The sequence below is a fragment of the Ostrea edulis genome, chromosome 9, assembly GCF_947568905.1.
Source record: "Ostrea edulis chromosome 9, xbOstEdul1.1, whole genome shotgun sequence".
Lineage (NCBI taxonomy): Eukaryota > Metazoa > Mollusca > Bivalvia > Ostreida > Ostreidae > Ostrea > Ostrea edulis.
The window spans coordinates 50,685,496-50,739,926 of record NC_079172.1 but is presented as its reverse complement, the minus strand read 5'-3'; the positions used below and the strand labels follow the sequence as shown (position 1 = coordinate 50,739,926).

At 34.5% G+C, this 54,431-nt stretch overlaps 1 protein-coding gene across 9 annotated transcripts; it reads right to left on the bottom strand.

The window, feature by feature from the left end:
- Positions 1-1,998: 1,998 nt before the first annotated feature.
- Positions 1,999-44,987, bottom strand: LOC125658301 (ankyrin repeat and MYND domain-containing protein 1-like). Of its 9 annotated transcripts, none has more exons than XM_048889523.2 (21): positions 44,324-44,986; positions 42,544-42,776; positions 41,130-41,224; positions 29,990-30,136; positions 29,089-29,766; positions 28,615-28,742; positions 25,763-26,302; positions 25,382-25,553; positions 23,807-23,947; positions 22,596-22,697; positions 21,638-21,745; positions 21,219-21,353; positions 20,996-21,103; positions 20,484-20,649; positions 18,317-18,506; positions 17,821-17,925; positions 11,944-12,098; positions 10,881-10,916; positions 6,095-6,219; positions 5,660-5,686; positions 1,999-3,214 (listed from the first exon to the last, which is right to left on the bottom strand). In XM_048889523.2, the coding sequence occupies exons 2-21, from the start codon at positions 42,746-42,748 to the stop codon at positions 3,071-3,073; spliced, it is 3,507 nt and encodes a 1,168-aa protein (XP_048745480.2). In that variant the 5' UTR covers positions 42,749-42,776; positions 44,324-44,986; the 3' UTR covers positions 1,999-3,070. The 9 variants fall into 9 exon arrangements, with proteins under 9 accessions (XP_048745480.2, XP_048745477.2, XP_048745481.2 ...); XM_048889520.2 differs by having other exon boundaries at positions 10,827-10,916; positions 44,324-44,935; XM_048889524.2 differs by lacking the exon at positions 10,881-10,916 and having other exon boundaries at positions 44,324-44,934.
- Between the last annotated feature and the right edge of the window lie 9,444 nt (positions 44,988-54,431).

Here is a 54,431-nt window from a genome sequence, read left to right as displayed (position 1 = left end):
CCCGTTTATCATAAAGCAGAGTTGTTGGTTTGCCGTTGAAGACTATGTCTATTAAAAAATCAAAATATGAAACAGATATGGAAGACTCGTCGGTGTTTGTAAATGTCGAATTGAAGGCCACATCAAAAAAATTATTTTCTTCTCATTTTTCATGCACCACAAGAATACAAGAATAGGTCAGTTAATATATATATATATATATATATATATATATATATATATATAGAGGAGCACAATCTATCACTCCCGTTACTAAGGCCAAGGGCGTTGGTGTAACCATTGACTGTCACATGACCATGGAGGCACACATATCATCAGTGTGCAGAGGTACCTTCATCCACCTTAAGAACCTGAGCCAGCTGAGGAGGTATCTTGACAGGGAATCGCTGGAGTGTTGTTCATGCCTTCATAACAACAAAGCTGTACTACTGTAACTCTCTCTACTACGGCTTACCATCAAAGCAGATCCAGCAGATCCAATCCATCCAAAATGCTGCAGCCAGAATCATCTCTGGCACCCGCAAATATGACAGCATTACACCAGTACTACGCTCCCTCCATTGGCTGCCAGTTCAGGAAAGGGTCATCTTCAAGACATTGGTGTTAGTGTACAAAACAGTCAACAACATGGCTCCGTCCTATCTACAGGAACTCATAACACCCTATGTTTCCCCCATAACTCTGCGGACCAGTTCCTACTACAAGTGTCATTTACCACCTCATCTATGATTCAAACTCGAGCTTTTAGTATGGCTGGCCCTAAACTGTGGAATTCTCTACCATATGATATCCCCCTCGGATAGGAAAGACCGAATATAAATAACCACCTCGTTTCCATAGAAACTAGTTTGCGGCCACCAAGATAATCTAAACGTACACGAAACATGAAAGGTCTAGCTCGTGGCGAGAAATATTCGCAATGAAGAGGTTCTCGTGATCCTCGGAAAAATTTCTCGCACGCAAATAAATGTTGATTTACAGTAGATGGTACCCATTTTTGTTTTAACGCGTCTAATACAAGATTATAATATCCCCCTTATACTTTTTATCCGTTCTGACAAGGTATCAGTTCTTTTTCATATTTAGCACATCGTCTAGCATAATCTTCGACAGCATTCATGACAGATGAAGTTCTGTCGCCAATTGAAAAATCTCTAAATTTTAAACCTTTCAAAATAAGTGAATCAGGTCGTCATTTTCAACTACGAGTATATATTAACAACCCTTAAAAATAGAGAGAAAAAATATGGTAACTTTGCTGGATCCAGTAAATGTTCTACCAAGCCCCTATCTTTGCTCCTCACAAAAATAACAAACTTCTGTGAAGAAGAAACTTCAGACGTATTGTGCCACAACATATGCGAGAAGTGGGTGTAAATCAAAAATGGATCCTGAAAAAAACTTTCGTAAATTGAACTTTTCCTAATTCAACAACATCAAAACACTTCAACACTTTACACAATCGTTTCTCACGATGAAGTCTGTGCTTTTTGACATCATAGACAGCTGTTTCTTCCATAGATGTGGAATTCAGAAATATTCCTATCTTGTGATCAGTCATCCAAAAATTATTTTGTTTAAAGAAGCACTTTTGGGTTGTTAGTATAATGGTAATTTTCTCTCTCTAGAATTATAGTCCTCATGGACAAGATGGATCTGGAGAATTGAAGTGTTCATAAAGAAGTTGATGACCTCCAATATTGATTTGAAATCTATGTCCAGATATTCTTTAATTTAGTGACCACGTAGTTTTTCCAACGCAAATCAGTCCATGAAGATTGCGTAGACCACATTAGAAGATTCACAAACAGTCTGTATAGGGGATGAGCAGATACAGGTTATGAAGTCGGGGGGGGGGGGGGGGGGGGGGGGTTTAAAAACAAGGCATACCCTGGTGGGGTTATTGAGGGCCAGGCTACCTGTACCACCCCAAGCCTTTCTGAATCCACCACAGTGTAGCTTGTACATTGGGTCCTCTAAGAATTAAAGCAAAAGAGCTCATAGAACCACACTTTATTTTGTGGAAATAAATCATCACGTGGAATAAAACTTCAGCAAAAATATATATATAACCAGTTTTATCATAAAAAGTGATAAATTGTAGACATAAATGCACAAAAATAAATATCACAGCTGAGAACTCTCTTGATAAATTCACTATATATTTACTACACATATACTACTAATAGTTTCATACAGCAGATAAAAATAAATGCCATCTTTTTCCCCTACTCAACAGTTTATCAATGTTATTATTACAGGAGATCACTGGGCATTGTACAAAATAAAGTGAGGAGTCAGAGGTGAACATGAAACCTATCAAACTGTTCCTGAAAATTCAGCAGTATACACAGCAGTGAAATAAACCTTACAAATGAAAATTTGATTTGGCATCAGTAAGACAAGGCACATCACCCGTATAAAGTACACTCGCTTCTACATCTGGGGTACATTCAGCAGTTTGAAAAAAAATGTAAAAAAAAAAAAAAGAATGTTCACAGTAGTAAAGTTGTTCTCTTTTGTAGTACATTTGTAATGTTCCAGAAGGATCATGAAAACAATGATAGTGATGCCCTCATGTCAAGGTCAGTCAAGGTCAGTTTCTGCAAATGTTTGACTTTATTCACTTATTCTGTGTTATAACTATCAATATCTTCTTTTGAGCAATGCTAATCAAGTGGAATGGCACAACAAAGTAGTAGAGCACTTTCTTGTTTTAACAAAATTAATACAGAAATCAAATTGAGCAAATGACTGACTTACAGGGTTGATGAAAACAATTCATAGAATGAGCAACTTAAATATACATATATCTATACAACAAAATGAGGAGAAATCCCTAGACGGAAATATTCAGCAGTATTTATCCACATCACTCACTCACTATCCTGGTTTTGGACTTAATTTATACACAAAAAGGAATGGAATGCAGAATAAAAAGAAGCATGATAACAAATACACATATCTAAATTGTATTCAATGAAAAGAATCAACAAAATGATCTCTAGAAACTTGATGACAAATTGGAGAAATAAAATGATATATAACTTTAAATCAATAAAACACAGCATCAGACATAACTGTAGTTGTCCACTTTGACCCCCGGGGGAGGACTCCAGTGTCTGTGAATTTTCTCTGACTGGACTCGTCGTTCCTCCTCCATACGTCCGCCCCTAGGTCCTTTTGCACTTTTACTGTTTCCCTTTACTGGTACCTGTCAAAACAAAATTTACAACATATGACATTTTTCTGTCGGCCAAAACCTGTCTCCTCCTAATTTTCTTTACAAGATGACTTTTATCAAATTTTATTTTGTCCATTGTCAAACTTGTGTATTAGTACACATAAAAATGCATCAAAATTGATTATTTAGAATAAAATATGGACCTCACTTCAGTTATGTAAAAACATACAATGTTAAAGGATTGCAAGGGATACTTAATTAAAATTCTCTCATTACAATCGGCACACACATCAGCAGTTGTTATGAACCTCATAAACAAAATTCAGGATAAATGAAAGTCACCAGGTCTTGTCTATCTGTGCAGTTAAGTCAAGTTTAGCTCACTATAGCTTTGTAACAAAACAAATGCATTAGATACTCATACAGACATATATTTGTAGGTTGAATTATAATCTAAGGGGGGTATAGTGTCATGTGATTCTCTCCCCTTGGTCATTTGGGTCAATCTGAAGACTGAGAAAACATAAAATTGGTGTCTGGGTCATTAATTTTGTAAAATGGAAACATTAGATGCTAGCTGAGATTGCCTATTTACTGAGGGTGTCTCGTAATCCTTAGGTACTAGGTTAATTAAACAGAGTCAAGGTCATAATCCTAGAGTCAAGGTCATGGGAGAAAATGTTCAAAACTCCTGTCAAAACTAATATATGCTTTGTAAAGTAGAAGACTAATAATAAAATGCTTATACTCGACAAAATGGTTTTTCATGTTCCAATTCTAAACTAATGTCGTTTGTACAAGGTGATAGGTTGTCTGCAATGGCTTATGACTTTGCAATGCAGTCAGTGATTGTAGATGAGCATACGTTTATAGTAAAAATCACTCCCAAAATTTAATTAGCTCTTTCCAGTCATCAAACCTGCTATCTTTTGTGAACATTTCAATGAAATCCATGCTAAAGTTTAACATACAAACAAGACTGAAAACATGTCCTCCTTGGCAGAAGTAAAGCACACACACATATATACATGATGAAGATATAAAATGTATGTAAACCTCATTGGTAGAGGTATAATGATACAAATAAACTCAGCTGGTATTAATGTGTAAATTATACACACCACAAAACTGGAAATCTTGAACAGCAAATTTGTTTAACATACCAGATTTAACCTTTCTCTAAGAGATATTGAAGATTATAAAATACAGGTGCATCCAAAAGTCAAAACTTTGATTAAAACATATGATTATACATAAAACTGAAACATTTCACTCAACTATGATTTCAATCTCACTTTCAGAAAGAAGGCATACATTTGAGACAGATCAAAATTGAACTCCTTTCAGTTTCATGTTCTTGAGGCAAATTTTTAATTAAAACAATATTTGCAACATAAAATATTGAAAATATAAATTTCATAAGCCATATTTGTGTGCATTACAATACTGGATCCCTGCAATGAATTTACTTAATTAGGCGATAATAATTTCTGTTTGTTAAACAATGCTCCGTTCATGGCCAAATTCTAGTGTCAAGTTTTTGAATACCTGTACACTGAGAAATTTAACCCCATTCACGTTCATTTATTTCACTTCATTAATCCTAAATGGAATCCTTGATTTTGGGGGTATGCTATACTAAAAAATCATACTTATCTAGATCATAATTGTTACTATTATGTACGCAGTTTGGGCTTTATATAGACTCACAGGGGCTAAGCCCGTTTTGGGCCCTTGGGCCCGAACTCTATATTTATGGTATCACAGAGTTCGGGCCCAAAACGGGCTTAGCCCCTGTGTATAGACTCAGTGGCTAGTGGCCTGGATAGCTCAGTGATTAGAGCACCAGCAGGGGGTCTCAGGTTTGATTCCCAGTCCATAATTCTTCTTTCCTGTTACATTTGTATCAAAATAGACTGGTGATGAATTCTTTAATAATGACAGAAACGTGTAGGAAAACTGAATTCAGTGATGTCATATGTGCTTCTTCTAATGTCACATGACTGATTATCTGTGTATGATAGCAGACTGTGCGAGGGATTCACTCGCTGTGAGGACTAGTGACATATCACCTACTTTTTACTGGACCTGAAAACATATAGATATATTCTCAACTTTCACCGATCACCTTCATCCAATGCACATTACATGTAGATCTCAACGGAAGCATTTTCCAGTTGTAAGAGAAAAATTATCCTTCCTTTGGTGGCATCTAAAGATTTATCACGATTTATGCAAATAGATTGGATAGAATTATGAAGAAACATTTAGAATCTTGGGTGGCAGCTATGCCTGTTTCAGTTTATGATACACTTCTAACATTCTCATTGGTTAAAGAAATCCCATGGACCTGTTAGTTTACTAAGCTCCTTCACCAGGGTTAAATGAAGAAATGCAGGCAAAATTTGTTGCATCTGACAAATCAACAAATCATTTCTGAAACCATAATTAATGATGTATAGGTACATAATCTACCTTTCCAAATCGAACATCTTTGATATTCTAAAAATGAAGTTTTACAATGTGAAAATCTTTCTTCTTCAGATCTGATCTTTGGTATATTTACATACACAATACAAGTACATGTACATGCATTTATACTATATCATATACCTAATGTTAGTGCTGTGAAATTAACAGAATGGAATTAATTTTTGTTGCTTGAGAAATAATAGCATGTCTGTTGGCTGTGATTTCAGACTAGTTTATTTTTAGTATTTAGTCCATTTTCTCCTGTATGTAGGATTTAAAATCATGGATCCATACCATGAAAATGATTAAATTTAGGCCCCTGTGAAAATTGACTATTTTACAGTGAGAACTACTAGTTTGATAGGATGCGATCTGTACCCATAATGCATTTAAACAGGACTTGAAGATGGACATGCATTTTATACACATGCGACTTACATTTATAGTTTGTTTGCCCTTTGTTAACTCTGCCACAGTGGTTTTCTTTGCCTTCATTTCTGTGGCTGGGGTTGGACTATCTTTCCTTGCTCGACGAGCTGATGGACTAGGACTCCTTGACTTTCCTAATAAATAACCACTACATTATCAAATAAAAGAATATCAAAATGTTAATACCATACATATCAAAGAAAATAAAAAATTATTTTATATTTACAAGAATCAGAAATAAATCAATGATAAAAAGAACAAAACAAGAGGCCTGCACGCTTTAACAGTTTCCCCGAGTACCATACAATACAAAACTCAGGTTAGAATTGTCACATTTGCATGTTGAAGGTGCGCACTTCAAGCATTGGGTCTTGCAAACGTTTTGTAATGAGAAATAATGGTTCATTAGATATTCATGATCACTTTAAATGTAGCAGTGATGGTAAACTAGTGGTATCTGGAGACATTTGCTTTGCAACCTAGAGGTAACAAGTTTGACTTTTTTTATCCTGTTGCCACATCAAACAAGTTTGACTTTTTTTTTATCCTATTGCCACATCAAACAGATGACATTTATTGTCATTAAACATAGGCAGTGATTGTTCCTTCACCAAGCACCCTGCATTAGAAGTGAAAGTCTCGTACAGGTCTTTTGTGCGTGATCTTATAAAGACAGTAGGCACATCTGGTAACCCTATCCCACTTGACTTTTACAATTTAGGAGGAAAGTCACCATTCTCCTTAATTAAAGTAGCTCACTACATCAGGACTTACTCATTTTATGACACTACATTTGTATGTCACAAGATGGCGATTTAAATGCTTTGTGAATTACTTGCATCGATCGACTTGTTTGTATATTTATGTAGCTCAGTAAATAAGGTATCAGGTTACTGACCTGCAGATCCCGAGTGCAAATCCACCGGTGTCTTTTGTTTATATTAATTGAAATAATTTTTTGAAAATCATGTCTTTTTTTTCTTAAAAAATTGCATTTTTTTTTTGCCTCTTTAACATATGTACATGTACTTATTACATATCATATCTTTCAAGAGTAAGTATTTTTGTGCTGATTTGATAAACTAGCTCTTTCAAGGTGTAGTGAGCCACCTTAACCAGTTTGCTCCAGATTAATGAAAATTTCTAAATATTGCACCCTTTTTAGGAGGTTTAGCCCTATCTGGGGGGGGGGGGGGGGGGGGGGGGGTTTGGCTTAGACAACTGATGGACACAGATCACACTCGGACATCAGACTTAGGTGACTTTAAAAACAACCAACTTCTGGAAACAATTCTGTAATAAGTAAAATATAATAAAATGAAGAATATTTCTTTACCAAAAAAACCACCTTCATGATATTAAGATACATTATGCATATTTTTAATCCAATGCAAAACAAAGATTTTTATCATGCATAACATTGTATACTACATACTCCTCGGATCTAACTAACCACTACAGGACTGTGTTACCATTATAACCTAGCTAGGTTTTACCTCTTTTCCCTTTGACTGAAACTGTAAATCCTAAATAAAATGTTAATTACATGGTCACTGCATCTCTTGGGCCCGAGGGGTGGGGTCAAGACCTTATTAAATGAATCGATTTTTCAAAAATCTTTTTTTTTTACTCTGACACAAACTATGAATATATAAAATCATGATGAGCAAGGATGCTTATTCTACAATCGTGAAATCTGTGGCCCATGGGCTGCTCAGTAGGTTTTATACTTCATATATACAAATGTTGTGAAAATCCATTATTTTTAAAAAGAAATCTTTTTAACTCCTGGACATCAAGCAATGAAACTCACATAGCAATTGTAAGAAGAGAAGTCTTAATTTACTAAATAAAATAATGAAAAAGGTAAAATGGAATAATTTACATTTAAATGGGACAAAATGAATGTCAATCTCCCAAAGCATATAAATAATAAGATGGTAAAAATTTTCTAACTTAAACAATGGTTTTTGGGTTGGTTTTTTTTTGTTTTTTGTTTTTGGTTTTTTTGGTAATATACAATACAGAATTTTTCTAATATACATTGTATGTTCCAAAAGTAAAAATCAAAATGTCACTCGATCAACATGATATGTGTTTTGGAGTTAGAAAAACACTATGACAATATATTGTATTACTTAGTACACACAACCACACACTTGTTAAATTCATTAAGTGCAAACATAAGTTGGTACAAAGTGAGATGCATTCAAATGTTATTTACCATAATCATCACATCTACATGTAGGTATTCAAAATCTGTTAGCATTAAGTGCAGATTCGATCACCTTCAAATCATGCAAAAATAGTGATAAGTAAATGCCTGTGACCGAAACAAGACAACTTGTGTAAAAATTTAAGTTTGTAATGTTTAACTTTGTGTAACTTTATAAAAAAAAAAAATAAACAAGTTTATTGTCAAATATGAAAACCACACACCATTGAAAGTTAAAATGGTGGCCAATTTCCAGTGAATTACATTGAAAAAATGGGTACTGAGAAATAAACTTTACCAAATGTGCATGAAATGTAACAATAGTAATTGATTCATCCTGATATTTTAAATGGCAAAACTTGGCAATTTTATATTAGACAAGAAATCCAGACTTAGAATTCAACAGTTTAGTTAAGAAAAGTAGGAGTTATCCCCCATTTTGCATGAATTAACGCATTCTATCCAAGAAGGCAGCCTCCCTCCAGTCTTATTTTGGGTGAACATATGTTCTTCCAATGCCATATATGACATGGACTGTCAGTTGCAGTAATCCAAGAACTGCTAGAGATTCGTATCATTGTGCTATATTATATGTGACAATGACTATGATATCCAATCAAGGGACAGCTAGAGATTCATATATCATTTCATATTTCTGTAAATCACACTTTATCTGCGAGAGCATTTTTTAAACATAATTTCATGAGACTAGTCATTCGCAAAAATATACTTCTTGCAAATAAACTCTTCTTAAATATAAAAACTTGAGCAATGAATAATGATTCGTAAAAGTTAAGTCTCAATAAGTAAATAAGAGTGGATTGTATCATGTTTGAATCTTTATACTACATTACATGTACTGAGGCAATCTGATTACACATAGTGATCTAGTTTTCATAAATAGTCAGGCTATTTATAGTCAATGACCTTGACCTCTGATCCAGCAAACTCAACAATGTCTAAAATTGGAGAGTGACTGAAAAAAACTAGATCAACAAATATTTGATCACCAGTGAATCAATTTATCAAAATAATCTAATCCATAAGCTAGCATTTTCAGAAGACTGTCTTAAAATCAAGAATGCAAAAATGTTTTCAAATCTTTCACTGAGTCAACAGCAAACTAGTGTGCATAATACGAAGGACATCTGCATGCATGGACCACATACCTATTGCATGATTCATAGGTGAACCTGCATGTACTTAATTATATGGTATACTGAGACACAAGTCAAAGTTTCCTATTAAAATTGGCCTTTTAAGGTTTTCAAACAATCTTAAATTCTTATGACCTGGATTAAATGACCTTGAAGGTAACAAGACATAACTATTGCACATGACGTATACAGTTCAATCAAAACTATATCAACATAATATTTAAAAGTCTGTAAGTTTCTTGACAGAGTAGAACTAGTCAAAAGTTGAATCAAGAAACATCTGACTTTGACCTATAACCCCAGGGCCAGGATAGAGGCACACTATGGGTGCAAAGCCCAAAACTGACAAAATATTGGGGAGACCATGCAATGTTAACAATACAAGTCACATGTACATTGTATATAATGTTGATAAGCCTCTGTTTTCTTAATAAGTATAATGTTGAATTCAAAGAGTGCATGGTATTCATAGCCAAGTAATATACAGAGAATGAAAATTTTGAATTGCCAAGAAATTAGAAGTGTTTCACACCAAACAAAATGCGTATGGTCATTGTGCACATTTGGTTGGATCAGTGTCAATGACAAAAGCAATGAACAATCACATCATTTACATTAGAAAAAACAAGAAAATGATGCTTTAATTATCAATACAAAAGAAAAATAATTTGAAAGTGCTTCTCAATTTTGAAAATAGTATAAACTCTGCTACATGGGCAGAACCTGACACATTTCAACTTGCCTTACAAATTGAAGCTTTTGTCATCTTAAGATGTCAAATTAAATCTGAGAATTTGTCAAACATATGGGTGAGGCAGATCTGACTTACGTTTGGCTGTCATCATGTTAACTGCCGAGTTTACAATGCCAACTTTCTTAAAGATGGAGGAGTGGAGTTCTAAATTGACAGGATTAGTAGGAGAACCTATAAGTAATTCTTCAAACTTAACTGTCATCAATTTGACAGTCCCATGCAATTCATTTGACATGTCCACTTGACTACTGCCTTACATGTACTTATGGTAGCATGTACTATATAGCCCTGCATGCCTAACATGTAGTGCATATAGACATACTGTGAGCACATACTTTTCTTGCACCTCCATATCTGTTTGCCTTTAAACAAAAATAATGAAACTCTACTGAAAACTGTCTATAGTGATGTGAATCTAAGTCAGGGATATATAATATATATATATATAGTGCCGAGAAATTGAGAGAATACATAATAATTGGCTTGATGCCAGATGGTGCAGTATTTGGATACGTGGTGAACAGCCCTTTCACCACCACTGCACACAATATAGAGCGGTGTAAATACAACAAGAAGCGGAAGCTAAGTCTAAGAAATTAGAGGCGGCTGCCTTGCCTTTGCCGTTAGACGTCACCCAGCAGTTAATCTGAACATGCGGCTTTGTTCTACCTTCATCCCATGACAAACTTGTACTGTACGCAACACCTGGTAATTCACAAAGGACAGCTACATCAAATCTCAAAATCATATTTATAATGGTCATGTATCTGTCAAGTCCTTCATGTCATTTCAAATGCTATGAATACAAATTTTCTATACTATATAACATTCTACATATACAAATATTATTTCTTAACATTGTTACATGTATATTTTCTTGTCAAATACCCAAAACCATAAAGTTTGCTGCATGCAAACATACTACGGTAGGCAGAATAGAATGGAACATATAATACTACTCACTGCTCTACTATTAAGCATATATTATGATGCATTGAGTATGTATGTACAGAATATTATTGCGCTAAAAAAATTAATGTCTCAATGTTTTTCCCTCTCATTTTAAATATGTATGGAATATTATATAATAGGTAACACAAGCCATTAAAGTGATTATATATGTACAATGTAATTAACATACAAATGACTTAAGGAATAAATCTTTAGATTGTTTATATCATGGGGGTATGAAAACAATGAAAGTACAGGGTAATTTGAATAATTGGCTAAGTCCATCTTATAGAAATGACCTTTACTTCCATTGTTTTTATATCCTGCATGATACAAACAATAAACTTAGACATCTATTCCTTAATATATTCATTTTATCTAGAAAATATAGGAATAATGTTTTATGTTCAGCTGAAAAGTAAGTGCTTTCATTAAGAGACAAATACATTGAAACAACATACATTTATAACTGAAAAAATATTGGTACAAGAATAAAATGTAATATTTTTCCTAATAAAGCTTCTAAATAGCTGTAGCCTTTATTCACTTCGCTGTTGTATTAATATGCAAAATGTTGAGATTTCACAATGCAATTGCATTATACACATAATGAGATTTCTTTAGAAGACATAATCCATAATGGATGACAGCTTTAACACAAACTGAAAGTAACACAACAAGCGACTATTAAGTCCAACGAAAAAGAATTTATCAGACTGAGTATTGAACTGGCCTAAAAACCACATGAATAGTTTCTAAGGCCTTGACCTCTGATACTGACCTCCAATTCTGATACACTCTTCACTGTGTCTGGCTTTCCATGCTGCTAGTTTACATGACTTTCCACAGTAGTAGACTTCCTTACACCTCGTACAGGCGGACAGACGGACCCCAACAGAACGACCACATTCATAACAGTACTTAAACAAGGGCTTCCTGAAATTCGTCATCAAAATAGATAAATTAGTTTTAAGGACAGGGAATTGTTTAAATTCAAACATTTCATAAATCATTTTTGCTAGGCAAATTGATAAATTATGCATTTTTAAAAACAATTTTTCTGATTTTCAAATGCTGCAAAACAAATCTGAGCACAATTTGAAAAAAACAACAATAATAAGTTACTGTATACTCACTGATATATAGTATACTAGCTAACAACAGATAACATGGTTAAATACAGAAAAAGTTCATTCTATTACATGAATGAATAATTCCAAGGTTTCTGATTGGCTGAGATCCTAAAAACTAGAAAAAAATAGAATGATATATTTACTTCCACCTGCCGTCAAGGTGAATAGCATTGGATTTTTCGAAAAATAAATTGGGTTACCAAATTCATACAATTGCATGATTATCATATTTTGGTCATTTTATGAAATCTCTATAATCACTTTCGACTAGGTCTTACACATTAACAGAAAACAAAAATGGCTAAACTGATATTGTTTGTATAAGCTTTAATTATTAGCAGATTTTGATGGTTTAGATTTATTCAATCATATTATAAAAGAATTATTGATATTTTTGAGATCAATACAATGATTTAGCTGAGCAGTACAATATTTACCGAGTTCCCAAAATTGTCAGTAATTGTATGGCATGCATTACACATACAATGATATCTTTTGGTTAGGGAGTTTTCCTGCAAACATACTTATTTTCATGCTAGCCTTGTTCAACTTTATAATGTACCCTAGCTACTAATATATGATTTAACATCATACATGTAACATCTCCTGGATCAGCTGAGAGACTCGAGAAATCAAGCATTAAAAAAACTTTATCTTGTTGGATCTCCTCATCAGGACCAAAATTCAAAATGTAAAAAGAGAAGCCATTTTCTTAAGGAATTAAACCAAACCTATTTTTAGCTATTTTAGTTAACCAGATTATACATGCATCGACTTTTCTTTGTTTAGTATATGGCTATGATTGTTAGTACAGTAAATATTTGCTTTCAATGAAGTGCCATGCTTTTTTTTTAAACAAATTGTTTCCAGGGATTTAGTATGCCTGGATCTATCTATTTGATTTCACCCACAGGGGCTATAAGCCCATTTTGGGCCTGAACTCTATGATACCATGAATATAGATATAGTTCGGGCCCAAAACGGGCATAGCACCTGTGATTGCAGCCATGTACTGAGTATGTTTACAGCAAACTACACATATCATATAACAAAATTAGTCCCTAATGAGTTATTAGAATGTGCAAACATTGATAGTCAGTTACTGGGTGAGGCCCCTTGAGGAGCTATTAGAATGTGCAAACATTGATAGTCAGTTACTGGGTGAGGCCCCCTGAGGAGCTATTAGAATGTGCAAACATTGATAGTCAGTTACTGGGTGAGGCCCCCTGAAGAGCTATTAGAATGTGCAAACATTGATAGTCAGTTACTGGATGAGGCCCCCTGAGGAGCTCACTATGGAAATATTAGATAACAGACACAGAATCATTTAGTCACAGAGAAGTTACGTGCAGAGGGTTCCAGTGAAAAGAGCTTTGAAGAGAAGTCAGGGATCCATGGCGAACAAATTCTAAGCTGAAACAAAATCACCTTGTTTCTCAGTCAAAATTGCTACAATTATCAGCTAGATAAATAAATCCACTTTTGATTTATTTACTCTACAGTTAGCTTCAGTTTTCTACTGCAAGCAGGATGAATAATAAATAAAGTAATATTATCTAATAGACTGCTACAAAATGTGAGACTGCATGATATTGGCAGACTTGCTAGGCAACAGAAATTGAAATTCAGAACTGTAACCACCTCATCCTAAAGAAAGAAATAAAACTTTTCTTTCTGTTGAAACAGATACAAAGAAAATTTGATATTACTGCATACAGTGCCACATCAGTACAATATGACTCATATATTGCCACAATTTATTATTTATAACGTGCTAGCTGTAACCATCTGAGCTCTAAGAATGGACTGCCAAAAACAACCACCCAAAAATGGACTGCCAAAATGTCATGTCTTTACTGAAACTCTTCCATACCCACTTACTACCACCATATGCCACGGGTTCTCACAAGCAAACAGTCAATATAACTAGAAAACTGACCAATCAGAAACAGCCCGCAATGAATATTTCAACACAAAAAACATAACTCTGTAATGACAAAAGTCTGATTTATCTGATCATAACCATTTTAAAAATTCTATGATTATATTCTCAAGTAATCTTAAGTTTATGTCACAGAAAGCCTTATCAATATTAAAAAAGATCGAAGTCCCATAACTTTGTAATGATAAAGCTGCAAATCAGAAGGGGTATTCCTGATCTGTCTAATCCAATTATCATGTATCAAATCTATATGGCTGGGCCTTAATTAATTGATGTCTTCCCTCTTACAAATGCTTGAGTAATTATTAATCACAAATTGAAATTACAGTTTGGATCCGCAATCAAGTTTCAAGCTACATTGCCGATATTGCTGTAATATCAACAATTATAGATTTTTAAATTAGGTAGAAAATTAGAAAGTAATAATTACAACAGAGTTATCGCATCTGTCTGTGCATCTGTCTGTGAATACTTGAGAGTTATCACACATGTCTTTATAACTGTCTGTGAATACTTGAGAGTTATCACATCTGTCTGTATAACTGTCTGTGAACACTTGAGAGTTATCACATCTGTCTGTAAATCTGTCTGTGAACACTTGAGAGTTATCACATCTGTCTGTACATCTGTCTGTGAATACTTGAGAGTTATCACATATGTCTGTATATCTGTCTGTGAATAATTGAGAGTTATCACATCTGTCTGTATAACTGTCTGTGAACACTTGAGATTGATCACATCTGTCTGTAAATCTGTCTGTGAACACTTGAGAGTTATCACATCTGTCTGTATAACTGTCTGTGAATACTTGAGATTGATCACATCTGTCTGTAAATTTGTCTGTGAACACTTGAGAGTTATCACATCTGTCTGTACATCTGTCTGTGAATACTTGAGAGTTGTCACATCTGTCTGTACATCTGTCTGTGAATACTTGAGAGTTATCACATCTGTCTGTATAACTGTCTGTGAACACTTGAGATTGATCACATCTGTCTGTAAATCTGTTTGTGAACACTTGAGAGTTATCACATCTGTCTGTATAACTGTCTGTGAACACTTGAGAGTTATCACATCTGTCTGTACATCTGTCTGTGAATACTTGAGTTTTATCACATCTGTCTGTACATCTGTCTGTGAATACTTGAGAGTTATCACATCTGTCTGTATAACTGTCTGTGAACACTTGAGAGTTATCACATCTGTCTGTACATCTGTCTGTGAACACTTGAGAGTTATCACATCTGTCTGTACATCTGTCTGTGAATACTTGAGTTTTATCACATCTGTCTGTACATCTGTCTGTGAATACTTGAGAGTTGTCACATCTGTCTGTACATCTGTCTGTGAATACTTGAAATTGATCACATCTGTCTGTAAATTTGTCTGTGAACACTTGAGAGTTATCACATCTGTCTGTACATCTGTCTGTGAATACTTGAGAGTTGTCACATCTGTCTGTACATCTGTCTGTGAATACTTGAGAGTTATCACATCTGTCTGTATAACTGTCTGTGAACACTTGAGATTGATCACATCTGTCTGTAAATCTGTTTGTGAACACTTGAGAGTTATCACATCTGTCTGTAAATCTGTCTGTGAACACTTGAGAGTTATCACATCTGTCTGTACATCTGTCTGTGAATACTTGAGTTTTATCACATCTGTCTGTACATCTGTCTGTGAATACTTTAGAGTTATCACATCTGTCTGTACATCTGTCTGTGAACACTTGAGAGTTATCACATCTGTCTGTACATCTGTCTGTGAATACTTGAGAGTTGTCACATCTGTCTGTACATCTGTCTGTGAATATTTGAGAGTTATCACATCTGTCTGTATAACTGTCTGTGAACACTTGAGATTGATCACATCTGTCTGTAAATCTGTTTGTGAACACTTGAGAGTTATCACATCTGTCTGTATAACTGTCTGTGAACACTTGAGAGTTATCACATCTGTCTGTACATCTGTCTGTGAACACTTGAGAGTTATCACATCTGTCTGTACATCTGTCTGTGAACACTTGAGAGTTATCACATCTGTCTGTAAATCTGTCTGTGAACACTTGAGAGTTATCACATCTGTCTGTATAACTGTCTGTGAACACTTGAGAGTTATCACATCTGTCTGTACATCTGTCTGTGAATACTTGAGTTTTATCACATCTGTCTGTAAATCTGTCTGTGAACACTTGAGAGTTATCACATCTGTCTGTACAAAAGGTGACAATACACGGAGGTAGCACTGTACTCAGCAATACAAATCTTTAAATCAGAAAGAAAAAACACCACCATTGTATCTAGAACTAAGGCCACTTACATGGGCCATTAACACAGTATTTGAACTAGGAACTACCCATTACGAAAATGAAACACGAGACACTACCGTCTACCACCAGAGTTTAATGAGACACTACCACCAGAGTTTATTAAGACACTACCAGTCTACCACCAGATTCTAATGTCTATACAGCTTGCCTTGGAACCACCACATTTCCTTAACACACACAGACCTCCAACTCAAAGTTTGAGGAGCTGATTGGTTGAGGAAATTTAGTGACTCTAAGTCTGACATACTTATGTGCTCTGTCATAGCGAGACATATTTGATAAACTAAATGTTCTTCTTTCTAAGGAATTAATATTACACCACTGTAGGCAGGTATTCCCCATACACAAGTTCATATTAATCAAGTTTTGTATAAAAAAAAACAAAAAAACTACTACTAACCATGTTTTATTGAACAATTCAAGATCAAAATATTCTTTTCCTGTTTATCATTAAAAGATAACAAAAAAATGAAAAATCATGCACAAAGTACCTAGAAAAGTTTGATGATACACCATTCTTTCATTTTCTCAAGGTGAGTGGCAACTCTCTAAGTTTATCATTGGATCATGCTGGCAGCCTGATATCATAATATGCTGTATCATTTAAGTATCCTGGGAGTCAAATATACATTAATTTAGTTTATTTTGTGCATTTCTATAAATAAATAATGATCATAAGATTGTTTCAATTATTTTCCCATTGACAAGTGATATTGTGCAAAAACCATCTTTTTGGCAATTCACACTTTTACGATACTGAAAACGAGGCTAAAGATGTAACACTGAATGTAAGATCACAACACATTATTGGCATTTTTTTAAAATACAAGACAGCAATGTAAAAGAAGATTGTTCGATGCAAAATGGCAAATAAGATTTAAGTGAAACGTGTGGTTGCAAGCTATGACAACAAACCCTTGAACACTGTTTCAGTTCTTGTTTTCCCAAAGGATGATCGAGTGATAAAAAAAATAGTGCTAAAAAAGTGGCTTTGTTTGTAAATAAGAGATTCTTGAGTCCTTTGCCAATAGCAGACCCGTTAACAGTACCTATTTGTAGGACTGTAACTCTATTTAACACAGAACTAATAGCTGGACTTACTCATCAATGCTTGACATCTCTTAGAAAGGATTCTAAAACTTCCATTCTAAAATCTTTTTCTCTGATACGAGCAATACACGTTCCACAATCATGGTATCAATATGTCTGACTATAACAGAGACATTCAATTGTCAGACTGTGTCATCAAACCTGATGGAGAAATTATTTTTTGTCTTGAGTCGAGATTGTGAGGCTGCTTTTCTCTTTGCAGAAGCAGTCAAGCGTATCACATCAATATCCTCAACATGGTAAAGGCTGGCATAAGAATGCAAAGAGGAGTGCAAAGTTCCATGTTATTATATGTACAAAACTGGTACATTACAAAATATGAACATCACACAAAGAACTGTGCACAATCATAAGTGTAAAGTATTCAATCAAATTTACATATTAATCACTACCAGTATAAGGAAACATATGATCTAATAACTTTGATAGGTTCTTCATAATTTTCACAATCATTATTGTAAAAACATTCTAAAACTATACTGAACACTGTAAAGGCTCATGACCAAAAATCCAAACTTCCTCAACTGATTAATGTATTATGCCTAATAGGGTTGTGCAGGGATGGTACTGTTGTATAAAAAAATATATATATTATCCCATCTAACAACACATAAGGGTGATGATATCATCATTTTACCTGGCTGGTAGATTTGCTGGTTCCCGTTCTGGAAAACCTCGCCCAACACTGGGATCCTTGGACTCAAAAGTGACCTTGCTCATTTCCCCTCCTCCCATATCAACGCCTTTAAGGGACTTAGGAATTTTGGCATCAGGTGGTAGAGTGGCTCCAGCCCCAATATAGACAAAGCCTGGACTAGGACTCCTGCCTGTAACCATACAGATCTAATTAAAATACTCCACAAATTAGGACTCCTGTCTGTAACCATACAGTTCTAATTAAAATACTCCAAAACCTAGGACTCCTGCCTGTAACCATACAGATCTAACTAAAATACTCCAAAAACTAGGACTCCTGTCTGTATACAGTTCCAACTAAAATACTCCAAAAACTACAAAAATGTAGGACTCTTATCTGTAACCATACAGTTCTAATTTAAATACTCCAAAAACTAGGACTCCTGCCTGTAACCATACAGATCTAACTAAAATACCCCAAAAACAGATCAATTATCCATTTGTAAAACAATGATTATAAACCAAGTCAATTTTTATTGACAAGCACAATTTTTAACTTTTGAAAATCCCAGATTTGATGGTACTGTAGTTCGTCATCATAGACCATTCATGGCTTCAAATGAAGCCAAGACGTAATTCCAATTGTCACTAAATACAGAGCTAAATGTGTATGGGGCTGATATTCATATACAGTGGTTCTATTTCAAGCATTACAATAAATATCAGGACCTTGTATGATTTAGAAATAGAACTATACCCTCATTAAACTGATATATGGATATGGTAACCCTGAACCGCCCATCCCCACTCTTTCACCAAGCATAATTGAAATGGGGCAGAGATCAAGGTATTGAACAGTGGAAGATGGGTTATGCTTCTTTGACAGGTGTGTATTGTGAACCCAGGTGAAAGAGGAAACCACTTGTGACCAAGAGACCATTTTCCTATCTCTGAGCCCACTTTGTTTGACCTTTTGACCTCAAAGTCAATCATTCTATGATGAGTCTGTGTGTATGAAGTTTGGTGACTTCAAGTAAAATGGGATGTTACGTTAGGCCCTGAAACCATGTATACGCCAAATGTCCAGGCTCCAGCTTAATGACTATTTCACCCAAAAGCCATGTAATGATCATCTTCATTCCAAAGTCAATGTGTAAATTTTAGTTACTCTAGTAAAAGGAAGTCACTTCACTAGAGACCGATTTCTTATATCAATTTCAAGTTATTTGACCTTAAGACCTTTGGAGCCCATTTTGATTGGGATTATTAATACATCTCTGAGTGTGAAGTATAGTAACTATGACTCTAGGTGAAGTGATTCTCTTAAAGGTCCTGAATTCTATCTTATGGTTGCCGGGACACACACTTATAGAATGAAAATCTGATTCCAGTATATCCACTGTGTTTGTGGGGTGGGTGGGGGTATAACTACATCATTTACAAAAGTTAACATTAACAAGCATTCTGTAAGTATTGTATAACAATACATGTCCCCTACTGGTCCTAAGTCAAGTAGTCAGCGCAATATTCAGGATGAATAATCATATGTCAACAATTTATGCACAGCAATAACCAGGTCCCATAAAATAAAAGCAATATATATATATGACAGATTCAACTTCCATATTTTCTATGTCCAAGGGCCATGATTCAGCAAAAATCAATGGACTGAAACAAAATTCGTACTTGATCTATACCTTATCAATGCACAAAATATCAAATGAATCTGCAAGTGTGATGGAAAAAAGTGCAGAAACTGTGTATTTGACTTAATTTTCTAAGTCCATGGGCCATAATTCGGCAAAAAATCAATGGTCCAGAAAAAAATTCAAACTTAATCTGTAACTTGTCATGGTAAAGCAATGTACCAATTATCAAATGAATATCTGCAAGAAGGACAAAACTGATTTGTCAGTCCGGCAGACAAATGACTTGTACACTGTGTAAACCTCTAATCAAATCCCCTCTCACTTCGCCAATCAGGGACTAATAATAGGGTCAATATTACACCTATAGTTCATGCATGATTATAACTCAAAATCTAAACAGAAGGTGATAACAAAATACAGGTATAAGGTTAAAATGTCTGTTACATTTTCAATTTAGAAACATAAGGACATGTTTTAAATATCATGATTATATTCTGCACAACATGCCACGCCTCTTACTTCTCCTTCCTGAGCAGATTTCTTCATCCATGCGCATTTTTTCCCTTTCGACTGCCTTGGTTCTTAAAATGTTACCGATGTGTTCCAGTAATTTCTTCCTGGCCTGGTACGTAGCTCGCTCGCTGTGTGACAGAGCGTGAAAGGGCATGTGCGAAATACGACGATCCTATGTGTGATGTGCAAAAATTAAGTATAGGTTTACATTTACAAAATAATGCTGATAACATAACTCAAAAGTGTTGAAATTCCGCAGATTCCTGCATGTGAACGTAGTGGTAACAAATGAAAGCAATCATTCTTGTATATTTATAATTAATGCATGCACTTCTATCATTCCAACTTAATAATGCAAGCACTTAATGTATTAAATGAAGAATATAAGCAAGTAAAAAAATTCAGAAATTTTACTAAAACATTATCATATTGTGTTTAGAAAAGAAAAAAAAAATCATAAAATTTCCATTAATACTTCGTCAATCTGCCACACGACCTTTGACCTATCCCTGTCTTACCTGGTTGAACATGTAGTAGGCATAATCCACTGCAGTTCCAATTATTCTTTTTGGTCCAATAGGAATGGGGGACAAAATGTTTGCTCCAGCCTTTACTAGTTTATCAATCTTAAATAAAAAGAAAAACATAATGCTGCAGGATTGCGATGAGCCACACCATGCAGTTTTAGAAAAACCAGAGGGTTGCATTTCTTTAAAGATGTATTCTGCTCAGGTAACTTACCAGATGTAGTCTTTGATTGATATTTTTACGCCGATATTCGTACTCTGTTGATGTTGCCGCACACAGAGCACTCCCTACTCCATGAGTAAGTGGTAAACTGGGGTCACAGAAATACAACAGCAGTTCATCAATGGCCTAAAATAGTACATACATGTTAAACAGAAAGAAACATGAGATAGTGCAATATAGTACATACATGTACTGCGTTAAACAGAAAGAAATATGAGACAATTTTTAAAATCTTGTTACGTTTGTAAATCTTTATTAAAGGGGGTAATACATGTGGTTTGTAAAGGGGCATCTTTTGATCATTCAAATATAAAATGCATATGACACTGTGGGATTTTCCTATGCATTAACTTACCAGGTCATTACTACTAGCAATAGAAAAGGCCAGGGCAGAAAAACCATTAACTTACCAGGTCATTACCACTAGCAATAGACAAGGCCAGGGCAGAAAAACCATTGCACAACAGGTTAGGATTGGCTTTGTATTCCAGCAGGAGATGGACCACACGGCAGGCATTCTGTGGAAAAACATAACAGCATGGGAACTCTCTCTAAACACAATGTACTAGTTGGCATAGTCTCTCTTTGCATAAAGAGCCTTACACGTGCTACTACAGCTCTACAACAAACTAACAATCCGTGTGAATGGTCCAGCCCTGTAAATGAACCAATGCTCATTTCACAGTGGTTTTCTTCTCAGCCATTAAAACAATGCTAGAATAGAAATCTTGCGTTGCTTCAGTGGTCAGTGAGTTGGTCAGACAATATATGTGTGGTCAGTCATAAGATAACTGTCTGATATGTCTGCAAGGATGCTTGCACATAAAAGACTAAACATACGGCCTTAATGAGAAGATGAGTAAGGAAAATTATTTCCTATATCATACGTAAAACTTTATTTCCTATTGTGGCCCCATCCTATCCCTGGTGTCATGATTTGAACAATTCACAATCTACACTACATGTATGTGAGGAAGGTTTCACATAAGTTTCCAGTGGTTCTTGAGAAGGTTAAGACTTTTAGATGACCTCACCCTATTTTTACCATTTTTAAAGAATTATTTCTCCTTGAAAGGGAGCATGGCCCTTCCTTTCTACAATTTTGAATCCCTTTTACCCAAGGATGACTTATACTATGTTTGGTTGAAATTGGCCTGGAGGTTCTAGAGAGGAATTATATTGAAAATGTTGAAAAAGTAAAACAAACTGATTAAATTGTAGAGAAAACCCTGATTTTTAAAAGTAAAATTTAATTATTTTGATATAAAATTATCAATCATGATTACATTTTAGTTGAAATTTACACTGAAGATACAGATTGCATATACTATAAATTATTGACAAATAATGAATGAATTCACCCCATACCTTGTAATTGTCATCTCTAGCACAGGCAATTTGTAACGGTGTCCGTCCCCCTAACAGCTCCTGACTGTCAGGCATTATAACGTCCTTAGTCCACTCCTCCTCCTGTAAAACCAGCCATTGCTCAATGCTTGACCACAACTAGAACTGTCCTAATGGGACTAATACCCCCCGCGGGGCATACAAGATGATGGGAAATATTTAATGCAAGCACATTGGATATTTTCACATTATCTACAGGGCAATCAATGTGAATGCAGAAGTGTATATTCTACAGTACAGCAGTACATGAAATATAAAAAATATGCTTAATATAAACAATGAATACTATTTGGCACATTTTAGGATGTATGATTGCAAATCCCTGGTCAACTCTTCTAGTCTTTAGTTTATATTCACTTTGTTAAAGATCATTATGTTATGCCAACTTTACTTTGTCATTGATTTTGTCAGTAAATAAATGACATTAGTATATATAGAAGATGTGTATAAAGTTTGAATGAAATATGTCCAGCGGTATTAGAAATAAACTTCGGACAAATTGCATCTATGGACAAACGGACAGACGGACGGATGAGAAGAAATGTAGTTGAACTTCATTGTTGAACTTCTTTCCACTTCTTCAATTCCTGATTGACTTATGAGCGTAAAACAGTATTAGAAATAAACTTTGGACAAATTGTGTCTATTACTACAAGTACAACCAAACCAGAAAATGTCCGTAACTTCCATAACTGTTAAAATATTTCAATGAAAATAGAAGATGCACAACTAAATTATATATATAAGATGAGAATAATGTTTGAATCAAATCTGTTCAACGGTATTAGAATTAAACTCTGGACAAAGTGCGCAACCTCCAAAATGAAAAGAAAATGTGCATAACTTCTATAACTGTTAAAATATTTCAATGAAAATAGGAGATGCACAACTACATAATATATAGAAGATGTGCATAAAGTTTGAATGAAATATGTCCAGCGGTTTTAGAAATAAACTTCGGACAAATTGCGTCTACGGACAAATTGCATCTACGGACAAATGGACGGACAGACAATGTCGTTTGCGGGGGGTATAATTATTGGAATACACGATAGAATCATAAAACCATCTTCCAAAGTTCTGCCTTTAGCTATGACCACTTTGTATTGTGTTAGAAGTGACTGTTAAGCATTTCATTGACTTGGCTTTGTAAAGAGTAAATGTATAATTACCAGAGTTCTGTTAAGGAACGAGTCATCTTCGGTTGCCCGAACGTCGGGATCAGCCCCCGCCTCCAAAAGAAGTTCAGTGATCTGCATGCCCTCCTCCCCTGGGATCGCTGAGGCGATGTGTAATGGGGCCAGTCCACCCTTCTATAAAAACAGAACATGACAAAATGAAGTCTGTGTTAGGAGCATCCTTGACCTTTGTCCTCTGGTTACATTCTGTTATTCTAATACAATCCTTATCTTTGTTAATATTCAAGACAGCCATTTTACTTTTGTGCCTTTATCACTACAAAGGCTTTCAAAATAAAAACAAGAGGCCCATGGACCATGGACTAAAGAAACATGCAAGTCTTCAACAGGCACCTCAATCACAAAAAGGTGCATAGTTTTAAAAAATGAAAATATATTGTCCATAGCTTTCCACATTCAGTATTTTAATATCAAAATTCATGTACTGTACATGTAAGTTCATTTATGTTAATTGTTCACTGAATTCTCCGTAAAAATTCCTGGGATCATGAATTCTACAATTTTGGTTGACATCTTCACTTTCTTCATAACCATGCATATAGTTTTAAGCATTTTGCACTAAAGTGAAGGGAATGATTTTACTAGATAAAAAACATCAGTTCTTTTGCTTAATGAGCTCTGTCCTAGAGCCTAAACCCCTGATTCAGGGAGGAGGAATTTCATAATTTTGGTAAAGGTCTACATGCTTTCAGTCATACATAAAGCATTTATTCGCAATACACAGAAGAAAAGAAAAGATTATATGCATTTTTAATATATACAGTCCACTCCGGATATATTGAAATTCAGGGAACCAACCTGAATTGTCCATTATATCCAAAGTTCAATATAACCAATGTTGAACAACATATAAATAATGCTAGTGGAGATTTATTTTACTTCAATATAACAGATAGTTCAATATAAGTGACTTCAATATAAGTGGAGTAGACTGTATAGTCATTTGGGCTCTACCCTAAAGTCTGAACCCCTGGCACAAGGGTAATTAATTTCACAATTTTGGTAGAGGGCTCCTTGGTTTTCATAACTATGCATATACATGCAGCTTTTTTTCAAGTTGTGCAGGATAAAGAAAATGATTTTTATAGAATCTACTCATCTGCATTTACACTGTATGAAGCATAAAACCCACTCTAGGCACCATAACCCCTAACCAAGGGGCCATGAATTTCACATTATAATATATGCATCCTCGCTCTCCATCAATATACCCAGTTTGTTTGTTAGATGTCCTTGAGTAAAGAGGAAGATTTTAAAGACAGCATAATTTACAAGCCCTCAGGCCCCGGGGATATAGTGACCATGAAATTCATAATTCTAGCTCCCCTTATCACAAAGATCTTCCTCATCAAATTTCATGCAAAATAACCATGTTCTTTCAAAGAAGAAGTTGATTATCTACTAATGTCAGAGTACATGTATGATGGACAGCAGACAACTACCAATCACAATAACAAAGACACACAGTTCTTCATGAACCATGTATACATATTAAACACAACAGCCCACTAGACAGGAATTTTAACTACGATACAGAATCCCTCTGACCTCTTTAGGGAGGGTTATGGCAGTCGATGCTCCCTTTTCTAGTAAGGTCTTCACCACCTCCACATCAGCAGATTTTATTGCAAAAAACAAAACTGGCATAGGTACACCAGAAGCATTTGGATCTGCTCCTCTCTTCAACAGTAAATCTAGAGTACTCTTCATTCTTTCTCTCCTAAGTAAATGTAAACACAAAAGCCAATAAAATTCCATATAACTTAACCATTACCAATTCATTTATAGGAAAGAAACCATTCAAATGAAAATAATTTTTTTTAAAAATTAGCAAAAGTGTATTGAAAATTCTATCTCTGATCAAATTTTCTTGATATAAACCACTTTTGCCAAATACAGAAACTTAAAACATAAAATCCCACATCTTACTCATTTTTGATGACTGCCAGATGTCTAACCCTTCCTAGATCTGCACTGTTATGTGACCGTTTGCCTCCAACAATCTTCTCGTTGGTACTGAGCTGTGTAGCACACCTCTCAATCATCCTCTCAGACACCTCAATGTGGTAATCATGTAACGTGGCAGTAGACTCAAAATCCACACTCTCCGGGTCTTCTTTGCTCTTCTGTTGAGTGTCCCCGAGGGCAGATTCTGCATCCTCACTGTTCTGACTGATCGTTTCCCGACTCCCCGGTTCCATTATGCGGACCTGGGGCTTGGTCACCAGGCTCTGACTGCTTTCAGACTTAGGGAATCCATTGTCCACACTTGTTTGGCTGATGCCAGCCGCTGCTCGCTTTTCGTCAGATTTGCTGTGATCATTGATAGGTGTCTTGCTTTTATGTTTTGTTGGACTGGCATTTGATTTGCTTCTGGAGGGTGTTGCCTTACTGCGACTCATTGATAACTTTTTTTCTTTTTCTGACAATGATGGTGGTGCACCTAAATACCTTTCTGCAATATTGTACCTGGTGGAAACAAATAATGCTTTAATTTCAAACTCTTATAGATTCATATAGAAATTCTAAAATACATGAACATTTTCACCTTGTAAATAAATGGCCTTATAAGCTTTTTGAGATTGTATACTGTATTTTCACGGTATATATGGTCATTATTCCCTTATGCCCCAGTAACAAGTCCAGGGGTCATGAATTCCACAATCTTCAAAACCATACATGTATTTTTTTGTCACACTGATGAGGATGATTTCACAAGATAAAACTGTATCATCACACTAGAGCCTGAACCCCTGATACAGGGATAGGGAATTCACAAGTTTGATAGAGGGTCACATGCTCTTCATAATCAGGCATAAAAGTATTTATTGACAATACACAGAAGTACAAAAAAAGAAGACAAACTACAAAGATCAAATACATTTTCACTACATGCCCATTTGGGTCCCACCCTAAAGCTTGCAACCCTGGTGGGGAACTCTACATACCTGGTACACAGATACATGCTTTTCATAACCATGCACATATTTTTTCACAATGCGCAAAAGTAAAACACAATTTTAAAGATTGGATTATCTACCCATTTGGGTCCAGCCCTAAATCCTGAACCCCTGTCCAGGGCCCGGGGTAAGGAACTTCATGATTTTGGTAGACAGCTACATGTTTCTTACCACCATGTGTACAGTATTTCTAAACAATAAACACAATTTATAAGAAATTGAATATTAAATCCATTTTACTATATAACCCATTTCGGCCCCACTCTAAAACATAACCCTTTGGCCTAACCCTATAACATGCCCCTGTCCAGAGGTCATGAGTTTCATAGTTTTGTTAGAGACACCATGCTCTTCCAAACCATATACATATATTTTTTTCGTAAAGCTGTGTAGGGGTAAAGAAGATTAGAAAGAATGTATTTTCACTATATGAGCCACAAAGCCCCACCCTAGCACCTGAGAACCTTCAAAGGCCATTAACATCACCTTCTGGTAAAGTATATTGCTCATTATGACTATATACCCACAGCTTGTCTGCTAGATGTCCCTGAGTAGAGCTGTACAATTCTACCCCACCCTAGCTTCAGATCCTCTGACCACGAATTTGAAAAGTTTGGTAGCAGCCTCTCTATTCACTGTTATCATGTAATCAGAATGGTTGTTTGGTCTCCAGGAGTTGTGAAGATTTTTGAGGGAAATTCTGTTTTTATTTTATGAGCCATAAAGCTCTACTCCTGTACCAGAACCCTTATCTAGGAGCAACTGATTTTGGTAAAAGCATGCATCCCTGCCCATCATAGCTACAGTCTTCTCCAAATAGAGTGATATTCAGGGGACCAACATTGAATTGTTAATTATATCCAAAGTTCATTATAACTGATATTAATTAAAATATATATATAATGTTACTGGGGAAATATTTTTACTTCAATATAACAAAGTTTAATATAAACAACTTTGATATAAGAGGACAGACTGTCTAAACACAATTTGTCTGCTTTTTCCTGCGTAAAGAAAAAGTTTTTTAAAATTGATTCATATCATAGGTTTACACCCCAAACCAAGCATCAGACCTCTGACCCATGGAACGTCAATTTCACAATTTTGGCAGATCAGCTTCTGCAGTCTTCAATATTATTACATGTATGTACTTAGTTTGATTGTGCAGGCATCAAGAAGATTCTAAAACAAATAATGAATTTTCACTGTGTGAATTATAGAGTTCCACCTCAGCACCAGAATCTCTGACACAGGGGCCATGAATCTCATCATTTTGGTAAAGACTTCTCTAATCATTTCTATGAAACAGTACTCTGTTTCTTTGTTTGATGTCCAGGAGTTAGATGATTTTTAAAGAATTAAAGAAATGATATATTTTCACTACATGAGCCATAGAGTCCTGCGTTAACACCAGAACCCCTGACCCAGAGGCCATCAATTTCACAATTTTGGTAAATACATCCTTGATCATTATGACTACACAAACAATTTGTATGCTTAATGTCTTAAAGTTAGAAGATTGTATAATATTTAAGGTTTTGATCCCATCCCTCAGGCCCCAGAGTGATGATGATATTCACATTTTAGCTCCTCATACCCCAAAGATGCCCCATACCAAATTTGATGAATGGTCATACACTTACTGAGAGGAAGTTGAATCCGATTATGTCCCAATGTAACACACAGCGGAAAAATACTCAATCTCAAGAGTAAACGGAGGTGAAAAAAAAAAACACCTGTAAATTTATTTTTAAAATTCCTCAAAATATCTACACTAAAATTCTATTGTTAACAAAAAGATTTCTAATCAAGATTTCATACCTAAATCCCTCTATGGGGTAGAAGAAGATTGTGCCTGCAGACAGTGCAGAGCACCCCTCATCATTCAGCTGGTTCACATTGGCACCATTGTTTAACAACACATTAATTACATCTGTCTGCCAATTGACCTGCATAAGTATAGAGAGTGTTAGAAATATTAGAGCACACATATTTCATACACAATCTTAGAAATTAACTCCTGCTTAATTTCATATGATAGCTTCCATATTTTTTCTAATATTTAGAAAGAGAGGCTAAACAAATTTAATGTGACATTTCTATTCTAAAATCAAAACACCAATGATAAAATCTACAGCTAGGGTGTCGATCTCTTTAACTTACACGCTAGCACCATGCAATGATAAAATCTATAGCTAGGGCATCTCTTTAACTTACACGCTAGCACCAATGATATAAAAAGTCTCTTTAACTTACACATTAGCATCAAAGATATAAAAAGTCTCTTTAACTTACACTAGCACCAATGAGTGCGGTGTGGCCATTCCTGTCGGCAACGTCTGGATGGACTTTTCCTGAGGTCAGGAGATCCTCCACATTTTTTACCTTTCCCTCAGCAGCCGCCATGATCAGATCTTCAGATGCTGTCTCTAATGGCCCCCTCTCCAGGAAGTTCCCTCCCCTGTTACCTTTCATTATCTCTTGAACATCAAAAGACACACTTTTTTGTCTGTTCCTATGACAATAAACATGCCTCTGAATGTCAATCATGCCAGGAGTTCTGTTAATGGCAGGAACTTTCTCATCACCATCCGACTTCTCTCCATCCTGGTCCCTGAAGAATTCTCGATTAAATTCGGATCTGTTTATAGCCAAACTCCCAGGGTCTAATGTCTCATTGTACAGGTCTGTCACTTTGTCAGTTCCTTGGTTCTCTGGTAAGTAGTCAAATATGTCTGGACTGAGAACCTTTTCCTGCGACTCTGGCTTCTTTTTCTCTGCAGTCATGTTGATATAGAGAACATGTTCCTCTGGGCTGAATACAAACTGCTTGTGGTCTTGAATGGTGAAGGCTCCATTAATTGGAGTACAAATTTTGACTAGTTTCTCTTTGAACCACAAGCCAACATCCTGCGTGTTGTCGGCATACGTCATGACCCCTGGCCCCATTCTTTCATCATCTTTGTAGAGTCCCTGTCAAAACAAATACTTTTATGCCAGTTTTTCATATCCATTATCATTCATATGGAGGTTCCATTTTTACTGTGTTGCATATGATTTCAATTTTCTGTTTTGTACGTTTCTTTATTTCCTTAAGCTAATCTTTTAAACATCAATTTTAAAATTCAAAATCTACAATTGGTTCACATCCAATATGAAGCATTACATAATAACTTCACCGTACAGTAACACTGACCTCAAATTTGCTACCATTGGCGAATGTAAAAATTCCATAGCCTTCTTTCCTGTCCATAAAAAATGTTCCTGTAAACTTCGAACCATCTGGCCATATGTACTCCCCTTTGCCATGACGACGGTCTTTGTAAAAGGTCCCTTTATACATCTGTAACAAAATTGTAATGCCAACATATAATTACCATATGGTGTTTGTATTATACACAGGCATGTACAGTAAAACACAGTTACAGTGAACATGCTTATAATGAATTCACACTTACAGTAAAACACAGTTACAGTGAAAATGCTTATAATGAATTCACACTTACAGTAAAACAGTTAAAATGAACATGCTTGTAATGAATTCATACTTACAGTAAAAAACAGTTACAGTGAAAATGCTTATAATGAATTCATGCTTACAGCAAAGGAATTTTCATTCCCTGTAGTTTTATAACATATCAAGACATGAACTTCTTGGATATATAATGAATCACATTTATAATGTACGATTTTGTTCATCCCCAGCACTTATACTATAAGTGTGTTTTACAGTTACAAGATGGACATTGCATATCTTGGTGCTTCCTTATTAATTCTCAATTTTTAACCCGTAAATTCAGAGATTATTGATCATTACGTGTTTTTGTTTGTTTGTATGCTAATTGTTTACATTCTTTTTGAACATTTCTCACTCATATAGAGACATCACCAACTTTTGATGAAGTGTCACAAAGCCAAATGCATGGTGCTTATCCTATCAATAACATAGGACCATCACTTTTAGGATGTTATCCAAAAGACCTGTATCTTTCATCACTCCTATTGGTAAACAATTGGTGAAAAATAGTTACTAGCCATGTTTAATGTTTTTAAAGGTTGGCATGGTGTTGGAATAAAAAATAAAACCCACGACCTCCGATCTTTCTGTTGCAAAGCGAATGCCTATTTAACCACAAGGCTACCATACTTGGTAAATATCTATTTGGTAAAATAGCATACAGTAGTTCAAATTAGTGTGTGAGTTGGTAACCTTCCCTTCTGAAATCAACCGGTAATTAAAATCAGAGATCATTTTCCCCTCCCATAATAACCATGCATGCCATTGACAATTCACAACTAAAAATTCATTAATGACATTAATTCTAGGTTTGTGAATAAATCTCAGTGTATCCTTACAACAACAAAGGAAGGGGGGCTCAAATTGAAATATGCTGCAATTTATTAAATAATTATATGCAAATGCTGAAATATTTCATCATTGTGTTAAAAGTGGGATTCTATACAATACAATAAATATTTTCTACTTCTCTTTTGAAACATGTCATTGCTGCAAGGGGGTTATATCATATGAATTCTGGATCTGTGTATGCATGTGCAATATAGTATTAGAATTTATCAAGCTATTTAAAGTTCTATGGTCCGAATTACAACATTTTTTTCCCATCTCATAAAAATGCTATTAAATCATCGCACGTATGTAGTTATGAGGCTGTATGGCATGTCATATATTACATTATTTCACCTGTTTCAACCAAAATTATTTAATTCTGCTCTTCACATAGTTTTACAAAGTTGAATGACTTGGTCATTTTTATCACACAATTAGTGACTTGAAAAGATTGAGAGTAGGAATAAGGAAAGTAGAGAACATACAGTTCAGAACAAGTCATCAAAGGTTAACCAAGGCAGCAGAAATATAATATACATGTACAGTCGGATCGCCTGAAGATATATTGAAATTCAGGGATCCTACCTGAATTGTTCATTATATATGGCACGCCAAATTCACAAAAATGAGCTAAACATAGTTTCACAGTTGATAAACTAGGTTTATCGACTGTAAACTATAGTTAACGACGTTAATCTATATTTCACATCTGTAAACCATAGTTAACAGATAATCTATGTTTCACAAGCGTAAACTATAATTAACAATGAAAACAATCATTAGCGATTGCAAAACATAGTTTATCTGATAAATACGGTTTCATGATTGTAAACTACGGTTTACAAGTCTAAACTATTATTAAGTTTATCTGATAAATATAGTATCACAATTTGTGAAACTAGGATTAACAATTGTGAACTATAATTAATGAATGTAAATTATAGTTTACAAATGTGAATCTGTATTTATCAGCAAAATCTATTGTTAACGTTTATTTAAAGATAAACTTGGATTAGCATTTGTAAACTATAGTATACAACCGTTAAATATAGTTTTACGGATGAAAACTATAGTTAATGAATCGTTAACAATAGTTTACAGTTCGTAAACTATAGTTTACAGTCGATAAATCTAGTTTATCAACTGTGAAACTATGTTTAGCTCATTTTTGTGAATTTGGCAGGCCATAATTTAATATCCAAAGTTCAATATAACCAATGTTGAACTAAATATAAAATAATGTTAATGGGGATTTATTTCAACTTCAATATAACAGATAGTTCAATATAAGTGACTTCAATATAAGTGGAGTAGACTGTATAAATAAATTTTTCAACCACTGTTCATGTATACATGCATGTTTTAATTATAATATTGTATATGTATGTGCATGCTAGGTATTTTAGAGTGATCTAAATTTAGCAAAAACATAATACACAACTTCAATTGCAGTTCATGATTTAATTATTATAAATCAAACCCTGGGAGAGAGCTAAAATAGGCTCTGCCTAAATCCCATTCATGTACTGAGTAAATAGATATTGTTTAAATTGCTGATCAAAGCACAAGCATGACAATATGTATGTAGCTGCGCTCGTTCAAACGGTAGCACTGTCAGCATATTGTATATTCATTAATCATCTGCATCCAAACATGTACAGCATCATATGACAAATGAGTCAAATTAAATTATACATGCAGTTTCAATCAATGAACATTTGTTGACCATCGAGATCGTATTTCTCTAAAGTCAGCTAGTCTAGAGTAAAACATCACCACTATAAAGGAATATAGCCCTGGTCTGTCAAGACGGAATAACCCCCTTTGCCCTTCTGGCTCAGTTTTTTTATTTTACAATTTTTTTCCAAATTTCTCAACCTAGGGGCTCATTCTCCATTGATTCCAATCACAAGGGATTTATTTCTTAATCAATGAGTTTATAATGCCTATGATAATAATTTGCCAATTAAATCAAGATTAATCAAGATTAAAGGTACATGTATATTATTATGAGCATGCAATATCTGGCACATGCATTTAATCTTATCTGACTTGTATTAATTATTATTGTGTCAAAAATTAATTGACTAAATACATTAATACATCATTAAGGACTTTTAAGCACAACCCATGCAAAATGCTACAACTTTGCAGGTACATAAACAATATTTTCAATACTTACTGCATCAGCACAAATATATTATATATTTGTTACTCATAACCCAATCCAGTTGAACTTTTTAAAATTTAGAAAGGGTTTGAAAATAAAGGACTATTCATTTTGTTGTTGAGGGATATAATGTTTTAATAAAAAAAGCCATTAAATATAAATCTGCATGATTTTACCATAATTACTAATTAATCTATAACAATGTCAATTTTTACACCCCTAGACATGTATTTCAATTCCGTAATTCAATATATAATATAAATATAAATAAAACCTTGAAACTTAATTCAAATGTCATAAATTCATGAATTTAATTGATGTATTTTCCCAAACAGAACACCAATTCTTAAAATTCTCTATGAAAGAATCTTACGTAATTTTAACATCATGCAGGCATTGCAGTCTCCAGTTTTTGACTTTGTTTTTAATCTCTATAATAATCCACCTGAAATTTTGAATGAAAATTTCTTTTCTTCCCAATTGACTAATGGTTTAAAAAAATTATCTATAACCCCCACTTTTTTTTCATTATATCTTAAATTCTGAAGCAGGATGTTGCAACTTGTGCATTAATTGTTAGGAGACATGTAATGAGTATGTATTAATTTTATGTAATGACTGCATTGTCTTGCTTATATTGCTTTGATACCCTTTATCTATAATAGACAAATCAAGCTTATGTGAATAAATCAAATTTTTGGAATTAGATTTTAAGGACAAAGTTGTCACGTTTATAAACACACTAGTACTGTACTAGCTCAATGACAACCATCATCACCCAATTTCTTTCTTTTTTTTTTTTTTTTTTTTTTTTGATATACATGTATATGATTCCCCTTCCATGGAAGAATTAAAATTATACCTGTTATATCTGATAAAAGAATTGACAACTAATCACTACCAAATTCTGATTTAAACCTCTATAAGAAATATTCGTACCAGCTGCATGCATTAAAAGATGTATACATGTACTAGGTCACAGACACTTTATGGACAAAGGTCAAAGTTATACAAGAAAAAAAAACCCAACCCATGACGTACCGTCATTTGACCCCAGTCCTGACTGTCTAGCAAACTACTGTAATTATATACATGCTATACTAAAACAAGTTCAAATAAGGTAGTACCAGGATCAATTCGAACATTAAAAAACTGTATACATGTACACAACTTTATTAAGCTCTGTCAGCCGTCTCTTCTGATCTCTCCGAGATCCGTTACATACTACTTAATGTTTCTTTAATCATGGGTATTTCATCTGTTTATGTACCCTAGAAAAACGATAACACTGAATCAAAAATAAACCAACTAGTTATAGTTTGTCTATAAGACAATGTAAAATCTCGTATAGTGGGCTCTGATTACCAGCATTAGGTTGGGGGAGATCATTATACTGAAGATTATATTGGCCATGTGCTATATCATGCTCAACAAGAAACTTTGAAAGCATCTGAAATAACCTGAACATGTTGCACATGTGTTAATTCTTGTCACATTGCTGACCACAGAAATATAGATAACTGTATGTACATAAAATGTAAGCACACAAGTAAGATATTTAGGAGTTAAATTTTGACCAAACATCCTACTGCCAAGAGAATTCTTCTTCCCAACAAAATGTGGTTGAAATTGATTCTTAGTAATTAAGATAGATGTTACAAATGTATATGACAAGGAATTACCACTCTTGTGTAATATACAATTCATGTAAAATCATTTTTACCAAAGAAATCAACAACATTCAAGAACTTGTAGTTTAATTCCCATGTTAAAGTCCATAAGCTGGTAATATGTACATTTTCGATACCCGCATGAAATGCTTTGAGGAATATGATAAGGTCCTAACACAAAATCTGTGAGCAAAGCTTCAAGGACAAAAACCTGGATGATGTACCCTCTAGATAATACTGAATAGTACCCGAAAAACTTCAATTCAATCTGTAAAAATTTTTTACATCTGAACAGATTCACTGAAATATCGAAACTGTTCAGTACAAATACTGGATTCCATACCACTTTTGCTTTGAATTTTGGTTTGATATACTTCTAAATTGACATTGGGCTTTTCAGCTCCAGCATGAGGGTGACAATGGTGTCTGTCGACAAGATTAGTGGAGAAAAACTCCTTGCTACACCGGGTACCTTTAAGCAGAGATATCAAAATTCCCTGAATGCTTGTATTGAATTCTTATATGAAGAAATTGAAAACAGCTAGTACAACAACTCCAAGTTTTCTCCTCTCTCTGAACCTATTTTGCAACACATTGTGTGTTTGTGATGTACATGCTGAATTTGTTTTATGTAGCAGAAAATTGCAACTTTACAGTGAAATCTTATGAAAAAAATTAACACCTCACTCTGCAGGACTAGAACACACAATTTAATTCAATGAGGTAGGTCAAATAATATATTTCTGATTTTATTACAACAGTTTCATGTATATTTAGAATGGGTTTACGGATAAATTTGGTAATTTTTTCTGAATTTATTCAAAAATGAATTCTTCTATTTCATGCCTAGAATGGAATTGAGAATTGTATTATTTCATCATTCTGAAAATAAGCTGTACATATCATCAGTAACAGCACCCCCCCCCCCCCCCTTCCCATGCTCTTGCCAAAACTTTAATCAAGCCATGAATATTACTGCATATTGTAGATGGTATCCCTGCCAATCAGAACATAGGTAATTTTGAAGTTTCTCCTCCAGTGGGTTTGCATGATCTTCCCTGTTTGACCTTGAATATACATTGTTAATTCTTCAATAAATGCTAGGAATTTATTTTTGCATAGTTAAATAATAGCTAGAAGTACCACTGGAAATAAAATTACTCATATTTCTATAATTGCAGAAAATACATGTAAAACCTATTAATCAACAGTCCACTGGCGAATTCATGGTTTTCCAATTTGAAGTTTACGAGTCATTTTGTGATATATTGAATACTTGCGTAAAATAAGGACTCTACAGTACTTTTATGAGCTAAGATTTTTGTGTTAGACAGCACATGTCATTGCAATTTGATGCAAAAGACACACACATGCACACACAAACTTAATTGCAGGAAAATTGAAACCATATCTTTGAGTGACCTTGACTTTTATTTTCTTTCATGAAGTCCCGTGGGGATCCAGGTTAGAAAAGGTCCTCAGTACCCCTTGCTTGTCGTAGAAGGCGGCTAAATGGGGCGGTCCTTCGGATGAGACCGCAAAAACCAAGGTCCCGTGTCACAGCAGGTGTGGCACGATAAAGACCCCTCCCTGCTCAAAGGCCATAAGCGCCGAGCATAGGCCTAAATTTTGCAGCCCTTCACCGGCAGTGGTGACGTCTCCATATGAGTGAAATATTCTCGAGAGGGACATTAAACAATATTTAATCAATCAATCTTTCATGAAAACCGATCGGATATTTTGATAAAAATTGAAAAGGAAACGTAATTTAAATCTTAATTGTCTACAAGAATTTCTGAATTGGCTTTCAAATTACCATGTCCTTTTACATGTTACCTTGGAAACCAATAAAGGTATTAAGGTATTTCTGCACATTTGTATCAGCACAACAAGTTAGAAATTGTTAAATAAATACTTGGCTTAAATCTTTTACACAAAAATTTCCTTCCAGTGACCTTGAACTTTTACAGTGAGTTTGAAAACATATAGTAAGGTTATACAGTTCTGCAAGGTCGACTGTGCATTAAAATAAAAAAATCTCTATTTCAGGATGGATTTTTGTCATAATTCTGACAAATCAAGTTATGAAACATTAAAGTCATGGAGCCTCACTACTTTTTTTAGTGGAATCAATGGTGCAGTAAAATATACCAGTACATCACACTGACTATAGTAAATTTGCATGATAATTTGAATTTGCTATCTCTCTTGGGGTGATTCAAATACCATACCCCTTATCTTTATTTTTAAACAAAAAAAAAAAATAGATATGATTTGTACTTTCTCCTATGATTTGATACCTTTGCCTTATGTCATTAAGCACCCTATTACATCACACTGGTGTCATTATATGTAATATGTGAAAGAGCCAAAAAAAGTATACACATTTTATGTATGGCAAAAAATAATGATAACAATCAATGTGCACAATTGTAGAATTATCAAAAGAAATTCAGTCTACCATATATTTATTAAATTTGCCAGTGTTTATACACTGTACATTAGTTCCATTTTGCAAAATGATATAAATATGTTCATACGATATGATTATGCTGCAAACTAGGATAAAATTTGTAATAAACCACTACAAGAAACAATGAATAATGAAATTCAAGGTCATCTGACATGAAAAGATTGTGACCCTGAATTGACCTTGAAATGAAAATGAAAGCTGTGACATGCAGATTTCTACAAGTCAAAAGAATATATTCTATTATAGATGTTTCAATATATAAAACATCAATCCTCAGTGCATTCATTGAATGTGAGAAGACTCCATTCTTAAGGAAGTTGGCTCCTCGGCTTTTGAGTACAACTGCGCAGGATGCTACAACTAAGTATTCACTGGTTCAATACTGATCCCACTGGTGCCAAAATTAACATATTACACATCTATTACTGAACCCTATCCAGTTGAAAAAAATTGTGTCAAATTAATCCAAATTTTGAAAGGGTTTTGCAGGGACTATATTTTGTGGTGGAAGGATCGATTAATCAAAAAGTTCTAAATCTGCGTGATATTACAGTTTCTGGTTCATCTGATACATCTTCTATTTTTATACTACTATACGTGTATTTCAGTTTTATAATTTATGATAGTTGAGACTTGGAACTAGATCAAATGCTGTAATTTATTAATTTGGTTGATATATTTTTCTAAATAGAACACTGATTCTTAAAAAAGTTTAAATTAATTTACTTGAAATTTTGAATAAAAATTCAATATTTTCGCCAATAATTCAAAAATTTGGTCTCCAAACCCCACTTCATTTAGTTCCATTCTAAATTTTATGACAAGACCTTGAAAATTATGTGCAATTTTAAAAATTGACATTACTCCTAATATGTCTTTTTAAACTCTCAAATTTGATATCATGATTTTTTTTTTTTTGTATATCAAGTGCAAAAAGTTCATTATTTATTTTCATTATTTGTATTAAAACTTTTAATATATCTGTATTGTTAGAAGACATGATTATATATGTATCTATTTTATGTAAAGATTGATTTCTGTTGTTTATATTGTGTTGATACCAACAGACAAATCAAGTTTAATTGAATAAATGTTAACTGCAAAAAGGTCATGTTTAGAACACTGAAGCTCAATAACAAGCATTATTATATACTTTCAATTTCATCTCTTCTTTTTATCTCTAAAAGTTTGCGGGCATATATCACACGATATATGCCCGGAAACATTCTGGCCCGCAAACATTACGTCACAATCAAATTTCTACGCCGTTAATTTTCAAATTTTTCGTGTTTTTCATCTTTTACTCAGTTAAACCGATAAAGTTATTGTTCAAAATAAAATTATTGTTAGTTTCTAAATGAAATTGAAAGTATATAATAAAAAGGTTATAGACTTTGTATGGGAAAAATGACGACCGAGTTTTTTGTCGCGAACAGACATTGCAAGCTCGGTCCGTCTACACGCCAAAAAACTCGGTCGTCATATTTTCCCATACAAAGTCTATAACCTATAATTGTGACCCTAGTTTTTCTTTTCAGTTTCCCAATTCTACTTCAACGGAGAAATAAAAAATACACTTTCCAAAAAATTGACATTACTCCAAATTTCAGGTGCAAACCTCTTTAATAGCAAGGTGTTGGTATCCTGAATTCTGATTTAGTCCTCAAGTACGTATAGCATCGCCATTATTTTTTACTTAGCAAATCAATACTGCTACATTACATGTAAGTGAGACCCTTTCTGTGCCTTTTTCTAGGTAATGATACATTGAGATTCAACTAACAACCTGTTGTCTAGCGTACAGTTACATATATAGACATTAATTAGTACAAGTTCTTTGATAAACACCAACGCTTGATCAATAAGTGTATGTACTTTGTTTTAATACCTTGAACTCTGCAAATAGTAGTCAAGCGCCAAGTTGATTTCCCCATATGACTGCATGTTAAACTATATAAGCCTACTGCAATGGTGGTGTGACGAAGGTTAGATAGCTGTCACCAACACTCATATTTCACATCAATTAATGATATATATCAAGGAGTTGAAATTGGAAATTTAATGTGAGCGGTTGCTACATTATATTTTCAGAAGCAGTAAAACAAAAAAATTGCCTTAATTCCAGTTGCAAAAAAACCCACTTCTCCTCAATTAGATCCACTACTTTACCATTTGTATTATGACGTCAGCTCAAAGACTGTGAAGTCACATCTATCGTTTTGACCCATCCATGATGATTGATCAATATTGCATATACAGTAAAGAGGCCTACTCATATTATTTCCAATATATATGATGCACTGCAATGTGCAGGGGAACGAAAGACTAGGATGATATTGAGCTAATCCATATAAGTTCAAAATCTCAGGTCAGTGAGATGTTGCTTTGTGAGATCGAAAAGTTCAGTAAATGAGATTATCGTAATTAAGATTCTACTCAATGTCAAAAAAATTATTGGATGAATGTGCAGACTTGAATTAATTTCTCTGTCTTAATCTTTAGAGCTTGCTTCACAAGTGGTTTAATCGGCCACTTCCTATTATCATCAATCAACACTTTTTAGAGAAAAAGACAATGAAGTTTGATATTTGTATGATATATTTTATCCTCAAATATTCATAAACTTTCAAAATTTACCCCCCCCCCCCTCCCCCGAAGTTCAGGTGGTTACATAGCAGATGACATTCTTCCTTCCGAAATGACATACAGTAAAATATCTGTATCTCGAATATGGTTTATCTTGAATACCCCACTTGAGTTGAAGTTGACCGCTGGTCCCGGCCGTTTTCCCTATATAAATGATTAAAAAAACTTCTGATATTTCGAACACGGTAATCTCGAATAAGTTTTTTCGAGGTCCCTCGGACTTTGAGATAGAGATATTTTACTGTAAATGTTATGATAAACATTTGTACCCATCGCATGTACACACTAGCTCAAATAATTTTTATCTCCTAACCACCGTGAGATAAGAGTTAAACATCTAGAAACAACTATTGGACGATCAGACATCGTGTTCTGCATGCAGTTCCATATTTTATCAAATTGTCACTATAATTATATGATTGCTTATAGAAGTTAATTTTGAATAATTCATGTAGCTTGAATCTATATGAAGGTACCCTTTGTCAAAAGTCTCTTGAATGTACAGTATATGAAAATTGTTGATAATCAGGAAAAGTGGGTACTGGACAGGATGAGGAGTTTGTTGTTAATTTCTAACTCTCCCTCCTCCTTCCCCTCACTCTCTTTTTTCTCTCTCCCTTTTCCTTGTCCATCCCCATGAATATTGATGGGTGTGTGGGCTTAATTTAGTACTGGGCTTTCAAGCTCCTGATTAAACTAATTCAAAGTAAACAAACATGCATACCCTGCTCTTTTTAGCTATTTCATGTTGACAATGAATTGTTTTGCAACAGTCTCCTTGGAAGTTAGTTTTTAAAAGTGACTCACTTAAAGTAGTATAATTTTACCAAGAATGCATACAGCAAGAGCAAACCTTAACTTGATTGACAATCTTAAGGGGAAAAAAAATAGTCCTTTATTTCCCGTCCCACTGCAGGAAACTGAATTTGAATTCACTGTTAATCACTATTAATACTTTCATGAAAAGGATGGAAGTTATAAAACCCATATCAACACACATCCATTGATTACAGTGAGAAAACACATCACCTCTTCATTGCTCCACTTGAGTTCCCCTTCTCCATGCCTCATGTCATTCAGAAAGTCCCCTTCGTACTGTCCCCCATCCTGCCAGACTTGCAAACCTATTGAGAATTCAGAAATATCACATGTATACATTTGCTTCGTACTGAGTAGAGCACATTACTTGATCAGATGTAAAAGGATTATCAAATTAATTTGAAGCACACTATATATGTGTGTGTTTTACATTGAGAAATTACAATATCTATATGGTATTAGTCAATCTCGCTATGTATGACGTCGCATGGGTATAATTATGTATCACAATAATATGGTTATGATCAATCAATGACATAAGGGGGCGAAAGTTAAATAGTATACAGTATAACATACTTATATTGAACAACAAATTTATTGCAGAGTGATATTTATTCCCCTATTTTTAAAGAGGAGATCAATAAACATCTTATTGGATATAATGAAGTTTATAGTTATAACGAAATGTTTTTCACTGGCCCTGGAGGTTCACCATAACTGTGTTTTACAGTAGACTGCTTGTATCAGGACTGCTAAAACCATTACATCAAAAAATTTATATAAGGATTCAGAAATATATGGTAAATATTTCTAGAGTCTGTTCAAAGACTTTGAACCAGGTTGCCTGATTATCCCCTACGTCTTTAGAGCTGTGACAGTTAATTGTTTTGAAGTCTGATGCCCTATGAAAGGAATTTAGAGTCATGCTGATGTAACTGGTAGTATCATAGGGATAATGGTAATCCCTCTAGCTTAATGATATTTAAAGTATCTGAAGCAATCCTAGGTTCCTGAGTTATCAAACAATCAAATTTATATATACAGTGTACTCTACTTATATTGAAGTCACTTATATTGAACTATCTGTTATATTGAAGTTAAAATAAATCCCCATTAACATTATTTCATATTTAGTTCAACATTGGTTATATTGAACTTTGGATATAATGAACAATTCAAGTAGGATCCCTGAATAATCAGAATTTCAATATATCCGGAGTAGACAATTAAATCTATATAAACATGATTAGACAGCCTGTAATTTTGATCATTGTTTAACAACAGAACTTTGCTCTTGGCATAAAAACAAAACTTGATCTGCTAAAATAATAAATTCATACTGTCGATTTTTTCTGCACATGCACTCAAATACGCACAAATTGCCTTTAATAAAATTCATGCATTATACAATACAATACTAAGACTTATATATAGCGCCCTAATGAATTAAAAATCTCTAAAGCGCTTTACATAAAAAGCATACAATTCAAAGTAAAAGCAACAATGACCTACATAAAAAATTATTTGGATATAATGGACAATCTCTTGGAGCAAGGGGGGCCCTGTGATTTTACATGTAACATCATTGTGCAAAAAGTCAGATAAACGATAAAAGGTTAAATACCTTTTCCATTTCTGGCATTGTCTGAGTACTGGCCTTCATATCTAGCACCATTTGGCCACCTGAAAATTCCTTGACCACATCGTAAGTGATTGCTAACCATCCCTTTGTAACTTGCCCCACTTTTATACTGGACTTCCACAGGTTCGGGAAACTTCTCAAACTCAGCATTGTTCAACTTTGGCAAGTGTTCAGATAATGTTGACATGACGATGATGAACAACCAACCACAGTCTCTATATACAATAAATACAGAAATACTAAACAATTTAAACTATACTCATATCAGTCGTGAAAATTATTTTGAACCTCAAAAAAAGACACAACAGTTGTAGCAATCTTCATGGTAACACAAGTGTATGAGACAACAAGAGTTGTCAGAAGACAACATAGCTCACCAGGAAGTATGACTCTACTTAACCTATCGTTCAAAAGGTTAAAGTTTTGAAAAATAGGTAAAAGTCCAAGGTCACTACTGACTAGGTCAAAAGTCTTGGTACCACAATAAAGGTCTCTTCATGAGGAAATATCAAAACCCTTCCCCTCATTGGTTTAAAAGATATAGCACAGCTTAAAGTTTTAAAAAGTATGTCAAAGTTCACAGTAAAGGTCACTAGATCAAAGTCTTAAATTGGTACCAAAACAACTTAGGTCTATTCATGATGCATCTATATGTAAAATATCAAAACCATATCCTCCCTTGGTTCAAAATGCTGACACTGGGGTCATGACAATAGCTCTCCAGACAGTCGATTATTCCAGCAAGCTAAAAATAAGCAATGAAAAGTAATGTTCTATCATGAAGAATTTCTTCATCTTAACCCAGAACATTGTCATCTTTCTAGGTCTTTACAAGACCTCCTGTGACTATGATAAAGAGTTAAGAGAGCTCACGGTGTGCATCATGTTGTTTAACTTTAAAATTAAAATCAAACGTAAAAAAAAAAAAAAAAAAGACCATGCATCTTATAATCAATTTCAAGTTTATGTTCCCAAAAACTATCAGAATATTCATTTACTCCAACAAGTTAAAGCCTCGGTTAATGTCCCTTATATGCCTTCTATATTATTGGGTGGTTATTGCGTTTCTTTCTTTTCCATTACAGATTTAGAAAACGTGAATTTAAAGAAATTATACAACAATTTGCTTACATTTAAGCTAATAATTTTCAATTTAAAATTAATATTTTGAAAATTACTTATTACTTCAAAAATTAGAAATTATGAAGTATTTATTTTGAATTATAGATTATGATTCTTATCATTATTTTTTTATTATCAAAAATTCATAAACAATGTTTAGGTATGAAATAAAGACCATGTATGTTTAGATTTTTAAACGCATTATGATCATGCATGTGAACGAAAATTTTGGAAACCAATACATTTGTGTACAATCAAATATCTGAAAAATATTAATACTGGTATTCAAGATCATGAAAACAATATGAAAATATCAAAACAAAGAAAATTAATATTGTCGATAAAATGTGTGCATCACAACATTCGCCCCCAAAACAGCATCATGGGGCACTGACACAATACAAAATATATTAATAAAAAGACTTGCCTCAATTTTCACTACATTCTGTTGCAAATTTTCATTTTTACCACTTTTATGCATTTTCAAACTTTCAAAATTCAAATGTTTACATAACACTAACAGATAAACCAAGAGTAGTTAGCTGCACTCGCCCTAACAGTAGTACCATCACTGTCTGTCAACACACCACATAATCCATAGTTTTACACACATTGAAATGAAAAAGATATATACAAATACCTGTCTTTAAATTAAAGTCTAATTGCTTCTTAATACGTAATCTATTGCATCGTTGCGATTGCTATCAGCATGTAAACATTGGCAGCCATATTGGTTTCCGCGAAGCACGTTAACACGTTGCTAAGTGACAAATTTAGATAGCTCGCGCACAATAATAATCGCGACTACAAGGTACTTGTTATATCTCAAAATTGGACGGACAGTGTACGTACTTATAGGGATTTCAGAATAATACATTTGTACAAAGTAAACCACTATGTATGTATGTTTGTCGATTTCCCATAATCCACGATTTCCTATTCTTTTGTCGGATATTTTTTCTTCGGATTTTTTTTTTGTTTTTTTTTTTTGATCATTGAACATAAATAATCCTTCTCGAAATATGTACATATTTTACCAAGATCAACTGTCAAAACCCTTCAAATTCTTAATTTTCAACATGCAACAAAATGGAGGGGTATGCGTTGGTTACACGTACTACATGAACAGATCGAGACCATGCATGCAGTGTCGCATATATTTGATTTCATTTTTTGTGATCACTGATTCCTAATTAATTTGTGATTTCAAATCAGTAATTTGGAAACACAATATATAATCGTAAACCTAGGTTTTACGAGCGAACCTTTGATACTTACATCTAATTTAATACCATATAGCGGTTTTTTCCCACGAGTTGCATGATAAATCATTATTATTTAACGGTTACATGTATATATATATATATATATATATATATATATATATATATATATATATACACATGTAGGCCATATGTAGCTTTCCCCCAAAATTTCACTCGCCAAGTATGCACCAAATTGCGATTTCAATATTTGCAAAAGAGATAACTAGATTCCTTGTCCGCCAAAATTTAATCCGCCAAAATTATTGTAGCGGACAGTGTAAGAAGAGCTAGCTTTTCTAGTGATGTGGTAGAGTGTCTCTCTTGATCACTCAAGTTAAGCAACGGCGAGCGTGATCAGCAATTGGCTGGGTGACCGCTACACGTTACAAATTGGTGGCAGCGTAGGGACTCTCTTCGGAGCTCTGGGTACGGATGTGGATTCGTCCGGGGACGACGTCCGGTGGTTGTCGTTGGGAACGGTGGGTGCCGTTACTGAACAGTGCCAAACACTCAGAGAGGACTCGATCACGCTAAGCTTCGCGACAAAGCTTCTCCGATTTGGGGGAAGTGTAGCGGGCAGTAAAAGAGGGAACTTATACTGCCTCGCTAGAGAGCTAACTTTTCTAGTGATGTGGTAGAGTCTCTCTCTTGATCACGCAAGTTAAGCAACGGTGAGCGTAATAAGCATTTGGCTCGGTGACCGCTACACGTTACATTATTAGCATACCTTTTCAGAGCCAGCAAATCGCCAAATTTTAGACCAGCGAAAAAAAAAAAACGCTATACGGTAACCTATGAATTTTCTTTTCATACTACATGTACCTCAACTCAACTCAACCACAGAGAAAAACGTTCGGGACCTTTACCTTCCTCAATTCCCGCGCATGCGCCTATCACCATGTGGGCTTTTTCTCAAAATTTTAGTCGTAAACATAACATGATAGACTCAGACAATCAGAAGGGGAAGGATGGAGGATATGTAAGTACACGTACCACGTGCTTGTTTGTAAAATCTAGATTTGCTCTAATCTTACTTCCCTTACCTCTAAATAACCTATAGCTATATCTATAGAGTCTTAGAAACAGTCTGTTAGGAGGAGGCTGTGTTTCACAGCTTCTAACAATGTTCTTTCAAACTTAGACTGGTATTGGTGAAGATGGAGCAAGTAATTATATAATGAAGGATGATTCATTTCTCCAATCTGCATCCATAATGGTTTCCTTGGAAGTTCCCTTAATGATAGCCCAGTGTGGAACTCCAGTTCTCACCGAATACACCCTGACAGATGGATTTTCAGAGTGAGCTGATATTTCGTAATAAAACCTATTACCGGTAGCCGCAAAAATCCATTTTGAAGTAGTTTGAAGTAAAACTGAATTGCAAGGCTTTGCCACACATTTCAATAAGGATGTAGGATTTTTAGATGGTGTCTTTAATATTTCTGTAGCGCTTAAATAATACACCATCAAGTAATTTATCAGCAAAAGATGAAATGACTATCTCCTTCAGAAAGGGAGATAAATCGTCAGCATTGCTAGCTTTGTTGGCAAAAATCCTACATAATTCACCATTGCCAAATGACTCAGGTCGTTTGCCTTTTTGACTGTGACAGTCGCCAGAAGTGAAATAAACTCGTGTGTAACAATTCTAAGTGGGACCTTACTCATTGGCTCAAAAGGCGGAATGTGTCTTTTTAATACTTTCAGAACCATTTCCAAATCCCAAGCTTAAAGGATTTTTACCACTATTTTTATTGCTTGAAAATTTATATGAAAATGTGGTGTTTTAAATCGTGCTGGTATTACTCTTTTTATATAAAGTGTGCTTTAGTGATTATTTTGTATCGAAAGTGCAAAAAGCCAGATACATATGTATGTATATTCTCGTTGTCCATTTTCGCGCCATTAGTATGCATTCCTTCTAAGGACATTGATACATAGATCTCTCACCTATGAGCAGTAAGTCAGAACATTGCGAATACTTGCTATGTGCTGCTCCCAGCATAATTTAATTTCCTCGGCTCTCTGCCGTAACTGTGATGCTAAGGGGCAAAAGAGGGGAGACCTAGCCCTCCCGCCCCCCTTGTCGATTTATGTACTGGACTACCGACACATTGTCTGATCGAAATAGCACCGATTAGTTCCTCCAATGCTGAGCCCACATTCATCACTGCTTTCATTTCTAATAGATTTATATGTGATTTATTCTCTTCTGGGCTTCAACTGCCCTGAACTATTTGATCCCCCAATGCGACCCATCCTGTGTTGGAGGCATCTTACCCTGTCGGTGACTATAATTTCCACCTTGAGCTAAAGAAGGTGTCTCCCTTTACCAAATTAAATCTGCTTTGGCACTCTTTGTGACTTAAATTAGTTTTAAAATGCTGTCCACCTTTGACTTCCATTGACTCCGGAGACAGAATTGAAGACTCTTTCAAGTGAAATTGAATCTGCATAATGGTACAAAGTCTATCAGAGATACTATTTAACCTTACAATCTCTAGCATTGATCTCGCTGATACCTTGTCTGATTCCAGGAAAACTCTATTAAGACTGAATCCCTATTGTCCCTGATCTGTTGGGCACAATGTGCCTGACTTTCTGTTGAACTACTCTCTATATAAGTGAAACCCTGACTTGGAGACCAGTTTTGAATTTTCGATTGACAAGAATCCAATCCAACCGAGATAGCAAGCTGCACATCTGTTGTTTGATATTTTAGAATTACTGGGGACTGATGGATTATCCCTCCAATGTCCAAATGAAATACCCACTGAATACTCTCTACATGTAGGTGTTCTATAACTGGGGCAAGAACTTTGTAGAATACTCGAGGGATCGGCGAAATGCCAACGGAAGAGTCCTATATTGAAAATGATTTTTCGAAAATTCGAAACGAAGATATTTTTAATGAGAATTTCATATTAGAAGATGACTGTATGCATCCTTCAAGTCCAGAGAGATTGTGAGGTCCCCTGGTTGAAGGAGCATATTTATAATACACATGGAAGCACGTTCGAAGCCCCTGCATACTACGTATTTGTTCAGAGGTTTTGGATTTAAAATTGGACGATATCCACCTATCCCGTTTTTTTTTTTTTTTTCAGAACAATAAAGTGCAGTACAAGTCTTGACCTCTTTAATTAATGGGAACAGGAAGTATTTGACCTTTTCCTAACAATTTAAGTTATGGATTGACAAAGAACCTCTCTGGCTTCTGCATTTGTCATAATACGGGTATGCTTCACCCCTCGGTTGGTAGGAGGAATTTGAATTACTTCAAACACCCAATTCCGTAGGTATTCAGGGTAGAATAGGTCCCCAGTACCCCTTGCTTGTCGTAAGGCGACTAAATGGGGCGGTCCTTCGGAGGACAGCACAAAAACTGAGGCACCGTGTCACAGCAGGTGTGGCACGATAAAGATTCCTCCCTGCTTAAAGCCTGTAAACGCCGTCCATATTCCTAAATATTGCAGCCCTTCCCGGCAATGATGACGTCCCCATATGAGTGAAAAATTCTCGAGTGTAACTTTAAACATTGTACAACCATCCAACCCAGCAACAGGGCGTCAGTTCCACCTCCTTTGAGTACCTACGATCGAAAGGTTGGTTGATTGATTGAATATTGTTTAACGTCCCTCTCGAGAATATTTCACTCATATGGAGACGTCACCACTGCCAGTGAAGGGCTACTAAATTTCGGCCTATACTCGGCACTTATGGCCTTTGAGCAGGGAGGGATCTTTATCGCGGCACATCTACTGTGACACGGGACCTCGGTTTTTGCCGTCTCATCCTATATATATATAAATATATATATATATATATATATATATATATATATATATATATATAGTTGTTTGATACGAAACCAGTTCTGATCACGAGAATGTGGTATAAGATAAGTTTGGTCGGCGATGACGGGATACTACATGTAATAGCTCAAATGGTACTTAGTAACGCCTGTCCGAAGATCCAGGGGGCTCCTAGGTAAGACCACAGTTCTGTTAATAGAAGGAGTTGTCGAAAATCGATCAACAGGATGTCAGAGATATGTCAAAAACGTTAGGATGCGGATTCTAAAAAATTCTAAAGAACTTTTAGTAAACTTGAAATCGCAAAGCTTTTCTCAAATCAACAATATCAAAACTTATGACTTTTCTTTTTAACACTTTGTACGACCATTCCTGGCGATAAATCGAAGACTAGACTCTTTTTTTTTTTTTTTTTTTACATCATAGACAGTTGCTTCTTCAACAACAATAGAAAACGGAAATATTCATATCTAGTGATCAGTAATCCCAAAAAAATTACTTTGTTAAAGGTCAAGTGTAATAAACATAGATTTGAAAGTAAAGTTTATAATTCATTAAAACCCGTTTTGAAAAGTTTATTGATGTGTTTATTTTTTTTTAAATCCAGATAAATGCGCAAAATACCAAAATCGTTGTTCATAGGAACGAATGAAGGAACTATCGCCCTTTCTTATGACGTCATCTGAGACAGTTGTAGTTGTTTACACCTGTATATCATCGTTTTAATTTTCGTGAGAAATTGCCAGTTTTAGCAACACCATGGATATTGACGGTGAAATACCGTAGATACACTTGAGTTTAGGGATTCAACCCTTTATGTCTGTACCTGCACCCGTTTCGAAACCATCCGATAGTAATATGTCTATGTTCGACAAATGTCTCATAGGAATCTCAGTTAGAAATTATTTACCGGGCCAGTCCATAGAAAATTGGGAATGATATTGGAAAAAATGTTCTATCAAAAGATAACCTTTGTATTTTACACAATCTAGGCTAATCAAAATCAGACTTCATAAATACTCGCCGTATACTCTATTGTAGCGATTGTGGTCGTATTTAACTAGATTGACTCTCACGTTTGTATTTTTTTAAATGGAATTTACTAGTATGAGATTGATCAGATTCATATTATAATGTGTTTAGCTAGATATATATTTAATTGAAAAATGCCTTTTTGAAAAAAGAACAGCAAAAGACAAAAGAAAGAAAAAAACTTTTTGTGCACGTTATTTGTAACTCCCCCCCCCCTTTTTTTTTTAGAAAAACATCTACATGTACACCCAAAGTCAATAAAAGCGTGCAATTGAGGGTTTCAAAATCATAGTTTATCGACCATTCAAAATATATATGGTAACATGCGTTTATTAATGGTAAATATCTGTTGAACACTCACCTCAAATTGTTTCAAGTTAAGTATGACAGATTTTTTTTTTACAGTAGGTCAAAGTATGGTATATTTTTCGAGATTTTTCTCACATGTAACCTTCGTTACTGAGTCCTTGACATGATAATATGTAAGATAAACATTAATTTTCCATGTATTATTCCATAACTTGTATTGGAATTGACTGAACATATATTTTTCTAATTTGCGAAAGACAATAAATACAGGTTTTCAAAGAAAATATTTAATCAACACAACAAGAAATTATCTGCTGTAAAAGTCAGCAATAAGATTTTAAGAGTGCAAAATAAACGACTAGATATCACTTTCAATATCTTTGAAATGGCAAAAAATAAAATTGATTAACAAATATTCTCGAACAGTTCAATATGTATGAAACATGAAAACAAAAGACTAGCAATAGATATAGAACGATAGCTTTTTTGTATGTAAATGAAGTAGCGCTATAATTATGTAACGTATGTTTCAACACTTACACAACAGTACATCCATGAAAATATTATGCCAAAACGATGTCACCATCAGTTATTCTTTACGATTGATGTTGCAAAATCATAACGACATCACTTAATTCAATGGAAACACCAATTTTAATAGAAATATAACGTAGACAAGCAAATAAATTTACCAAATGTGTCTTTTCTTCTGAATTTGTTAATTTGCAATAAATGTGCGATTAAAACAAAAGTGAAAGATTGATGTTTCGCTGTATAAATGCTCATGATTCTTATAGAAATAACAGACACATATTTTGAAACCTGGATTGCTCTTTGTTATAATAAACAATGAAAGTAACGTATGTTTCTTATTTTTCCTTCCATTACTATAAACACATCATTTCTATTCAAACAAGAGGCCCAAGGGCCTAGAATCGCTCTTCTGATAAATTGTACAACCCCACCATTTCTATTCTTAGCCTCTTAGTATTCTAAATCTTTAGTTAAATCCTAAGAATTCAAAAAAAGTAGGTCAATGTGACCTACTTTTTGGTTTACACATTTTGAGAACCCAAGAAATATCAACTGACAAAGTTTGATGATTTTAAGCCAATTAGTATCTGAATATTGAAATATAGCTGTCAAATTCCAATCGTAGGTCATGGTGACCTACTTTTTGGTCAGCGAACTCCGAACATGCAAGACCCATCAACTGACAAAGTTTGATGACTGTAGGTCAAATAGTATCTGAAATATATAAATATAGCCGTCCAATTCCAAAAGTAGGTCAAGGTGACCTACTTTTTGGTCGACACCCTTTGAACATGCAAGACGCATCAACTGACAAAGTTTGATGACTGTAGGTCAAATAGTATCTGAAATATATAAATATAGCCGTCCAATTCCAAAAGTAGGTCAAGGTGACCTACTTTTTGGTCGACACCCTTTGAACATGCAAGACGCATCAACTGACAAAGTTTGATGACTGTAGGTCGAATAGTATCTGAAATATATAAATATAGCCGTCCAATTCCAAAAGTAGGTCAAGTTGACCTACTTTTTGGTCGAAACCCTTCGAACATGCAAGACCCATCAACTGACAAAGTTTGATGACTGTAGGTCAAATAGTATCTGAAATATATAAATATAGCCGTCAAATTCCAAAAGTAGGTCAAGGTGACCTACTTTTTGGTCGACACACTCCGTAGACTCAAGATGCATCAACTGTCAAAGTTTGATGATTGTAGGTCAATTAGTGACTGAAATATATAAATATAACTGTCAAATGCCAAAAGTAGGTCACAGTGACCTACTTTTTGGTCGACACACTCCGTAGGCTCAAGATGCATCAACTGTCAAAGTTTGATGATTGTAGGTCAATTAGTGACTGAAATATATAAATATAACTGTCAAATGCCAAAAGTAGGTCACAGTGACCTACTTTTTGGTCGATACACTCCGAAGACTCAAGATGCATCAACTGACAAAGTTTGATGATTGTAGGTCAAATAGTGTCTGAAATATAGTAATTTAGCTGTCAAATACCAAAAGTAGGTCACGGTGACCTACTTTTTGGTCGACACAAACCGAAGACTGAAGACGCATCAACTGACAAAGTTTGATGATCCTAGGTTTTACAGTGCCCAAAATATGCATCTAAAATTGAAAATGTGAAATTTGAATATCTGCAAAATTCAAAAAGTAGGTCACTGTGACCTACTTTTTTTTTTTATAAATATGTTTCAAGGCCTCAAGATGCATCAACTTACAAGATTTGATGATTCTAAACCTCTCGGTATTTGAAATAACAACTTAAAATATATCTATAAATGATAAGCCATAAAATTCAGAAAGTAGGTCACGGTGACCTAATTTTCAGTTGACGCATTTCAAGGTCCCATGATCCACCAACTGACAGGTTTTGATGATCATAGGCTTCAAAGTGTCCAAGATATGCATCAAAATTAATTTTAAAATAAATACCTGTAAAATTAAAAAAGTAGGTCATCGTGACCTACTTTTGAGACAACTTGACATAAGGTCCTAAGATGCATCAACTGTCAAAATTTGATGATCCTAGTCCTTATAATGACTAAAATATCAAAGATTTAAGGAAATATAAATTTAGGTCAACTTTGAAGTGACCTTGAGACTACGCCCTTTGCCCCAGGGTAATGCCTTGAACAATTTTTAATCTACAACATATCCTCATCCTTATGTGTAAGTTTGGTGATAATCTGCCCAGTGGTTCTTGAGAAGAAGATTTTTTAGCAACCACTACTTTTGTTTGTATTTTCCTGATTATCTCCCCTTGTTAAAGGGTCACATCCCTATATTTAGTATGTATGAAAGCCCTTGGGCCAATGATACCCTGTAACAAATTTGAAAAAAATTGGCCAAGGGGTTTTTGAGTTATAGCCCTTTTTCTAAAAAGTTTACGCACACCGCACACCACACAAATGGCCATAGTATTAGCTCTTTGAGCCTTCGGCTCAGAAGAGCTAAAAATGGAAAGAATCATATGTACCCATTTCTAACAATCTGTTTACAATAATAATATAAAGAAAATGTTTAATTTCCCAACATTTTGATTAACTGTATACCGAATCTTATGTTTTTGTTGCTTATTTTGGAATACCTTTCCATAGAAACTGTCAGTATAATCCACCACGCGGTGTTATGAATGAATATTTAACGTGAACCTTAAGACATAGATGTCCCCTATTGATTTTGAGGTCAAAAGGACAACGGTTAAACTACTCTGGACATACGCTATTGTCCGTTGAGAAATCTTTCCTTGATAGACATCAAACTTGAAACACTGGTGCCCCTTATGAATAGATGACCCCCATTGGATTCCAAGTCACAAGGTCAAAGGTCATACAAAATTACTCAAATGACCAGTTGCTTATAAGTATTTTGAGAGACAAAACTTACATGTATCATTATGGTAGCCTTTGACCGGTAGTTAAACCTTTATTTTCACTGTCTATACAGACATTCTACCTTTTCAGTATTGCCACATTGGGAGCATAATATTATTTCTAAAACATTTTTTCATGGTTGTTCTTATGTTTTAATACATTTTTTTTCATGGTAGTTATTTTGTACTTCTACTCTCACAAGCGCCATTTCTGAAATAAATAAATAAAAAATTAAAAACAAGTAGAATAATATTACGTAACGGAATTTCTGGTAACATATGTTACACTCAGATAAAATATTTTTGAATGATTTCTCTATAAGATTGCATAGAACAATCATCAGAGATTAGTCCCTTCATTTCTAAGATATATTATGAAAAGATACTGAATTCTAGCAAATTGATAAATGCAGAGTTGCATAGTTACATGTATCATAAATAGGACAGTAGCAGAGGAAAACATGGCCTGTATTTCTTGCAGAGGATATCTGTATATGCTAGTGAATACGGGAACAATAACACATTTGTTTTTTCATAACATAGTTGATATTCAACAAACATATCATTAATGATGATATTTTGTCAATATGTAGTTCAATATTTGATGTCTAATCAAGCATTTCATTAAGTAGCATACGTTACTTTGAGTAACGTATGTTACCAGCATTCTACTCAATGTAATTCTTACACCAGAGGAATTTCGAGATATTTGGAATACGATATACATTCTTTGATATCAGAAGAACAAATTCAGACCAAAACATTCCATCTGCTTAATCAATATTGTATATCAAACATTGCAGTTGTTGTAACAGTACTTACCGTAAGAGAAAATTAATCCTAATTCTCAAAGTTTAACACGTATTGACTTTCAAACTCAAATGTTCATAGTAGACGTTCATG

Bases quoted from the DNA above. Each gene is read 5' to 3' on its own strand.
- LOC125658301 (XM_048889520.2), bottom strand. From the start codon at position 42,748: ATGTCAACATTATCTGAACACTTGCCAAAGTTGAACAATGCTGAGTTT. The intron at 26,303-28,614 runs GTATGAAATCTT...TGTTTCCACCAG, and splicing joins TACCCCATAGAGGGATTTAG to GTACAATATTGCAGAAAGGT. The intron at 21,104-21,218 runs GTAAGTTACCTG...TTTTTATTTAAG, and splicing joins TCAATCAAAGACTACATCTG to ATTGATAAACTAGTAAAGGC.